General features: G+C 43.9%; 1 protein-coding gene across 1 annotated transcript; it reads left to right on the top strand.

Moving 5' to 3' along the window:
- Window positions 1-30,466: 30,466 nt before the first annotated feature.
- On the top strand, window positions 30,467-56,269 carry LOC110524932 (glutamate receptor, ionotropic, N-methyl-D-aspartate 3A). Its single transcript, XM_090236579.1, has 4 exons — window positions 30,467-31,243; window positions 50,401-51,041; window positions 52,631-52,826; window positions 55,358-56,269. Exons 1-4 carry the CDS (start codon window positions 30,497-30,499, stop codon window positions 56,267-56,269), a joined length of 2,496 nt encoding a protein of 831 aa, XP_090092705.1. The 5' UTR covers window positions 30,467-30,496.
- The last annotated feature ends 15,820 nt before the right edge of the window (window positions 56,270-72,089 follow it).

Here is a 72,089-nt window from a genome sequence, read left to right on the forward strand (position 1 = left end):
GGTCAGACATCCTGGGACAGGCCCTCTTCTGCCATTCTGAATAAAACTCAACTTTGAGAAATTATCGTCAGACCATGTTTCTCTCAATCACGGGAGTACAAAGGTTGCAGACCATTGCTGAATCTTTTAACCATACCACGTGGTTAAACTCTTAGACTATTGATACTGACAGAATGAGAACAAGTCTTTGATACTAATTACTGGTCTGCAGCTAGGAATTCGGTATCATTGAACGCGAAGAACGACAACCACCGAAACATCCATTCTATAACGAATGTCACTTTGAACTATCCCCTCTAACCGAGACAGAGAGAGAGAGGGAGAGAGACGGACAATTCTACAAAAGAAAGACTTTTCACCAGCGATCAAGACGACAAACTGAGCGTAAATATATATATTGATTGCAATTGTTCCCGAATGTGTGAGCGTTCATGTGTAAAGGATTAGCATTTCAATTGTTATATTTATCACTATGTCGTGACTTCTTGGTCGACAAACAAAGTTAAATGTAATGATAGGAGGATGTGCCCTAGTGGGCTGAACCGGCATGGTTCGTACAGATAACCAACAATTTATGACGTTTGGAATGAGACTAACGTGAAGTAAAATAAATCATTAATCAGAAGACTATTGATCAGATATGAAAATATCTGAAAGGTTATATTGGGAAATTATAACTTTGTAATCTGAATACTTGAATAATCTGAATCCTTGGTGCCCCTACTTCCTAGTTAATTACAGTTACATGATTTATCAGTTCAATCGAGTAACTAATTACAGAGAATCTTTGATAAAAGTCTTCAGTTTATTGATAGTAAACATGAAACATGATATGAAGAAAATGTAGTATATTTCAGAAGAACAGTATGTAGTGTATGTAGTATATTTCAGAAGAACAGAATAACATACTCTGACTTGTCCTTATGACTTGTCCTTATGTTAGGTCCTGATGTGGCTATGCCATATGGCTGTGGGCTACACTAGTTCATTTAGCAGACTAGATTTGCTTAGAATTCTGTGGCATTATTTTATATTATTTTATGGTAATGAAGAATACAATTGAACAAAGGCGAATAAAATTGAAAGGATATTTTCTCCAAATGATTTCTGAGGGAGTGCGGCTATTCTGTGTTGATCGGATAACAAATAAACAGGTACAACTATATGAAGAGCTTTTTATTCAACTTTAGTTGTGATACAAATGTTGGGCTGTATGTTAGATGTTTAATACATTCTAAGGCTGCATGATGCGACTCTAATGGTGATTTGAAAAAAGGGGCATGAAAGTCATGAGCTCTGCTTTGTTTTTTGGGCAGTCTGTACACACCTCATCAGTCTCTCATTCACTATTTGACAAAGGCTTTAATTATCGGCGGCATTCCCTTTGTGTGGCTGTAATTCCCCCTAAAAAAAATCCATGCCTTTAGTGGCCAGTGGATGTTGTGTCCTTGGGATGAATCTAAGAATTATACTTCCCTTCTCCGTGCTGCGTGCTCCGATGCACCTCTCACTCACATGGCTCTATCTCTCAGATATCTCAATTCTTATTAGACAAATAAAATTTGATTTGATTTGATTTTGCCCGTTACGTGATTGGGTCCTGGGTTCTCACAGGTTACATGTGAAGACGGACACATCGGGGACCCAACTGTGGGCGTTCCAAGGCACATATTGATAAACATATTGATAAACTTATTGATAAACGTATTGATAAACTTAATGATAAACGTATTGATAAACTTATTGATAAACTTATTGATAAACATATTGATAAACATATTGGTAAACCAGCAAGATGAGTAGTCCTACTCAATAGCAAAAGCACAAGCCAATCAATATGTCAATCTCCTTTCCCCCATAGTACAAAAGTTGACCTTATTCTACTAATATTCATAGACAGTTGTGAGATGCGATAGATCCCAAATTAATATAATCATTAACATAAAAAAAATTACTTTTAAAGGCAATGAGGCTGACAACAGAGCTGAACGTTTAGCTTAAAATGTTGATAAACTATTAGGCTATTTCCTTCACATTATGAGCAGAGCAACGCAGACACAGCAGTAGGCCATAAGCGCTAATTTTCCAAAATGCTATCAATTAGCGGAAAAACAACATTATCAAATGTGATTATGCAGGTAATGCTTTTATTATAAAGGTGCATTTATATGGTGAAAATTAACTTCCCCAAACTTCAAACTCACGCGCTGCTTATGTATACCAGTTTGGCTCTACACCCGTTGTAAAGCGGACTAATGTGCTTTAAGTTATTTGGCCACTTTAGTTGTTAAGCAAACCTTATTAAAACATATAGGCTAGGCTACAAACGGTGTGAGACTATGATTTGAAAAAAAGGAATGCAATGTTTCTTGCCTTATTGCACACAAGCTGGGATAATATATAATTCACCAGTGATATTATTGTCACCCATCAGACGATCCTTGATTTAATCTTCTCTTTACATACTGTATGCTAAATAACATATTTGTGAAGTTTGTTTTCATTTAGAATGGACCATTGTCATGCCCCTGTCTCAAAACAGGGGCATGGGAAAAATACATGTCCTCTATGCACTTAAAGCGAAAAGAGGACACTTTTCCCATGGTTTACTTTCATGCCAGTCAGGTAGGCTATACTCCTGTTGTAAAGATAAGCAATGTACTTAATATTAGGAAAGTTAAGAAATAAATACAGTAGGCCTATAGAAAGCTGATGGGATCTTTCTCTTTTAATAGATGTCATCAAAACTGGGTGGCTACACAAGAATCTCAAATCTAAAATATATTTGGATTTGTTTAACACTTTTTTGGTTTCTTCATGATTCCATATGTGTTATTTCATAGTTTTGATGTCTTCACTGTTATTCTACAATGTAGAAAATAGTAAGAATACAGAAAAACCCTTGATTTAGTGGGTGTGTCCAAACTTTTGACTGGTACTGTATATAATCCCAACCAGAAGGCATGGATTACAGGCAACATCCGCACCGAGCTAAAAGCTAGAGCGGCTGCTTTCAAGGAGCGGGACACTAATCTGGACGCTTATCAGAAATCCCGCTATGTCCTCAGACGAACCATCAAACAGGCAAAGCGTCAATACAGGACTAAGATTGAATCCTACTACACCGACTCTGACGCTCGTCGAATGTGGCAGGGCTTGAAAACTATTATGGACTACAAAGGGGAACCCGAGCTGCCCGGACCCTTATCGGACACTATCAGAGCCTCCCAGGATGGTGATAACCAATCAGATTAGCAATCTCAACCCCCACTGACTCTCTTTACAGATGATTGTGAATCCAAAATGGAACCCTATTCCCTATACAGTGCACTAGTTTTGACTAGAGTCCAGGTTCTGGTCAAAAGAAGTGCACTATGTAGGGAATAGGGTAAAAAAATTTGCCGCGCTTCAGACTCCCAGTGTTGTATTATTATGATGATGGTTTGTTTTATTGTGTCCCAGCGTAGCTAATCATGCTACAGCAATGAGGTACTGAAGCCCTGTACACAGTCTACTTATACAACATTTGACACTGGTTGTATTACAACAGAGAGTTTAGCTGAACAAAAATAATTACAATAGCGTTATGGAGGCACCACACCAATTCTGCATTGTACAAATATATTAGTTGTATCACAACCAGGGACTGGGGATAGCCTAGTGGTAACATGGGTATACAGTACTGCTAGAGGCAGGGATATTGGTGGTAGTTAGTCTAGTGGTGACAGGGGTACATAGTATTGACTGGGGCAGGGGTATTGGTTGTAGTTAGTCTAGTGGTGACAGGGGTATATAGTATTGACTGGGGCAGGGGTACTGGTGGTAGCTAGTCTAGAGGTTACAGGGGTATATAGTATTGACTGGGGCAGGGATATTGGTGGTAGTTAGTCTAGTGGTGACAGGGGTATATAGTATTGACTGGGGCAGGGATATTGGTGGTAGTTAGTCTAGTGGTGACAGGGGTACATAGTATTGACTGGGGCAGGGGTATTGGTTGTAGTTAGTCTAGTGGTGACAGGGGTATATAGTATTGACTGGGGCAGGGGTACTGGTGGTAGCTAGTCTAGAGGTTAAAGGGGTATATAGTATTGACTGGGGAAGAGGTATTGGTGGTAGTTAGTCTAGAGATTACAGGGGTATATAGTATTGACTGGGGCAGGGGTACTGGTGGTAGTTAGTCTAGAGGTTACAGGTTTACAAAGTATTGCTAGAGACAGTAAGAGGTACAGTATTTGTTGAGAGGTTACTTGAGATAATGGTGATACAGCAGGTCTGGTGTCAGTAGGGTGTTGATTGGTTAACAGCAGATCTGTTGTCAGTAGGGTGTTGATTGGTTAACAGCAGGTCTGGTGGCAGTAGGGTGTTGATTGGTTAACAGCAGGTCTGGTGGCAGTAGGGTGTTGATTGGTTAACAGCAGGTCTGGTGGCAGTAGGGTGTTGATTGGTTAACAGCAGGTCTGGTGTCAGTAGGGTGTTGATTGGTTAACAGCAGGTCTGGTGGCAGTAGGGTGTTGATTGGTTAACAGCAGGTCTGGTGGCAGTAGGGTGTTGATTGGGTAACAGCAGGTCTGGTGGCAGTAGGGTGTTGATTGGTTAACAGCAGGTCTGGTGGCAGTAGGGTGTTGATTGGTTAACAGCAGGTCTGGTGGTAGTAGGGTGTTGATTGGTTAACAGCAGGTCTGGTGGCAGTAGGGTGTTGATTGGTTAACAGCAGGTCTGGTGTCAGTAGGGTGTTGATTGGTTAACAGCAGGTCTGGTGGCAGTAGGGTGTTGATTGGTTAACAGCAGGTCTGGTGGCAGTAGGGTGTTGATTGGTTAACAGCAGGTCTGGTGTCAGTAGGGTGTTGATTGGTTAACAGCAGGTCTGGTGGCAGTAGGGTGTTGATTGGTTAACAGCAGGTCTGGTGGTAGTAGGGTGTTGATTGGGTAACAGCAGGTCTGGTGGTAGTAGGGTGTTGATTGGTTAACAGCAGGTCTGGTGGCAGTAGGGTGTTGATTGGTTAACAGCAGGTCTGGTGGCAGTAGGGTGTTGATTGGTTAACAGCAGGTCTGGTGGCAGTAGGGTGTTGATTGGTTAACAGCAGGTCTGGTGGTAGTAGGGTGTTGATTGGTTAACAGCAGGTCTGGTGGCAGTAGGGTGTTGATTGGTTAACAGCAGGTCTGGTGGCAGTAGGGTGTTGATTGGTTAACAGCAGGTCTGGTGGCAGTAGGGTGTTGATTGGGTAACAGCAGGTCTGGTGGCAGTAGGGTGTTGATTGGTTAACAGCAGGTCTGGTGGTAGTAGGGTGTTGATTGGTTAACAGCAGGTCTGGTGGCAGTAGGGTGTTGATTGGGTAACAGCAGGTCTGGTGGTAGTAGGGTGTTGATTGGTTAACAGCAGGTCTGGTGGCAGTAGGGTGTTGATTGGTTAACAGCAGGTCTGGTGGTAGTAGGGTGTTGATTGGTTAACAGCAGGTCTGGTGGCAGTAGGGTGTTGATTGGTTAACAGCAGGTCTGGTGGTAGTAGGGTGTTGATTGGTTAACAGCAGGTCTGGTGGTGTAACGGATGTGAAATGGCTAGCTTAGTTAGCGTGGGCGCTAAATAGCGTTTCAATCAGTGATGTCACTTGCTCTGAGACCTTGAAGTAGTAGTTCCCCTTGCTCTGCAAGGGCCGCGGCTTTTGTGGAGCGATGGGTAACGATGCTTCGAGGGTGACTGTTGATGTGTGCAGAAGGTCCCTAGTTCGCGCCCGGGTATGGGCGAGGGGACGGTCTAAATTTGTACTGTTACAGTGGCAGTAGGGTGTTGATTGGTAACAGCAGGTCTGATGGCAGTAGGGTGTTGATTGGTTAACAGCAGGTCTGGTGGTAGTAGGGTGTTGATTGGTTAACAGCAGGTCTGGTGGCAGTAGGGTGTTGATTGGTTAACAGCAGGTCTGGTGGCAGTAGGGTGTTGATTGGTTAACAGCAGGTCTGGTGGCAGTAGGGTGTTGATTGGTTAACAGCAGGTCTGGTGGCAGTAGGGTGTTGATTGGTTAACAGCAGGTCTGGTGGCAGTAGGGTGTTGATTGTTTAACAGCAGGTCTGGTGGCAGTAGGGTGTTGATTGTTTAACAGCAGGTCTGGTGGCAGTAGGGTGTTGATTGGTTAACAGCAGGTCTGGTGGTAGTAGGGTGTTGATTGGTTAACAGCAGGTCTGGTGGTAGTAGGGTGTTGATTGGTTAACAGCAGGTCTGGTGGCAGTAGGGTGTTGATTGGTTAACAGCAGGTCTGGTGGCAGTAGGGTGTTGATTGGTTAACAGCAGGTCTGGTGGCAGTAGGGTGTTGATTGGTTAACAGCAGGTCTGGTGGTAGTAGGGTGTTGATTGGTTAACAGCAGGTCTGGTGGTAGTAGGGTGTTGATTGGTTAACAGCAGGTCTGGTGGCAGTAGGGTGTTGATTGGTTAACAGCAGGTCTGGTGGTAGTAGGGTGTTGATTGGTTAACAGCAGGTCTGGTGGCAGTAGGGTGTTGATTGGTTAACAGCAGGTCTGGTGGCAGTAGGGTGTTGATTGGTTAACAGCAGGTCTGGTGGCAGTAGGGTGTTGATTGGTTAACAGCAGGTCTGGTGGCAGTAGGGTGTTGATTGGTTAACAGCAGGGGACTTTGTAATTATGCTACATAGATATAGGCTATTTCCTCCTTCCAGCACATTCTTAGTCGAGCAACAAAAGATGCTAGTTGCATTTATAGATGTTATGCTTACTCTAGCACCCCCTCACTCTCTACTCTCCTCCTTAAAAACAGAATGACAGTGTAGAGGGTTTCATTCATTGTGGAATGTGACGTAAGCAATACTATGATGTTTTAATCCTACAGTCAGCCACCACCTGGGGAGAGGAAAGGAGAGGAGAGGAGAGACACATCCTAATCCAGACTGATGTTAGGTCCACATAACCAGCTTCTCAAGATGGCGTACATGTCTTCTCCTGGATCCCTACTCTCTGTTCATCAGTCAGTAGAAACTGTGTGAGATTCAACTCAATGTAATGAGTAGCAGACCTGGGAGGGAAACTGGGAGGGTGGCAACGCAATTAGTTTAAGAGCTTTGGGTTAAGGATGTTACAGGGAATGTGGGATGGAGGAATGGATCACTGTGGAAGGAATTACAGCTCAGTCTTCTGGCTTCTGTATCAAATTTACAGTACATCCTAGATTTACCTTCAGATTTGTATGTGCGACTTACTTTAGAAATCACAGAGAGGTTTAGAAAATAACTGACAAATCAAAATATTATGTGTGAAAAGGAAATTAAATCGGTTGAGGAATTAGATGCAGGTAATGTGGAAAAGCCTGATGAAGGCAAATACAGTAGCTGCCAGATCATTACATCTGATATATCTATACACAGTATAATCTACAGTCTGTTCTGTTCTATCTGATATATCTATATACAGTATAATCGACAGCCTGTTCTGTTCGGTTCTATCTGATATATCTATATACAGTATAATCTACAGTCTGTTCTGTTCGGTTCTATCTGATATATCTATATACAGTATAATCTACAGTCTGTTCTGTTCTGTTCTATCTGATATATCTATATACAGTATAATCTACAGTCTGTTCTGTTCTGTTCTATCTGATATATCTATATACAGTATAATTGTCATGTACTGTCATGTTGTGTCTTGTCTCTGTCCTTTCCCTTCACCCTGTCTCCCTCTGCTGGTCGTTGTTAGGTTACCTTTTCTCCCCCGCTTTCCCCCAGCTGTTCCTCGTCTCCTCTGACTACCCATTCACCCCGTTTCCCACCTGTTCCCTTTTTCCCTCTGATTAGGTCCCTATATCTCTCTCTGTTTCTGTTCCTGTCCTTGTCGGATTCTTGTTTGTTGTGTTTCATGCCTGAGCCAGACTATCGTCATGTTTGCTGTAACCTTGTCCTGTCCTGTCGGAATCTGCCGGTCTATCTGAGCCTACCTATGTTTGGTTATTAAAGAAGCTCTGTTTAAGTTAGTTCGCTTTTGGGTCCTCATTCACTCACCATAACAGAAGAATCCGACCAAGAATGGACCCAGCGACTTCGGATCCTCTCCACTCAGCCGTCGGGATCCAGGGAGCGATGCTAGGCAGACACGAGCAGGAAGTGTCTGCTGCTCGACATGCCGTTGAGACCCTGGCCACCCAAGTCTCCAACCTCACAGAACAGGTTCACCATCTCCGCCTCGATCCACCGGCCACTTCCAGGGCTTTCGAATCTCCGGAGCCCAGAATCAATAACCCGCCGTGTTACTCTGGGGAGCCCACTGAATGCCGCTCGTTCCTCACCCAGTGTGATATTGTGTTTTCTCTCCAGCCCAACACTTACTCCAGGAGCACTGCTCGTGTCGCCTACGTCATATCTCTCCTTATTGGACGGGCTCGTGAGTGGGGCACGGCAATCTGGGAGGCAAGGGCTGAGTGTACTAACCAGTATCAGGACTTTAAGGAGGAGATGATACGGGTTTTTGATCGATCTGTTTTTGGGGAGGAGGCTTCCAGGGCCCTGTCTTCCCTATGTCAAGGCAATCGATCCATAACAGACTACTCTATTGAGTTTCGCACTCTTGCTGTCTCCAGTGGCTGGAACGAGCCGGCCTTGCTCGCTCGTCTTCTGGAGGGTTTCCGCGCAGAGGTAAAGGATGAGATTCTCTCCCGGGAGGTTCCTTCCAGCGTGGATTCCTTGATTGAACTCGCTATTCGCATTGAGCGACGGGTTGATCTTCGTCACCGAGCTCGTGGAAAGGAGCTCGCGCTCTCCGTCGCCTCCCTCTCCGCATCACTACCATCTTCCTCTGCCGGCTCGGGTGCTGAGCCCATGCAGCTGGGAGGTATCCGCATCTCGACTAAGGAGAGGGAACGGAGAATCACCAACCGCCTCTGTCTCTATTGCGGTTCCGCTGGTCATTTTGTCACTTCATGTCCAGTAAAAGGCCAGAGCTCGTCAGTAAGCGGAGGGCTACTGGTGAGCGCTACTACTCCTGTCTCTCCTTCAAGATCCTGCACTACCTTGTCGGTCCATCTACGCTGGACCGGTTCGTCAGCTTCCTGCAGTGCCTTAATAGACTCTGGGGCGGAGGGCTGTTTTATGGACGAGACCTGGGCTCGGGAACATGACATTCCTCTCAGACAGTTAAAGGAGCCCACGGCCTTGTTCGCCCTGGATGGTAGTCCTCTCCCCAGGATTCAGCGTGAGACGCTACCTTTAACCCTCACTGTTTCTGGTAATCATAGTGAAACCATTTCTTTTTTAATTTTTCGTTCACCTTTTACACCTGTTGTTTTGGGCCATCCTTGGCTAGTTTGTCACAATCCTTCCATTAATTGGTCTAGTAATTCTATCCTCTCCTGGAACGTCTCTTGTCATGTGAAATGTTTAATGTCTGCTATCCCTCCTGTTTCCTCTGTCTCTTCTTCACAGGAGGAGCCTGGTGATTTGACAGGGGTGCCGGAGGAATATCACGATCTGCGCACGGTGTTCAGTCGGTCCAGGGCCACCTCTCTTCCTCCACACCGGTCGTATGATTGTAGTATTGATCTCCTTCCGGGAACCACCCCCCCCCCGGGGTAGACTATACTCTCTGTCGGCTCCCGAACGTAAGGCTCTCGAAGATTATTTGTCTGTAGCTCTTGACGCCGGTACCATAGTCCCCTCCTCCTCTCCCGCCGGAGCGGGGGTTTTTTTTGTCAAGAAGAAGGACGGGTCTCTGCGCCCCTGCATAGATTATCGAGGGCTGAATGACATAACAGTGAAGAATCGTTATCCGCTTCCTCTTATGTCTTCAGCCTTCGAGATCCTGCAGGGAGCCAGGTTTTTCACTAAGTTGGACCTTCGTAACGCTTACCATCTCGTGCGCATCAGGGAGGGGGACGAGTGGAAGACGGCGTTTAACACTCCGTTAGGGCACTTTGAATACCGGGTTCTTCCTTTCGGCCTCGCTAACGCTCCAGCTGTCTTTCAGGCATTAGTCAATGATGTCCTGAGAGACATGCTGAACATCTTTGTTTTCGTTTACCTTGACGATATCCTGATTTTTTCACCGTCACTCCAGATTCATGTTCAGCACGTTCGACGTGTCCTCCAGCGCCTTTTAGAGAATTGTCTTTTTGTGAAGGCTGAGAAGTGCACTTTTCATGCCTCCTCCGTCACATTTCTCGGTTCTGTTATTTCCGCTGAAGGCATTAAGATGGATCCCGCTAAGGTCCAAGCTGTCATTGATTGGCCCGTCCCTAAGTCACGCGTCGAGCTGCAGCGCTTTCTCGGCTTCGCGAACTTCTATCGTCGTTTCATCCGTAATTTCGGTCAGGTGGCAGCTCCTCTCACAGCCCTTACTTCTGTCAAGACGTGCTTTAAGTGGTCCGTTTCCGCCCAGGGAGCTTTTGATCTCCTCAAGAATCGTTTTACATCCGCTCCTATCCTTGTTACACCTGACGTCTCTAGACAGTTCGTTGTCGAGGTTGACGCGTCAGAGGTGGGCGTGGGAGCCATCCTTTCTCAGCGCTCCCTCTCTGACGACAAGGTCCACCCATGCGCGTATTTTTCTCATCGCCTGTTGCCGTCGGAACGTAACTATGATGTGGGTAACCGCGAACTGCTCGCCATCCGGTTAGCCCTAGGCGAATGGCGACAGTGGTTGGAGGGGGCGACCGTTCCTTTTGTCGTTTGGACTGACCATAGGAACCTTGAGTACATCCGTTCTGCCAAACGACTTAATGCGCGTCAGGCGCGTTGGGCGCTGTTTTTCGCTCGTTTCGAGTTCGTGATTTCTTATCGTCCGGGCTCTAAGAACACCAAGCCTGATGCTTTGTCTCGTCTCTTCAGTTCTTCAGTAGCCTCCACTGACCCCGAGGGGATTCTCCCTGAGGGGCGTGTTGTCGGGTTGACTGTCTGGGGAATTGAGAGGCAGGTAAAACAAGCGCTCACTCACACTCCGTCGCCGCGCGCTTGTCCTAGGAACCTTCTTTTCGTTCCCGTTCCTACTCGTCTGGCCGTTCTTCAGTGGGCTCACTCTGCCAAGTTAGCCGGCCACCGTGGCGTTCGGGGTACGCTTGCTTCCATTCGCCAGCGTTTTTGGTGGCCCACCCGGGAGCATGACACGCGTCGTTTCGTGGCTGCTTGTTCGGTCTGCGCGCAGACTAAGTCCGGTAACTCTCCTCCTGCCGGCCGTCTCAGGCCGCTTCCTATTCCCTCTCGACCGTGGTCTCACATCGCCTTAGATTTTGTCACCGGACTGCCTTCGTCAGCGGGGAAGACTGTTATTCTTACGGTTGTCGATAGGTTCTCTAAGGCGGCTCATTTCATTCCCCTTGCTAAGCTTCCTTCTGCTAAAGAGACGGCACAAATCATCATCGAGAATGTTTTCAGAATTCATGGCCTTCCGTCAGACGTCGTTTCGGACAGAGGTCCGCAATTCACGTCTCAATTTTGGAGGGAGTTTTGCCGTTTGATTGGGGCTTCCGTCAGTCTCTCTTCCGGCTTTCACCCCCAGTCTAACGGTCAAGCAGAACGGGCCAATCAGACTATTGGTCGCATCTTACGCAGTCTTTCTTTTCGTAACCCTGCGTCTTGGTCAGAACAGCTCCCCTGGGCAGAATACGCCCACAACTCGCTTCCTTCGTCTGCGACCGGGCTATCTCCTTTTCAGAGTAGCCTCGGGTACCAGCCTCCGCTGTTCTCATCTCAGTTCGCCGAGTCCAGCGTCCCCTCCGCTCAGGCTTTTGTCCAACGTTGCGAGCGCACCTGGAAGAGGGTCAGGTCTGCACTTTGCCGTTATAGGACGCAGACTGTGAGGGCTGCTAATAAGCGTAGAACTAAGAGTCCTAGATATTGTCGCGGTCAGAGAGTTTGGCTCTCCACTCAGAACCTTCCCCTTAAGACGGCTTCTCGCAAGTTGACCCCGCGGTTCATTGGTCCGTTCCGTATTTCTCGGGTCATTAATCCTGTCGCAGTTCGACTTCTTCTTCCGCGATACCTTCGTCGCGTCCACCCGGTCTTCCATGTCTCCTGCATCAAGCCCGTCCTTCGCGCCCCCGCTCGTCTTCCCCCCCCCCCCCCCATCCTTGTCGAGGGCGCACCCATCTACAGGGTCCGTAGAATTTTGGACATGCGTCCTCGGGGCCGTGGTCACCAGTACCTCGTTGATTGGGAGGGGTACGGTCCTGAGGAGAGGAGTTGGGTTCCCTCTCGGGACGTGCTGGACCGTGCGCTGATCGAGGATTTCCTCCGTTGCCGCCAGGTTTCCTCCTCGAGTGCGCCAGGAGGCGCTCGGTGAGTGGGGGGGTACTGTCATGTACTGTCATGTTGTGTCTTGTCTCTGTCCTTTCCCTTCACCCTGTCTCCCTCTGCTGGTCGTTGTTAGGTTACCTTTTCTCCCCCGCTTTCCCCCAGCTGTTCCTTGTCTCCTCTGACTACCCATTCACCCCGTTTCCCACCTGTTCCCTTTTTCCCTCTGATTAGGTCCCTATATCTCTCTCTGTTTCTGTTCCTGTCCTTGTCGGATTCTTGTTTGTTGTGTTTCATGCCTGAGCCAGACTATCGTCATGTTTGCTGTAACCTTGTCCTGTCCTGTCGGAATCTGCCGGTCTATCTGAGCCTACCTATGTTTGGTTATTAAAGAAGCTCTGTTTAAGTTAGTTCGCTTTTGGGTCCTCATTCACTCACCATAACAATAATCTACAGTCTGTTCTGTTCGGTTCTATCTGATATATCTATATACAGTATAATCTACAGTCTGTTCTGTTCTATCTGATATATCTATATACAGTATAATTAATATACAGTCTGTTCTGTCTGATATATCTATATACAGTATAATCTACAGTCTGTTCTGTTCTGTTCTATCTGATATATCTATATACAGTATAATTAATATACAGTCTGTTCTGTCTGATATATCTATATACAGTATAATCTACATTCTGTTCTGTTCTATCTGATATATCTATACACAGTATAATCTACTGTCTATTCTGTTCTGTTCAATTCGGTTCAAATCTATTCTGTTTTATTCCGTTCTATTCTATATTCATCTTCAGTCTATTGCATCAAAGCTGGAGTGTGTACCATGATCACTGAACACGGGAAGATATAACATGATCACTGAACAGGGGAAGATAGAACATGATCACTGAACAGGGGAAGATAGAACATGATCACTGAACAGGGGAAGATAGAACATGATCACTGAACAGGGGAAGATAGAACATGATCACTGAACAGGGGAAGATAGAACATGATCACTGAACAGGGGAAGATAGAACATGATCACTGAACAGGGGAAGATAGAACATGATCACTGAACAGGGGAAGATAGAACATGATCACTGAACAGGGGAAGTGTTAATAACTAGTCCTAAATCCTCTTCTATACCTGGCGCTAGTCTAAATCCTCTTCTATACCTGGTGCTAGTCTAAAGCCTCTTCTATACCTGGCGCTACTCTAAATCCTCTTCTCTACCTGGCGCTAGTCTAAAGCCTCTTCTATACCTGGCGCTAGTCTAAATCCTCTTCTCTACCTGGCGCTAGTCTAAAGCCTCTTCTATACCTGGCGCTACTCTAAATCCTCTTCTCTACCTGGCGCTAGTCTAAATCCTCTTCTCTACCTGGCGCTAGTCTAAAGCCTCTTCTATACCTGGCTCTAACAGCCGTCGTGGTCTTGTCCATTCAGATCACTTTCAGGCATGTGTCTAAATTGTGTCTCGTTGTCCGTCCACTGTGTCCTCATTGTGACGAGATTTCCTGGTCCCTCCCTGTATTCAAATGATTTGACCTACTGTGTATTCTTTAACAAATAATGTTTATTTATCACATTTTTGATTTAAATGGTTTTACTGTTCATCTTTAAAAAATGCTTTATCCAATCCTACTGTGGAATATAGTGACTTTCAGAAAGATCTCATGTTGACTTTCAATCAGATCTCATGTTGACTTTCAGTCAGATCTCATGTTGACTTTCAATCAGATCTCATGTTGACTTTCAGTCAGATCTCATGTTGACTTTCAATCAGATCTCATGTTGACTTTCAGTCAGATCTCATGTTGACTTTCAATCAGATCTCATGTTTACTTTCAGTCAGATCTCAAGGTGACTTTCAGTCAGATCTCATGTTGACTTTCAGTCAGATCTCAAGGTGACTTTCAGTCAGATCTCAAGGTGACTTTCAGTCAGATCTCAAGGTGACTTTCAGTCAGATCTCATGTTGACTTTCAGTCAGATCTCATGTTGACTTTCAGTCAGATCTCATGGTGATTTTCAGGCTTCCGGTATAGCTAGAAGCGAGGGCCGAGCCAGTACTGGGGTGACTGAATGTATAAGTGAACAGCCAGTGGCTGTCTGGATCTGAATGTGAAGACTAAAAGGGTTTCTGTACATTTGCTGGTGTTTCTCCCTCCCTCCCTACTTTTGTCCCTCCCTCCATCCTATCTCCATCCCCAGCCCCCCTGTCGGTCTGCCTCTCCTCTCTCCAGACCAATCTCTTCATACCTGTTACTTATCTGATTGCAGAGACCCTCTTTAAACAGTGATTGCTGCTCTGCACAGCTCATACGATATATCATATTACAGTCTCTACCACTATCTACTCTCTCCTAGCCTTCACTCATACTGTAGCAGAACACAGCCTCATCCTCTACAGTACTGTAGCAGAACACAGACTCAACCCCTACAGTACTGTAGCTAGTAGAACACAGCCTCAACCCCTACAGTACTGTAGCAGAACACAGCCTCATCCCCTACAGTACTGTAGCAGAACACAGCCTCATCCCCTACAGTACTGTAGCAGAATACAGCCTCAACCCCTACAGTACTGTAGCTAGCAGAACACAGCCTCAACCCCTACAGTACTGTAGCTAACAGAACACAGCCTCAACCCCTACAGTACTGTAGCAGAACACAGCCTCAACCCCTACACTACTGTAGCAGAACACAGCCTCAACCCCTACAGTACTGTAGCTAGCAGAACACAGCCTCAACCCCTACAGTACTGTAGTAGAACACAGCCTCATCCCCTACAGTACTGTAGCAGAACACAGCCTCAACCCTTACAGTACTGTAGCAGAACACAGCCTCAACACCTACAGTACTGTAGCAGATCACAGCCTCAACCCCTACAGTACTGTAGCTAGCAGAACACAGCCTCAACCCCTACAGTACTGTAGCAGAACACAGCCTCAACCCCTACAGTACTGTAGCAGAACACAGCCTCAACCCCTACAGTACTGTAGCAGAACAAAGCCTCAAAACATACAGTACTGTAGCAGAACACAGCCTCAACCCCTACACTACTGTAGCAGAACACAGCCTAAACCCCTACAGTACTGTAGCAGAACACAGCCTCAACCCCTACAGTACTGTAGCTAAAAGAACACAGCCTCAACCCCTACAGTACTGTAGCTAGCAGAACACATTCTCAACCTCTACAGTACTGTAGCTAGCAGAACACATTCTCAACCTCTACAGTACTGTAGCTAGCAGAACACATTCTCAACCTCTACAGTACTGTAGCTAGCAGAACACATTTTCAACCTCTACAGTACTGTAGCAGAACACAGCCTCAACCCCTACAGTACTGTAGCTAGCAGAACACAGCCTCAACCTCTACAGTACTGTAGCAGAACACAGCCTCAACCCCTACAGTACCCTAGATAGCAGAACACAGCCTCAACCCCTACAGTACTGTAGCAGAACACAGCCTCAACCCCTACAGTACCCTAGATAGCAGAACACAGCAGCAGTGAAGGCTGGCAGATTTTGCTCGGTGAACAACCCGGCTTGAATGTCAGACACAAGTTGTTGACAGCTCCATTATTTAGCTGTTGTCTTGTCCAGGGTGGTAGGTATTGGAAGGGACAGGATACTGTAGCTGGGAACAGCAGCACACTGCTTTAACCCGTGCCTATTGAAAGACCCTTTCTATCAGGGAATGTCTGTCAGACTGCAGTTCCACACCAGCTGTTTGTATACAGTACAGTCTGGATCCAAAATGGCACCCTAATCCCTATAGTGCGCACAACTTTTGACAGGCCTTGTTTAAAAGTAGTGCACTACAGTGCCTTCAGAAAGTATTCACACCCTTTGATTTCTTCCACATGTTACAGCCTGAATTTAAAATGGATTACATTGAGTTATTGTGTCACTGATCTACACACACATGAAAATATATTCAACCCGTTTGTTATGGCAATCCTAAATAAGTTCAGGGGTAAAATGTGCTTAGCAAGTCACATAATAAGTTGCATGGACTCATTCCATGTTCAATAATAGTGGTTTAAATGTTTTCTGTACCCCACACATACAATTATCAGTAAGGTCCCTCTATCGAGTAGTAAATTAAAACATTTTCAACCACAAAGACCAGGGAGGGTTTTAATGCTTGGCAAAGAAGGGTGCCTATTGTTAGATGTGTAAGAAATTATAGAACATCCCTTTTGGCAAGTTATTAACTTTGGATGGTGTATCAGTACACAGTCACTACAAAGACACAGGCATCCTTCCTAACTCAGTTGCCGGAGAGGAAGGAAACTGCTCAGGAATTTCACTATAAGCCCATTGGTGATTTTAAAACTGTTACAGAGTTTAAGGGTTGTGATATGAGAAAACTGAGGATGGATCAACAACATTGTAGCTACTTCACTACACTAACCTAATTGACGGTGAAAAGAAGGAAGATAACCTAAAACACAAGGCCAGCTCTACACTGGAGTTGTTTACCAAGAGAACATTGAATGTTCCTGAGTGACTGAGTAACACTTTTGACTTAAAATTGTCTTGAAAATCTATGGCAAGACTTGAAAATGGCTGTCTAGCAATGACCAACAACCATATTGACAGAGCTTGAATAATTAAAAAAAAACTGATAATGGGTAAATATTGTACATATAAATATTGTAAATATTGTACAATCCAGGTGTCCAGAAGCTCTAAAGACTCAGTAGTTGCCACCAAAGGTGATTCTAACATGTATTGAATGAGGGATGTGAATACTTATGTAAATCAGATATTTCTGAATTTCATTTTCAATAAATGTGCAAACATTTCTAAAATCACATTTTTACTTTGTTATTATGAGGTATTGAGTGTAGTGATGGGTGAGAAAAAAAAAACACATTTAATACATTTTCAATTCAGGCTGTAACACAATGAAATGTGAAATATGTGGCGGCAGGGTAGCCTAGTGGTTTGAGCGTTGGGCCAGTAACCGAAAGGTTGTTGGATCAAATCCCCGATCTGACAAGGTAAAAATATGTTGTTCTTCCCCTGAACAAGGCAGTTAACCCACTAGGTTGTCATTGTAAATAAGAATTTGATCTTAACTGACTTGCCTAGTTAAATAAAGATTGCATTTATAAAATATAAAGGGGTGTGAATACTATCAAAGGGGTGTGAATACTATCTAAAGGGGTGTGAATACTATATAAAAGGGTGTGAATACTATATAAAAGGGTGTGAATACTATCAAAGGGGTGTGAATACTATCAAAGGGGTGTGAATACTATATAAAGGGGTGTGAATACTATCTAAAGGGGTGTGAATACTATCTAAAGGGGTGTGAATACTATCTAAAGTGGTGTGAATACTATCTAAAGGGGTGTGAATACTATCAAAGGGGTGTGAATACTATCTAAAGGGGTGTGAATACTATCTAAAGGGGTGTGAATACTATCTAAAGGGGTGTGAATACTATCTAAAGGGGTGTGAATACTATCTAAAGGGGTGTGAATACTATCAAAGGGGTGTGAATACTATACTATATAAAGGGGTGTGAATACTATCTAAAGGGGTGTGAATACTATCTAAAGGGGTGTGAATACTATCAAAGGGGTGTGAATACTATACTATATAAAGGGGTGTGAATACTATCTAAAGGGGTGTGAATACTATCAAAGGGGTGTGAATACTATACTATCTAAAGGGGTGTGGATGCTATCTAAAGGGGTGTGAATACTTTCTAAAGGGGTGTGAATACTTTCTAAAGGGGTGTGAATACTTTCTAAAGGGGTGTGAATACTTTCTAAAGGGGTGTGAATACTTTCTAAAGGGGTGTGCATACTTTCTAAAGGGGTGTGAATACTTTCTAAAGGGGTGTGAATACTTTCTAAAGGGGTGGAGATAGTGTGGTGGAGAAATCTGAATTAGCTAATTAAGATGTCTTATCTGCAGAATATGCTTATGTGATTCAACTGTTAAACTCTCGTTGTTTCCTTTCGGACCCTTGTGATGACGGCTGTACTTCCACCCTCTTATGGGCCTGTCACCTTGGGCCCAGAGAGTGGAGCTGTCAGGTTTCTCTACCACATGTCCCTGTTGCTATGCCGAATATCAGAAATAGAATAGGGCAAAGGAGGTCAGAATGTTTCCTTCTGTGAATACGTGTCTATACCTATTGCAAACCATGTGAAGGGATGGTGTGAGTAATGGGAACCGGGCACTTGTCTCCACAATGTCTGTACGTCAGTCACACCCTTCTTGGGCCTTGGGGGAGATTGTCCTCTACCCTGGTTCATTTTTAACAAGGTGGAAACTAAGTAACAACAAATTCACTTTTAAGATCTTAGTACTGAAAATATATATATATCTTTCTTCCTGGAGCCTAAGGTCTGGCACAGGATGTGTGGGTTTAGTGTCTGGAGCCATTGTACGTCATCTCTGAGGTTGCACCTATCCTGAGGTAGTAGATAACCCAGAGGCTCCACTCCACTCATTGGGCTTTGACTCTATCCACTCTGTGTGCATGTTGTGACGGCTCCCGTACTAATAAGTACAATAAAGATTTTTGATCAGGTATAATTGGTGATTGGTTCTGGCTCTCCTCATTTGGTAGTTAAGATACTATCTAAAGGTGTATGAAAACTTTGCAAATACTTTCTAAAGGGGTGTAAATACTACCCTAAATGGGTGTGAATACTGTCTGAAGGGGAGTAAATACTACCTAAATGGGTGTAAATACTGTCTAAAGGGGTGTGAATACTATCTAAAGGGGTGTAAATACTGTCTAAAGGGGTGTGAATACTGTCTAAAGGGGTGTGAATACTATCAAAGGGGTGTGAATACTATCTAAAGGGGTGTGAATACTATATAAAAGGGTGTGAATACTATCTAAAGGTGTGTGATTACTATCTAAAGGGGTGTGAATACTTTCTAAAGGGGTGTAAATACTGTCTAAAGGGGTGAGAATACTGTCTAAAGGGGTGTGAATACTATATAAAAGGGTGTGAATACTATCTAAAGGTGTGTGAATACTATCTAAAGGGGTGAGAATACTGTCTAAAGGGGTGTGAATACTATCAAAGGGGTGTGAATACTGTCTAAAGGGGTGTGAATACTATCTAAAGGTGTGTGAATACTATCTAAAGGGGTGAGAATACTCTCTAAAGGGGTGTAAATACTATCTAAAGTGGTGTGAATACTATCTAAATGAGTTTGAATACTATCTAAATGAGTTTGAATATGATCTAAAGTGGTGTGAATACTTTCTTAAGGGGTGTAAATACTATCTAAAGTGGTGTGAATACTTTCTTAAGGGGTGTGAATACTTTCTAATGGGTTCTAATGGGGTGTGAATACTTTCTAAAGTGGTGTGAATACTTTCTTAAGGGGTGTGAATACTTTCTAATGGGTTCTAATGGGGTGTGAATACTTTCTAAATGGGTGTGAATACTTTCTAAAGGGGTGTGAATACTATCTAAAGGGGTGTGAATACTTTCTAAAGGTGGGGGGGTACTAAGCTAACATATTGACACACACACACACACACACAAGCAAACAGACAGACAGAGAGGCAGGGGTATGGTGGGGTGCAGGACGGACTCAAGCCCACGAGTAGCCTGGTCAATAGAGGGATTGTGTCGCTGCAGCCATGAGAATCCCAATACCTCATGAAACTGCAGAGACTCAACTAGCAGGAATTGGATCATCTCGCTGTGGTTCCCTGACACTTGTAGGTTGATGGGGTGGTAATGGTGGGTGACCCGGCCTATAGAGCGCCCGTCCAGTGGTTCAACATCCATGGGAATGGAGAGGGGATGAGTGGGGATGCCCAGCTCGACGCCAGGGTAACGTCCATAAGACTCACATCGGCCCCCGATTCGATGAGCAGCTGGAGAGACTTGGACTGGTCACCCCACAGCAGGGTAGCATGGAGAGGGGGGCGAGTAAGGGGAGAAGAACAATTATCTTTATCTTTTGTCTTCTCTCCTCTTGACTTGGCTTGTCTTGTCTTATCTTTCTCTTGGATTATCTTCTCTTGTCTTCTTGTTTTCTCTTGTCTCTCTCCTCTTCTTTTTTCTCATCTCCTCTCTTGGCTTCTTTTCTCTTCTCTATCTTGACTTGTCTTGTCATCTCTTCGCTCCTCTCGACTTTTCTCTGCTCTTCACTAGGCTTCTCTCCTCTTCTCTTCTCTCCTCTCCTTTCCTCTAGGCTTGTCTTCTCTCTTTTTCTCTAGGCTTGTCTTCTCTCTTTTCTTCTAGGCTTGTCTTCTCTCTTTTCCTCTAGACTTGGTTTCTCTCCTTTCCTCTGGACTTGGCTTGTCTCCTCTCCTCTCCTCTTGTCCTCTTGTCCTCTCCTCTTGTCTCCAGTGTTATCACAAAATTTGAAATTGTGTTTTTTACATTGGGTAAAAATAGAGACTCAGCTAGAAAAGTATATATCATACACCACAGTTGAGGAACAATGGGAACGTAATTATGCTTTGAAAGTTGCTATACTTGTACCCTCACTTTTGAGAAAATGGCCCTTGAATGTTTTGGTACAGCAGCTCACTGTGACCATTTTACTCACCCTAGCAGAGCTGGTTAGGCTGTTTTAATGTTACCCAGAAGGCATTTCTGCACTTCTGTGAAGTAGTGACGAGCGATATATGCCTAGTTTCCTGAAACGAGTCACATACAGTTACAATGTGCCATATGATATACATATAACCTGATGTAAGACATTTTCTGAAGGGCCCTTAGAAGTTGTATTGGGATATGCATCTTAGATCACCTGGGTTTGTCTTTGTAATGCTGTAACTCGAGCCCCTCCCAGTAGGCTATGGGTTGTGTTAGCAGAGGATCAAACCCAGAGGTACTGTCTGAGGTACTGACTGTCAGACAGAGAGAAAGACAGCGGTGGTGGTGGTGGTCTACCTTTTGGGAGAAATCTAAGAGGAAGGAAACATAAACCAAACTGACAGTACATTCCTGTGGCGTGTGGATAGTACACAGGGATTCATCCCAAATGACACCTACTGTACAACCTTTATAGTGTACTGCTTCCCTTTATAGAGTACTGCTTCCCTTTATAGAGTCCTGCTCCCCTTTATAGAGTACTGCTCCCCTTTATAGAGTACTGCTCCCCTGTATAGAGTACTGCTCCCCTTTATAGAGTACTGCTTCCCTTTATAGAGTACTGCTCCCCTTTATAGAGTACTGCTCCCCTTTATAGAGTACTGCTCCCCTTTATAGAGTACTGCACCCCTTTATAGAGTACTGCTCCCCTTTATAGAGTACTGCTCCCCTTTATAGAGTACTGCTCCCCTTTATAGAGTACTGCTCCTCTGTATAGAGTACTGCTCCCCTTTATAGAGTACTGCACCCCTTTATAGAGTACTGCTCCTCTATATAGAGTACTGCACCCCTTTATAGAGTACTGCTCCCCTTTATAGAGTACTGCTCCTCTGTATAGAGTACTGCTCCCCTTTATAGAGTACTGCTCCCCTTTATAGAGTACTGCTCCCCTTTATAGAGTACTGCTCCTCTGTATAGAGTACTGCTCCCCTTTATAGAGTACTGCTCCCCTTTATAGAGTACTGCTCCCCTTTATAGAGTACTGCTCCCCTTTATAGAGTACTGCTCCCCTTTATAGAGTACTGCTCCCCTTTATAGAGTACTGCTCCTCTGTATAGAGTACTGCTCCCCTTTATAGAGTACTGCTCCCCTTTATAGAGTACTGCTCCCCTTTATAGAGTACTGCTCCCCTTTATAGAGTACTGCTCCCCTTTATAGAGTACTGCTCCCCTTTATAGAGTACTGCTCCCCTTTATAGAGTACTGCTCCCCTTTATAGAGTACTGCTCCCTTTATAGAGTACTGCTCCCCTTTATAGAGTACTGCTCCCCTTTATAGAGTACTGATCCCCTTTATAGAGTACTGCTCCCTTTTATAGAGTACTGCTCCCCTTTATAGTACTAGTGTAGGACACAACATGGGTTCTTATAGTGAATGTCTCTGACCTGTTTTCCAAGGCAGAGTAAGAGAGACAGGGCTTGGTCATCTTTACCTTAGAGACAGCCAGAGAGACAGAGATCCAAACAGACAGTCAGACAGACGTCACTGTGTTCGTGGTCCCCCGACATGATTATCAGTCCTCTGCCGGTACCTGTCTGTCCCTGCCTGTTACGCCCTGTCTGACCCTGTCTGTCCCAGAGGGCATCGGGCCAGCCTCACCATGGCTCAAAGACACCAGAGAAACATGAATGGTTGAGTTGATAACAAAGGAGACAGAATTACTCCGGCAATCAGATGTCACTTCTTCAAAGGAATCATTAAAATAAACTTAGAGTAGTATCTGGACAAAAAAAGAACCTTCCAAGACTCTGAGAATTATGGTAATATGATGGCTATGAATATGTCCTGGATGATCTACACACACACACACACACACACACACACACACACACACACACACACACACACACACACACACACACACACACAGTCTATAACATGTTAATCACTGAAGAGGAATTATCAACAGAGAAGTAGTCTGAAGTTGAGCTGTGCTGTTATAATTCAGTCATTTTATATCAGTATATATTTGACCCGCTTCTATTTTTCTCTTCACATCAACATCAAGAATCCTAATTGGGTCCAAGCTTTGAACAGTGAACTATAAAGCCCTAATTGACCTGCTACGGAGCTGTATCTACACAATAAAGAAAGGAAACCGCTGCACACTGCTACTCATGTTCCCAGGGGATTCTATTATAACAACGTTTCCACCCGTAGGTCTTCATCCATAACCCACCCGTAGGTCTTCATCCATAACCCACCCGTAGGTCTTCATCAGGCATCTACATCCCACCCTTAGGTCTTCATCCATAACCCACCCGTAGGTCTTCATCAGGCATCTACATCCCACCCTTAGGTCTTCATCCATAACCCACCCGTAGGTCTTCATCCATAACCCACCCGTAGGTCTTCATCCATAACCCACCCGTAGGTCTTCATCCATAACCCACCCGTAGGTCTTCATCCATAACCCACCCTTAGGTCTTCATCCATAACCCACCCTTAGGTCTTCATCCATAACCCACCCGTAGGTCTTCATCCATAACCCACCCGTAGGTCTTCATCCATAACCCACCCGTAGGTCTTCATCCATAACCCACCCGTAGGTCTTCATCCATAACCCACCCTTAGGTCGTCATCCATAACCCACCCTTAGGTCTTCATCCATAACCCACCCGTAGGTCTTCATCCATAACCCACCCGTAGGTCTTCATCCATAACCCACCCGTAGGTCTTCATCCATAACCCACCCGTAGGTCTTCATCCATAACCCACCCGTAGGTCTTCATCCATAACCCACCCGTAGGTCTTCATCCATAACCCACCCTTAGGTCTTCATCCATAACCCACCCTTAGGTCTTCATCCATAACCCACCCGTAGGTCTTCATCCATAACCCACCCGTAGGTCTTCATCCATAACCCACCCGTAGGTCTTCATCCATAACCCACCCGTAGGTCTTCATCCATAACCCACCCTTAGGTCGTCATCCATAACCCACCCGTAGGTCTTCATCCATAACCCACCCGTAGGTCTTCATCCATAACCCACCCGTAGGTCTTCATCCATAACCCACCCTTAGGTCTTCATCCATAACCCACCCGTAGGTCTTCATCCATAACCCACCCTTAGGTCTTCATCCATAACCCACCCGTAGGTCTTCATCCATAACCCACCCTTAGGTCGTCATCCATAACCCACCCTTAGGTCTTCATCCATAACCCACCCGTAGGTCTTCATCAGGCATCTACATCCCACCCTTAGGTCTTCATCCATAACCCACCCGTAGGTCTTCATCCATAACCCACCCTTAGGTCTTCATCAGGCATCTACATCCCACCCATAGGTCTTCATCAGGCATCTACATCCCACCCTTAGGTCTTCATCCATAACCCACCCGTAGGTCTTCATCAGGCATCTACATCCCACCCTTAGGTCTTCATCCATAACCCACCCGTAGGTCTTCATCCATAACCCACCCTTAGGTCTTCATCAGGCATCTGCATCCCACCCTTAGGTCTTCATCCATAACCCACCCTTAGGTCTTCATACATAACCCACCCGTAGGTCTTCATCCATAACCCACCCTTAGGTCTTCATCCATAACCCACCCTTAGGTCTTCATCCACAACCCACCCTTAGGTCTTCATCCATAACCCACCCTTAGGTCTTCATCCACATCCCATCCGTAGGTCTTCATCTACATCCCACCCTTAGGTCTTCATCCACATCCCACCCGTAGGTCTTCATCCATAACCCACCCTTAGGTCTTCGTCCACATCCCATTCGTAGGTCTTCATCTACATCCCACCCGTAGGTCTTCATCCACATCCCACCCGTAGGTCTTCATCTACATCCCACCCTTAGGTCTTCATCCATATCCCACCCGTAGGTCTTCATCCATATCCCACCCATAGGTCTTCATCCATATCCCACCCGTAGGTCTTCATCCATATTCCACCCATAGGTCTTCATCCATATCCCACCCGTAGGTCTTCATCCACATCCCACCCTTAGGTCTTCATCCACATCCCACCAGTAGGTCTTCATCAGGCATCCACATCCCACCCTTAGGTTTTCATCCATAATCCACCCTTCGGTCTTGGATAGGGAGCGTTGCTGCACAGCAATTTTCAGGTCTCTCCAGAGATGTTCGATCGGGTTCAAGTCCGGGCTGGGCCACTCAGGGACATTCAGAGACTTGTCCCAAAGCCACTCTTGTGTTTTCTTAGCTGTGAGCTTATGGTCGTTATAGCGTTGGAATGTGAAGCTTCTCTCTAGAGCAGGTTATCATCAAGGATCTCTCTGTACTTTGCTCCGTTCATCTTTCCCTCGATCCTGACTAGTCTCCCAGTCCCTGCCGCTGATAAACATCCCCACAGCATGATGTTGCCACCACCATGCTTCACCATAGGGGTGGTGCCAGGTTTCCACCAGACATAACACTTGACATTCAGGCCAAAGAGTTCAATCTTGGTTTCATCAGACCAGAGAATCTTGTTTCTCATGGTTTGAGAGTCTTTAGGTGGCTTCTGTCTGGCCACTCTACCATAAAGGCCTAATTGGTGGAGTGCTGCAGAGATGGTTGTCCTTCTGGAAGGTTCTCCCATCTCCACAGAGGAACTCTAGATCTCTGTCAGAGTGACCATCGGGTTCTTGGTCACCTCCCTGACCAAGACACTTCTCCCCCAATTGTTCAGTTTGGCCGGGCGGCCTTGGCAGTTCCACATTTCCATTTAAGAATGATGGAGGCCACTTTGTTCTTGGGGACCTTCAATGCTGCAGAAATGTTTTGGTGCCCTTCCCCAGATCTGTGCCTCAACACAATCCTGTCTCGTAGCTCTAGGGACAATTCCTTCAACCTCATTGCTTGGTTTTTGCTTTGACATGCACTGTCAACTGTGGGACCTTATATAGACAGGTGTATGCCTTTCCAAATCATGCCCAATCAATTGAATTTACCACAGGTAGAAACATCTCAAGGATGATCAATGGATACAGGATACACCTGAGCTCAAATTCGAATCTCATAAGCAAAGGGTCTGAATACTTATGTAAATAAGGTAGTTGTTTTTTATTTTTAATACATTTGTAAAAATGTCTAAAAACCTGTTTTCGCTTTGTGACTATGGGGTATTGTGTGTAGATTGCTGAGGAAATGTGTTAATTTAATATATTTTAGAATAAGGTTATGGATGAAGACCTACGGGTGGAAACGTTGTTATAATAGAATCCCCTGGGAACATGAGTAGCAGTGTGCAGCAGTTTCCTTTCTTTATTGTGTAGATACAGCTCCGTAGCAGGTCAATTAGGGCTTTATAGTTCACTGTTCAAAGCTTGGACCCAATTAGGATTCTTGATGTTGATGAAACCTTGGAATGAGTAGGTGTGTCCAAACCCTACACCAAACCCTTGACTGGTACAGTACATCTATTTTTTTATAGTACAACTGATCAGTAGCACTTGAAGTCCCCACAAGAATAGTAAACAAACTGGGGACATTTTGTTTGTCCCGACAAGGTCAAATGCTATTTCTAGGAGGTTTAGGGTTAAAGTTAGAATTAGTGTCAAGGTTAGAATTAGGTTTAGGGTCAGGGTTAGGAGTAATGGTTATGGTCAGGGTTAGGAGTAATGGTTAGGGTTAGGGGTTAGGAGTAATGGTTATGGTCAGGGTTAGGAGTAATGGTTAGGGTTAGGGGTTAGGAGTAATGGTTAGGGTCAGGGTTAGGAGTAATGTTTAGGGTTAGGGGTTAGGAGTAATGGTTAGGGTCAGGGTTAGGAGTAATGTTTAGGGTTAGGGGTTAGGAGTAATGGTTAGGGTCAGGGTTAGGAGTAATGGTTAGGGTTAGGGGTTAGGAGTAATGGTTAGGGTCAGGGTTAGGAGTAATGTTTAGGGTTAGGGGTTAGGAGTAATGTTTAGGGTTAGGGGTTAGGAGTAATGGTTAGGGTCAGGGTTAGGAGTAATGGTTAGGGTTAGGGGTTAGGAGTAATGGTTAGGGTTAGGGGTTAGGGAAAATAGTATTTTGAATAGGACTGAATTGTGTCCCCACAAGGTTAGTTGTACAAGACTGTGTGTGTGTTTGTGTGCAAGGAAATCGAAAAAATGTTGACTCATCCTACTTGCAGACACCAATACTATCCTCCTCTCTTTCATGTTTCAAAACGGTCTATGTCTCTGACATGCAGTCCACTTTTAGTTTTTGTTGCCATAGGCTACCTAGCTAAAATTCTTGCTAGCCTAACTTCCTGAAGTGGGCAACAATGAACCAGCTAAGTTAGTTAGCTAGCTAGTTAATGTGAGCCTACTGGGCTACATCTTGGCTACATATTGAACTTCAATTGTCTCAGGCCAGTGGCACAATATATTAATTAATGGCTAGATCAGAATCGCCATCATAATCATTGGCCTGGACAGATAATGAAGTCAAAACCACAAGTCCAAATCCCCATATCCATCTATGGTTTAGGAAAGGGACGATTTAGCAAGCTAGCTACAGCAGGACATCAACACATGCAGACCAGAAACAAACACGTTTTTCTGACAATGATGTTTTGCTTAGGATGTGATTTGATTGGTCTGGTCTCCCTTGGGGGGGTGTTTTGCTGCGCTAGGACAACCCATAGCTGAGCTCAACTGATTGGCTAATAATTGTATTTATTTTTTATCAAGGGAGACCAAATGCTTGCTGGCACCAATCAATCAAATGCTTCAGCGGTCCAGACAACATCATATACATGGGCTACACATACTGAGACAGAGGGGCGCTGTTTCCCTCGCTCAGATGATTTCTCTGGTGATGTTCCTGCCAGTTGCGAATTAATGGAAAATTATGAAAACACAAAGATAGAGATGAAAGCATCGAGCTAAAGGCTGCTGATTTTAAGGAGCGGGAGACTAATCTGGGCGCTTATAAGAAATCCCACCATGGCCTCAGACAAACCATCAAACAAGCAAAGCATCAATACAGGATTAAGATTAAATCGTACTAGACCGACTCTGAAGCTCGTCAGATGTGGCAGGGCTTGAAAACTATTACAGACTACAAAGGGAAACCCAGCCGCGAGCTGCCCAGTGACGTGAGCCTACCAGACGAGCTAAATGCCTTTTATGCTCGCCTCGAGGCAAGCAACACCCGAAGCCTGCCCGAGAGCACCAGCTGTTCTGGATGACTGTGTGATAATGATGTGAACAAAACCTTTAAACAGATCAAGATTCACAAAGCCTCTGGGCCAGATGGATTACAAGGACGTGTACTCAAAGCATGCAAGGCCAACTGGCAAGTGTCTTCACTGACATTTTCAACCCCTCCCTGACCGAGTTTGTAATACCTACATGTTTCAAGCAGGCAAGCATAGTCCCTATGCCCAAGGAAGCGAAGGTAGCCTGCCTAAATGATTACCACCCCGTGGGAATTACGTTGGTAGCCATGAAGTGCATTGAAAGGTGGTCATGGCTCACATCAGCAGCATCCTCCTGGACACCCTAGACCCACTCCAATTTGCATACCGTCACAACAGATCCACAGATGATGCAATCTCAATCACACTCCACACTGCCCTTTCTCACCTGGACAAAAGGAACACCTATGTGAGAATGCTATTCATTGACTACAGCTCAGCTTTCAACACCATATTGCCCACGATGCTCATTACTAAGCTAAGGACTCTGGGACTAAACACCTCCCTCTGCAACTGGATGCTGGACTTCCTAACAGGTTGCCCCCAGGTGGTAAGAGTAGGGAACAACACATCTGCCACGCTGATCCTTAACACTGGGGCCCCTCAGGGGTGTATACTTAGTCCACTCCTGTATTCCCTGTTCACCCATGACTGCGTGGCCAAACATGACTCCAACACCATCATTAAGTTTGCTGACGACACAACAGTGGTAGGCCTGATCACCAACAACGATGAGACGGCCTATAGGGAGGAGGTCAGAATACTGGCAGTGTGGTGCCAGGACAACAACCTCTCCCTCAATGTGAGCAAGACTAATGAACTGATCGTGGACTACAGGAAAAGGCAGGTTGAACAGGCCCCCATTAATTAACATCGACGGGGCTTTAGTGGATCGGGTCGAGAGTTTCAAGTTCCTTGGTGTCCACATCACCAACAAACAATCATGGTCCAAACATACCAAGACAGTCGTGAAGAGGGCACGACAAAACCTCTTCCCCCTCAGGAGACTGAAAATAATTGGCATGGGTCCCCAGATCCTTGAAAGGTTCTACAGCTGCACCATTGAGAGCATCCTGACCGGTTGCATCACCACCTGGTATGACAACTGCTCGGCATCTGACCATAAGGCGCTAGAGAGGATAGTGCAAACGGCCCAGTACATCACTGGGGACAATATTTTCTGAAATATTCCAAGCTGTTTAACGGCACAGTCAGCTTAGTGTATGTAAACTTCTGACCCACTGGAATTGTGATACAGTGAATTATAAATTAATTATAAATTAAAAATTAAAATTATAAATTAAATATTCTGTCTGTAAACAATTGTTGGAAAAATGACTTGTGTCATGCACAAAGTAGATGTCCTAACCGACTTGCCAAAGCTATAGTTTGTTAACAAGACATTTGTGGAGTGGTTGAAAAATGAGTTATAATGACTCCAACCTAAGTGTATGTTAACGTCCGACTTCAACTATAAACCTCATAAAGTATGTAATCTCATTAATGTTTTTCTTATTGAATAACTTTTTTATTATTACTTTCTTTTTACTAAATATTTTCTAAACTCTTCTTGAACTGCATTGTTGGTTAATTAAGGGCTTGTAAGTAAGCATTTCACGGGTAAAGTCCACACTTGTTCTATTCGGCACATGAGACAATAAAGTTTGATTTGATTTGAAAGATACATTATTTAATCATTTTAATTAATTTATTGATAAAATATTTGGGGAAGCCTGATTCCATTTGGCATCCATGAATACACACCACTGCTAATGATATTGATACCTTATTTTGATACCCGAAAAGCTCTCGGGGGAAAATAAACATACACACAATTCACTATTGTAATTCACTATGTGGTTGGTTCCTTGAAGCTCACTGCTTTCTGACGAGGGAGAGTCACTGGTCAACGAGACCAAATTGGAGGTTTGTCTTTTTTCAGCTGCAATTTTACCAAAACGTGAACTGTCCGGTGACAACTGTCCGGTGACAACTGTCCGGTGACAAATGGGTTTTTTCAGTACAAGTGGCAGGAAGGGTAAACCCGCGGGCGCCTGCGTTAGTGGATTTTTTTTAGCAGACATTTGGAGAGTGTCTAGTGGATGAAAGAAGAAAGAGAATAGCGGATGTTTTTTCCAGATCAAATGGATGTTAATATAATTTATTTTTGGAAGTTAACATATTTTACTAACATAAAATGAGATGGAACCTAACAATAAGTTATGAATAATACCCAAACTGTAACGACGTGTTGATCATTCCCAAATCTGCATTGTTTTTCTTAATATGTTATTTTTCATTGACCTGCAAACCAAACGGAAACTCGATAATTTTCTTATATAAATGCATTTATTTATAATATTTTTAGATGAAAAGCTGCAGGTTTGGTCAATATTTGTGTGTGCGTGAGTTATGGCCGCGCTCCCTCCTGTTGGTGTCTGACCGAGATCATTACATGGGAGACGGAGAGATCTAACCGGTGCTGCGCTGGGACATCAAGAGGTGCAGGGGAACGAGTGGAGATCCGTTTTTCGGTGTGGTCGGAGGTCCCTGTTGCGTGATGACGGGGCTCAGGATTTGGGTTGCGTTTGTCCGGTTTGTGCTGCTCCCTATGCTCGCACCATGCACCTTGCTGTTGTGCGTTCTGATTCCAGTGTGTCTCTCCCACCCGCAGCCTTGTCAAATCCTCAATCGGATTGGGCACACGGTGCGCGTGGGGGCCCTGCAACTGCAGCCGCGGCTCTTCAGCCACGTTTCCACCTTCAGAGGCGGTAAAGAAACCCCTGTCCCGGTTGATGAATGGGATATACACGGCGGCACGAGGGAAGCAGTGGAGAGACAGTTGGAAAATATTACCAAAAGTGTCAATGAACACGATTTACGCAGCCTAGGGACTAGGGCGTCGATAAACAGCCAACACAAGGACAGGGGGTGTAAAAGTAAGAACATGTACAAACAGAACGAGAGTGAGAGAAGTGTGTTCATGCCGAGGGACTCGATCCTATTAGCCACGGAGACGTTGAATCGCATGGCCGGTCTGTTACCATATAACCTCTCATTGGAGGTAGTGATGGCTGTGGACGCGGGGCTCGGGGAATTACCCACGTTCTCCTCCTCTACCCCGGTCTGTGAAGACCCCATGTCGTTTCTGCAGAGTGTTTGTCATACTGTTATAGTCCAAGGAGTTTCTGCTATGATGGCTTTCCCTCAGACCAGGGACGACCTGGTGAAGTTGGAATTCATCGCGTCAACGCTTCAGATTCCTGTCATCAGTGTTGTCCAGAACGTATTCAAACGGCAGAGTAAGGTAAGGCAGTTAATGTCTGTTGGCTTAAAACACTAATGTAATATTAGCATAATATTGTCTTTGCCGTGTGTGGTGTATGAACAGAGCCCTCAAGTTTAGAAAGTACAACCATGGACAGTTGAAGAAGGAACGGTTTGTTAATTCAGCATCACCGACAGGACTCCTCGTGCTGCTTTTGAGATTTCAACTCGACAAGTAAATGTTTGTATTTTTTATAAACTTGTCCTGTGTAACATGGGCAGCTAAATTCACACTCCATAAACAATCTATCCCACAAATATCACAGCACACACACACACACACACACACACACACACACACACACACACACACACACACACACACACACACACACACACACACACACACACACACACACACAAACACACACACAAACACACGCACCCCCACAACTTTTATTTTTTGCCCTAGCACTACACAGCTGTTTAAAATAATCAAAGCTTGAAGATTAATTAGTTATTTGAATTAGCTGTGTAGTGCTAGGGCAAAAACCCTGGGATCTTTCTCTAGCATCATGGCAGCATAGTTAGATCTACACCCCCTGGGATCTCTCTGTTTGTCTCTACCCCAGCATCATGGCAGCATAGTGGTTAGATCTACACCCCCTGGGATCTCTCTGTTTGTCTCTACCCCAGAATCATGGCAGCATAGTGGTTAGATCTACACCCCCTGGGATCTCTCTGTTAGTCTCTACCCCAGCATCATGGCAGCATAATGGTTAGATCTACACCCCCTGGGATCTCTCTGTTAGTCTCTACCCCAGCATCATGGCAGCATAATGGTTAGATCTACACCCCCTGGGATATCTCTGTTAGTCTCTACTCCAGCATCATGGCAGCATAGTGGTTAGATCTACACCCCCTGGGATCTCTCTATTAGTCTCTACCCCAGCATCATGGCAGCATAGTGGTTAGATCTACACCCCCTGGGATCTCTCTGTTAGTCTCTACCCCAGCATCATGGCAGCATAGTGGTTAGATCTACACCCCCTGGGATCTCTCTGTTTGTCTCTACCCCAGCATCATGGCAGCATAGTGGTTAGATCTACACCCCCTGGGATCTCTCTGTTTGTCTCTACCCCAGAATCATGGCAGCATAGTGGTTAGATCTACACCCCCTGGGATCTCTCTGTTAGTCTCTACCCCAGCATCATGGCAGCATAATGGTTAGATCTACACCCCCTGGGATCTCTCTGTTAGTCTCTACCCCAGCATCATGGCAGCATAATGGTTAGATCTACACCCCCTGGGATATCTCTGTTAGTCTCTACTCCAGCATCATGGCAGCATAGTGGTTAGATCTACACCCCCTGGGATCTCTCTATTAGTCTCTACCCCAGCATCATGGCAGCATAGTGGTTAGATCTACACCCCCTGGGATCTCTCTGTTAGTCTCTACCCCAGCATCATGGCAGCATAGTGGTTAGATCTACACCCCCTGGGATCTCTCTATTAGTCTCTACCTCAGCATCATGGCAGCATAGTGGTTAGATCTACACCCCCTGGGATCTCTCTGTTAGTCTCTACCCTCAGCATCATGGTAGCATAGTGGTTAGATCTATACCCCCTGGGATCTCTCTGTTAGTCTCTACCCCAGCATCATGGCAGCATAGTGGTTAGATCTACACCCCCTGGGATCTCTTTGTTAGTCTCTACCCCAGCATCATGGCAGCATAGTGGTTAGATCTACACCCCCTGGGATCTCTCTATTAGTCTCTACCTCAGCATTATGGCAGCATAGTGGTTAGATCTACACCCCCTGGGATCTTTCTGTTAGTCTCTACCCCCAGCATCATGTCAGCATAGTGGTTAGATCTACACCCCGTGGGATCTCTATTAGTCTCTACCCCAGCATCATGGCAGCATAGTGGTTAGATCTACACCCCCTGGGATCTCTCTGTTAGTCTCTACCCCAGCATCATGGCAGCATAGGGGTTAGATCTACACACTCATTAGTCATTTTAATAGCTTTTTACTGCATGTCAATGAATATTGAACAACAACTAGAACAGTGGTCTGTTGTTTGATGTGTCCCACATGGCACCCTATTCCCTACATAGTGAACTACTGACCAGGGCCCATTGCTACATAGTGAACTACTGACCAGGGCCCATATCTACATAGTGAACTACTGACCAGGGCCCATATCTACATAGTGAACTACTGACCAGGGCCCATATCTACATAGTGAACTACTGACCAGGGCCCGTTGCTACATACTGAACTACTGACCAGGGCCCATATCTACATAATGAACTACTGACCAGGGCCCATAGCTACATAATGAACTACTGACCAGGGCCCATATCTACATAGTGAACTACTGACCAGGGCCCATAGCTACATAATTAACTACTGACCAGGGCCCATAGCTACATAGTGAACTACTGACCAGGGCCCATAGCTACATAGTGAACTACTGACCAGGGCCCATATCTACATAGTGAACTACTGACCAGGGCCCGTATCTACATAGTGAACTACTGACCAGGGCCCATATCTACATAGTGAACTACTGACCAGGGCCCATATCTACATAGTGAACTACTGACCAGGGCCCGTTGCTACATACTGAACTACTGACCAGGGCCCATATCTACATAATGAACTACTGACCAGGGCCCATAGCTACATAATGAACTACTGACCAGGGCCCATATCTACATAGTGAACTACTGACCAGGGCCCATAGCTACATAATGAACTACTGACCAGGGCCCATAGCTACATAGTGAACTACTGACCAGGGCCCATAGCTACATAGTGAACTACTGACCAGGGCCCATATCTACATAGTGAACTACTGACCAGGGCCCGTATCTACATAGTGAACTACTGACCAGGGCCCGTTGCTACATAGTGAACTACTGACCAGGGCCCGTATCTACATAGTGAACTACTGACCAGGGCCCGTTGCTACATAGTGAACTACTGACCAGGGCCCGTATCTACATAGTGAACTACTGACCAGGGCCCGTATCTACATAGTGAACTACTGACCAGGGCCCATAGCTACATAATGAACTACTGACCAGGGCCCATATCTACATAGTGAACTACTGACCAGGGCCCATAGCTACATAATGAACTACTGACCAGGGCCCGTATCTACATAGTGAACTACTGACCAGGGCCCATAGCTACATAGTGAACTACTGACCAGGGCCCGTATCTACATAGTGAACTACTGACCAGGGCCCATAGCTACATAGTGAACTACTGACCAGGGCCCGTATCTACATAATGAACTACTGACCAGGGCCCGTTGCTACATAGTGAACTACTGACCAGGGCCCGTATCTACATAGTGAACTACTGACCAGGGCCCGTATCTACATAGTGAACTACTGACCAGGGCCCATAGCTACATAATGAACTACTGACCAGGGCCCATAGCTACATAGTGAACTACTGACCAGGGCCCATATCTCATAGTGAACTACTCTTTCATTGGTTTTTCTCTATTTGTATTATTTTCTACATTGTAGAATAATAGTGAAAACATCAAAACTATAAGATAACACATATGGAATCAGGTAGTAACCCCAAAAGTGTTCAAAATATATGTTATATTTGAGACTCTTCAAAGTAGCCACCCTTTGCCTTATTGACAGCTTTGCACACCCTTGGCATTCTCTCAACCAGCTTCATGAGGAATGTTCTTCCAACAGTCTTGAAAGAGTTCCCACATATGCTGAGCACTTGTTGGCTGCTTTTCCTTCACTCTGCGGTTCAACTCATCCCAAACCATCTCAAATGGTTTGAGGTCGGGTGATTGTGGAGGCCAGGTCATCTGATGCAGAGCTTCATCAGAGCTTGGTCAAATAGACCTTACACAGCCTGGAGGTGTGTTTTGGGTCATTGTACTGTTGAAAAACAAATGATAGTCCCACTAAGCGCAAACCAGATGGGATGGTATATCGCTGCAGAATACTGTGGTATGCATATTGGTTAAGTGTGCCTTGAATCCTAAATAAATCAACGACAGTATCACCAGCAAAGCACCCACATAATATCACAACACCCTCTCCATGCTTCACGGTGGGAACCACACATGGAGATCATCCGTTCACCTACTCAGTGTCTCATAAAGACACAGAGGTTGGAACCAAAAATCCAAATTTGGACACATCAGACTAAAGGACAGATTTCCACCGGTCTGATATTCCATTGCTCGTGTTTCTTGGCCCAAGCAAGTCTCTTCTTATTATTGTTGACCTTTTAGTCGTGTTTTTTTTTTACAGCAATTCAACCTTGAAGGCCTGATTCACACAGTCTCCTCTGAACAGTTGATGTTGAGATGTGTCTGTTACTTGAACTCTGTGAAGCAGTTATTTGAGCTGCAATTTCTGAGGCTTGTAACTCTAATGAACGTATCCTCTGCAGCAGAGGTAACTCTGGGTCTTCCTTTCCTGTGGGGGTCCTCATTAGAGCCAGTTTCATCATAGTGCTTCATGGTTTTTGCGACTGCACTTTTCTCTTTGACTATATGAGCTGTTCTTGCTATAATATGGACTTGGTCTTTTACCAAATATGCCTATCTTCTGTATACCACCCCTACCTTGTCACAACACAACTCAAATGCATTAAGATGGATAGAAATTCCACAAATTAACTTTTAACAAGGCACACGTGTTAATTAAAATGCATTCCAGGTGACTACCTCATGAAGCTGGTTAAGAGAATGCCAAGAGTGTGCAAAGCTGTTATCAAGGCAAATAGTGGCTACTTTGAAGAGTCATAGTTTTGATGTGTTCACTATTATTCTGGGTTGTAGAAAATAGTAAAAATAAATAAAAAACCCTGTAATGAGTAGGTGTGTCCAAACTATTGACTGGTATGGTAAGTAAAGCAATTCATGTCCTGTCATGGTTCACACCGTAGGGTGTGAGACCGCTTCATGTACGTATAAGTACACCTTCTGGATAGGACACTCGTCTGTCTCAGGGTCTTACCCCTAATCCAGCTAATTCATTCTGAGTGCCAAATGGAGCTTTTAGAGTCCTTGTTACAACTTGACCTGGATCAAAGACTGGTCATACCCACACTTTCAGGGCGGACACTAACCACATGGATACTATGTTGGTCTTAATGCACTTCCAACTGACAAGACTGTAATACTCACTGCAGGGCTAATATTCTGGTTACAGACTGTCAGACTGTAATACTCACTACAGGGCTAATATTCTGGTTACAGACTGTCAGACTGTAATACTCACGACAGGGATAATATTCTGGTTACAGACTGTAATACTGTAATACTCACGACAGGGCTAATATTCTGGTTACAGACTGTCAGACTGTAATACTCACTGCAGGGCTAATATTCTGGTTACTGACTGTCAGACTGTAATACTCACGACATGGCTAATATTCTGGTTACAGACTGTCAGACTGTAATACTCACGACAGGGCTAATATTCTGGTTACAGACTGTCAGACTGTAATACTCACGACAGGGCTAATATTCTGGTTACAGACTGTCAGACTGTAATACTCACGACAGGGCTAATATTCTGGTTACAGACTGTCAGACTGTAATACTCATGACAGGGCTAATATTCTGGTTACAGACTGTCAGACTGTAATACTCACTCCAGGGCTAATATTCTGGTTACAGACTGTCAGACTGTAATACTCACTGCAGGGCTAATATTCTGGTTGCAGACTGTCAGACTGTAATACTCACGACAGGGCTAATATTCTGGTTACAGACTGTCAGACTGTAATACTCACTACAGGGCTAATATTCTGGTTACAGACTGTCAGACTGTAATACTCACGACAGGGCTAATATTCTGGTTACAGACTGTCAGACTGTAATACTCACGACAGGGCTAATATTCTGGTTACAGACTGTAATACTCACTGCAGGGCTAATATTCTGGTTACAGACTGTCAGACCATAATACTCACAACAGGGCTAATATTCTGGTTACAGACTGTAAGACTGTAATACTCACTGCAGGGCTAATATTAGATCATTGTCAATCTGTCAGACAATTGTCAAATCATTCAACGGGACAGGAAGGAGCAAACACTTGCTTTGGGGGGACATTTACCCTGGTCCCAGATCTGTTGTCTCCTTCTATACCCAGGTCCCAGATCTGTTGTCTCCTTCTATACCCAGGTCCCAGATCTGTTGTCTCCTTCTATACCCTGATCTGAGATCTGTCTGTGCTCCTATCAACTCCATTGCTGTCATTGTCATGCCAAACAATCCATAAGGGGTTGGCAAGAAAGCACAAACAGATATGGGACCCAGGCTAGAAAAAACTCCTCTTGAAGTTTACTTTCCATAGTGGTTCCATTACGTTGATGCTGGCTGAACAGCGCAATGAGTTAATGCAGATTAATGGTAATTCTGGATTCTGTGTTGGCCATACAGCGTTTGCTGTGATGCGGGCTCTGCAGAAGACAGGGCGTTCACACTTCTTGTGCTTCACAGATTGGAGTTGTTGTGAAGGAAGTTGTCAAGGAAATTATTTTTTGTCTATACAGGACATACCGAGCCAACCCTAACAATTATGTCAATGTGGAGCTATATATGAAGCCCTCCACAATGTTACAACATTTCGGGGTCGCACGGTGATGCGGTATGGAGCTTGATTTGACCTCCGCAAGCCTCCCCGTGCTACACAGTTGTATCACACACTCCGTACGGAGCCTCTGACCGCATTTCTGGATCAAGCATAAATCGGCTTTTATCTGGGTCATATTCATCAGGGCAAAACATTTTGCAACGGAAAACCAAAATGAGCACTTCTTTGACAATTTGCAGACACTCCCTCCCTGTTTCAGTCCGTTTTCTTCCAACTACTGTAATGAACGGCAGGACCTATCAGGTCATTTAGAACTCTACTGTAATGAACGGCATGACCTATCAGGTCATTTAGAACTCTACTGTAATGAACGGCAGGACCTATCAGGTCATTTAGAACTCTACTGTAATGAACGGCAGGACCTATCAGGTCATTTAGAACTCTACTGTAATGAACGGCAGGACCTATCAGGTCATTTAGAACTCTACTGTAATGAACGGCAGGACCTATCAGGTCATTTAGAACTCTACTGTAATGAACGGCAGGACCTATCAGGTCATTTAGAACTCTACTGTAATGAACGGCAGGACCTATCAGGTCATTTAGAACTCTACTGTAATGAACGGCAGGACCTATCAGGTCATTTAGAACTCTACTGTAATGAACGGCAGGACCTATCAGGTCATTTAGAACTCTACTGTAATGAACGGCAGGACCTATCAGGTCATTTAGAACTCTACTGTAATGAACGGCAGGACCTATCAGGTCATTTAGAACTCTACTGTAATGAACGGCAGGACCTATCAGGTCATTTAGAACTCTACTGTAATGAACGGCAGGACCTATCAGGTCATTTAGAACTCTACTGTAATGAACGGCAGGACCTATCAGGTCATTTAGAACTCTACTGTAATGAACGGCAGGACCTATCAGGTCATTTAGAACTCTACTGTAATGAACGGCAGGACCTATCAGGTCATTTAGAACTCTATTGTAATGAACGGCAGGACCTATCAGGTCATTTAGAACTCTACTGTAATGAACGGCAGGACCTATCAGGTCATTTAGAACTCTACTGTAATGAACGGCAGGACCTATCAGGTCATTTAGAACTCTACTGTAATGAACGACAGGACCTATCAGGTCATTTAGAACTCTAATGTAATGAACGGCAGGACTTATCAGGTCATTTAGAACTCTACTGTAATGAACGGCAGGACCTATCAGGTCATTTAGTACTCTACTGTAATGAACGGCATGACCTATCAGGTCATTTAGAACTCTACTGTAATGAACGGCAGGACCTATCAGGTCATTTAGAACTCTACTGTAATGAACGGCAGGACCTATCAGGTCATTTAGAACTCTACTGTAATGAACGGCAGGACCTATCAGGTCATTTAGAACTCTACTGTAATGAACGGCAGGACCTATCAGGTCATTTAGAACTCTACTGTAATGAACGGCAGGACCTATCAGGTCATTTAGAACTCTACTGTAATGAACGGCAGGACCTATCAGGTCATTTAGAACTCTACACTGGCAAGACGTCCTGCATTTGTTTTGCCGTTTGGAGATGAAACCATGAAGAGATGAAGAGCTTCTTCTTTAGTGTGAGTAGATTAGTCTGTTTTCTGTCTGTCATTTACAAGAAGTAGACTTCACTATATACCCGGCACCATGGGGAGATTATTCAGCCTCACTAAGCATCTCATCCTGCCCCTCTGGAGAGATCTGGGGCCTAGTTTATAAATGTTGCTTAGGCACATTTCTAAGTAAACTTTGGGATTTATAAAAAACTAACTTTACGGGAGAATGGGCGGTCCTCCACGGACACTTTGACCCATGCTGTACGTACTGTACATAAACTGGAGAAACGAGAAACTGCAACTCCGATGGCAGAAGGATGAACCTCGACAAACGCTTTGAAATTGATACCATTGTGTAAAATAAAATCAAAATATTACCTCTTACGTATAATACATGAAGAGTTCCCTGGAGTGCACACAAAAGAAAAACAGCAGGACCCAGGTATATATATATATATAGTTTCCTGACCTTTCTTAAATACTTCAGACATAGGACATAGTTACATTTTGGGGGCGATTAACAGTCATTCAATGTGTTTCTATGGGCTAATAGCAGTAAGGCCAAATTCAATGTGTTTCTATGGGCTAATAGCAGTAAGGCCAAATTCAATGTGTTTCTATGGGCTAATAGCAGTAAGGCCAAATTCAATGTGTTTCTATGGGCTAATAGCAGTAAGGCCAAATTCAATGTGTTTCTATGGGCTAATAGCAGTAAGGCCAAATTCAATGTGTTTCTATGGGCTAATAGCAATAAGGCCAAATTCAATGTGTTTCTATGGGCTAATAGCAGTAAGGCCAAATTCAATGTGTTTCTATGGGCTAATAGCAGTAAGGCCAAATTCAATGTGTTTCTATGGGCTATTAGCAGTAAGGCCAAATTCAATGTGTTTCTATGGGCTAATAGCAGTAAGGCCAAATTCAATGTGTTTCTATGGGCTAATAGCAGTAAGGCCAAATTCAATGTGTTTCTATGGGCTAATAGCAGTAAGGCCAAATTCAATGTGTTTCTATGGGCTAATAGCAGTAAGGCCAAATTCAATGTGTTTCTATGGGCTAATAGCAGTAAGGCCAAATTCAATGTGTTTCTATGGGCTAATAGCAGTAAGGACAAATTCAATGTGTTTCTATGGGCTATTAGCAGTAAGGCCAAATTCAATGTGTTTCTATGGACTAATAGCAGTAAGGCCAAATTCAATGTGTTTCTATGGACTAATAGCAGTAAGGCCAAAGATAATTCTTAAAAATCCAAATTACTTCACAGATCTTCATTGTAAAGAGTTTAAACAATGTTTCCATTGCTTGTTCAATGAACCATGAACAATTAATGAACATGCACTAGTGGAACGGTCGTTAAGACACTAACAGCTTACAGACGGTAGGCAATTAAGGTCAAAGTTATGAAAACTTGGGACACTAAAGAGGCCTTTCTACTGACTCCAAAAGAAAGATGCCCAGGGTCCCTGCTCATCTGCGTGAACGTGCCTTTGGCATGCTGCAAGGAGGCATGAGGATTGCAGATGTGGCCAGGGCAATAAATTGCAATGTCCGTACTGTGAGACGCCTAAGACAGCGCTACCGGGAGACAGGATGGACAGCTGATCGTCCTCGCAGTGGCAGACCACGTGTAACAACACCTGCACAGGATCGGTACATCCGAACATCATGCGTGCGGGACAGATGCAAGATGGCAACAACAACTGCCTGAGTTACACCAGGAACGCACAATCCCTCCATCAGTGCTCAGAGGACTACAAGTACATAGGCTGAGAGAGGCTAGACTGAGGGCTTGTAGGCCTGTTGTAAGGCAGGTCCTCACCAGACATCCAGACATCACCGGAAACACCGTCGCCTATGGGCACAAACCCACCATCACTGGACCAGACAGGACTGGCAAAAAGTGCTCTTCACTGGCAAGTCATGGTTTTGTCTCACCAGGGGTGATGGTCAGATTTCTGTTTATCGTTGAAGGAATGAGCATTACATTGAGGCCTGTACTCTGGAGCGGGATCGATTTGGAGGTGGAGGGTCCGTCATAGTCTGGGGCGGTGTTGTCACAGCACCATCGGACTGAGCTTGTTGTCATTGCAGGCAATCTCAATGCTGTGCGTTACAGGGAAGACATCCTCCTCCCTCATGTGGTACCCTTCCTGCAGGCTCATCCTGACATGACCCTCCAGCATGACAATGCCACCAGTCACACTGCTTGTTCTGTGTGTTGTTTCCTGCAAGACAGGAATGTCAGTGTTCAGCCAAGGCCAGCGAAGAGCCTGGATCTCAATCCCTTTGAGGACGTCTGGGACCTGTTGGATCGGAGGGTGAGGACTAGGGCCATTCCCCCCAGAAATATCCGGGAACTTGCAGGTGCCTTGGTGGAAGAGTGGGGTAACATCTCACAGCAAGAACTGGCAAATATGATGCAGTCCATGAGGAGGAGATGCACTGCAGTACTTAATGCAGCTGGTGGCCACACCAGATACTGACTGTTACTTTGATTTTGACCCCCCCTTTGTTCAGGGACAAATTATTAAATTTCTGTTAGTCACATCATGTCTGTGGAACTTGTTCAGTTTATGTCTCAGTTGTTGAATCTTGTTATGTTCATAAAAATATTTACACATGTTAAGTTTGCTGAAAATGAACTAAGTTGACAGTGTGAGGACATATTTTTTTTGCTGAGTTTTACAAAATAAATAATTATATCTTAAACTCCTAAACCTCAAATCAAATAGCTAAATGATCCTTGGTATGACCATTGTAAAACAATTCCATATGTTAGCTTAGCATAACCCTCCCCCAAAGTCCTCTACATTGTTAAATGCAAGAATATCTAGCCTGAGTGCCAGTCTGGTCGTGCTATCATGCTAACTCCTTGTCACTAATTGCCATGCCAATAACATCAACAGATTTGGCAAGAGCACTAACAGACATGGACCCACGTTAAGGAATCTCCCCTTTCTGGAGACACTGGAGGAAGTGTTACTTGGACATAGGGGTTTTGGGGAAAGTTAGTTTTATAGTGGGGTTTAGCACCAGGGCTGGTGATGGAGGCTAAGGATATACAGTTTAGTTGGAGACGGAATCTGCAGCTGCCAGTATACAGAGGCAATCCATCCATTTGCTTTTAGAATGTTAATTGCTGACAGGTTCTGGAACCATCTCCTTTGTTAGATCATTTATTGAATTTGTTTATTGCTGACAGGTTCTGGAACCATCTCCTTTGTTAGATCATTTATTGAGTTTGTTAATTGCTGACAGGTTCTGGAACCATCTCCTTTGTTAGATCATTTATTGAGTTTGTTAATTGCTGACAGGTTCTGGAACCATCTCCTTTGTTAGATCATTTATTGAGTTTGTTTATTGCTGACAGGTTCTGGAACCATCTCCTTTGTCAGATCATTTATTGAGTTTGTTTATTGCTGACAGGTTCTGGAACCATCTCCTTTGTCAGATCATTTATTGAGTTTGTTTATTGCTGACAGGTTCTGGAACCATTTCCTTTGTCAGATTATTTATTGAGTTTGTTTATTGCTGACAGGTTCTGGAACCATCTCCTTTGTCAGATCATTTATTGAGTTTGTTTATTGCTGACAGGTTCTGGAACCATCTCCTTTGTTAGATTATTTATTGAGTTTGTTTATTGCTGACAGGTTCTGGAACCATTTCCTTTGTCAGATTATTTATTGAGTTTGTTTATTGCTGACAGGTTCTGGAACCATCTCCTTTGTTAGATCATTTATTGAGTTTGTTTATTGCTGACAGGTTCTGGAACCATCTCCTTTGTTAGATCATTTATTGAGTTTGTTTATTGCTGACAGGTTCTGGAACCATCTCCTTTGTCAGATCATTTATTGAGTTTGTTTATTGCTGACAGGTTCTGGAACCATCTCCTTTGTCAGATCATTTATTGAGTTTGTTTATTGCTGACAGGTTCTGGAACCATCTCCTTTGTTAGATCATTTATTGAGTTTGTTTATTGCTGACAGGTTCTGGAACCATCTCCTTTGTTAGATTATTTATTGAATTTGTTTATTGCTGACAGGTTCTGGAACCATTTCCTTTGTCAGATTATTTATTGAGTTTGTTTATTGCTGACAGGTTCTGGAACCATCTCCTTTGTTAGATCATTTATTGAGTTTGTTTATTGCTGACAGGTTCTGGAACCATCTCCTTTGTTAGATCATTTATTGAGTTTGTTTATTGCTGACAGGTTCTGGAACCATTTCCTTTGTCAGATTATTTATTGAGTTTGTTTATTGCTGACAGGTTCTGGAACCATCTCCTTTGTCAGATCATTTATTGAGTTTGTTTATTGCTGACAGGTTCTGGAACCATCTCCTTTGTCAGATCATTTATTGAGTTTGTTTATTGCTGACAGGTTCTGGAACCATCTCCTTTGTCAGATCATTTAATGCTTCTGCTAGTATTTCTGTCACACTCTACAGGACCCATTTAGGCTCGGTAGTAAATTATGCAGATGAATAAGGATTGTTGAATTTCCATGTTAATGGAGAAGGATTAAACCAATTGAGGCAATTAGACAAATCTTGATCATGTAGTGATTTTGCATTGGGCAGAATTTAGGATCAATTAGCCTAATATAAAACTTGCTGACCTCTGGAAGGAAACTAACCATAGCATTGATCTTTCGGCTCCTTTGCAAACTACTGCCAAAGTCAGTGCTAGAAGTACAGACATCAGAGGACAACAAGTACAGACATCCGAGGACTACAAGTACAGACATCCGAGGACTACAAGTACAGACATCCGAGGACTACAAGTACAGACATCCGAGGACTACATGTACAGACATCAGAGGACTACAAGTACAGACATCAGAAGACTACAAGTACAGACACCAGAAGACTACACGTACAGACACCAGAAGACTACAAGTACAGACACCAGAGGACTACAAGTACAGACCCCAGATGACTACAAGTACAGACAGCAGAGGACTACAAGCACAGACACCAGAGGACTACAAGTACAGACATATGAGAACTACACGCACAGACATCAGAGGACTACAAGCACAGATATCAGAGGACTACAAGTACAGCCATATGAGAACTACACGTACAGACATCAGAGGACTACAAGTACAGACATCAGAGGACTACAAGTACAGACATATGAGAACTACACGTACAGACATCAGAGGACTACAAGTACAGACATCAGAGGACTACAAGTGCAGACATCAGAGGACTACAAGTACAGACATATGAGAACTACACGTACAGACATCAGAGGACTACAAGTACAGACATATGAGAACTACACGTACAGACATCAGAGGACTACAAGTACAGACATCAGAGGACTACAAGTACAGACATATGAGAACTACACGTACAGACATCAGAGGACTACCAGTACAGACATATGAGAACTACACGTACAGACATCAGAGGACTACACGTACAGACATCAGAGGACTACAAGTACAGACATATGAGAACTACACGTACAGACATCAGAGGACTACAAGTACAGACATATGAGAACTACACGTACAGACATCAGAGGACTACAAGCACAGACATCAGAGGACTACACGTACAGACATCAGAGGACTACAAGTATAGACATATGAGAACTACACGTACAGACATCAGAGGACTACAAGCACAGACATCAGAACTACAAACATCAGTCTCTGTATTATTATTATTTATTTGGACAATGTACAACAGGAACATACAGTACCAGTCAACAGTTTGGACACACCTACTGGACACACCTACTCATTCAAGTGTGATTCCTTATTTGTTCTATTTTCTACATTGTAGAATAATAGTGAAGACATCACAACTATGAATTAACACATGGAATCATTTAGTAACCAAAAAAGTATTAAACAAATCTAAATACATTTGATATTTGATATTATTTAAAGTAGCCACCTTTTGCTTTGATGACAGCTTTGCACACTCACATTCTCTCAACCAGCTTCATGAGGTCGTCACCTGGAATGCATTTCAATTAACAGGTGTGCCTTGTTAACATTTATTTTGTAGAATTCTGTCGTCCTTAATGCGTTTGAGCCAATCAGTTGTGTTGTGATAAGGTAGGGGTGGTATACAGAAGATAGCCATATTTGGTAAAAGATCAAGTCCATATTATGGCAAGAACAGCTCTAATAAGCAAAGAGAAACGACAGTCCATCATTACTTTAAGACATGAAGGTCAGTAAATCCAGAACATTTCAAGAACTTTGAAAGTTTCCTCAAAAACAGTTGCAAAAACCATCAAGCGCTATGATGAAACTGGCTCTAATGAGGACCGCCACAGGAAAGGAAGACCCAGAGTTACCTCTGCTGTTGAGGATAAGTTCATTAGATTTACCAGCCTCAGAAATGCAGCCCAAATAAATGTTCAAGTGTTCAAGTAACAGAGTTGAACATCAACATCCAACTGTTCAGAGGAGATTGCATGAATCAGGCCTTCACGGTCGAATTGCTGAAAATAAACCACTACTAAAGGACACCAATAAGAAGAAGAGACTTGCTTGGGCCAAGAAACACAAGCAATGGACATTAGACCGGTGGAAATCTGTCCTTTTGTCCGATGAGTCCAAATGTGAGATTTTTGGTTCCAACCGCCCTGTCTTTGTGAGATGCAGAGTAGGTGAACAGATGATCTCAGAATGTATGGTTCCCATCATGAAGCATGGAGGAGGAGGTGTGATGTTGTGTGGGTGCTTTGCTGGGGACACTGTCAGTGATTTATTTAGGATTCAAGGCACACTTAACCAACATGGCTACCACAGCATTCTGCAGCAATACGCCATCACATCTGGTTTGCGCTTAGTGGGGCTATCATTTGTTTTTCAACAGGACAATGACCCAAAACACACCTCCAGGCTGTGTAAGGGCTGTTTGACCAAGAAGGAGAGTGATGGAGCTCTGCATCAGATGACCTGGCCTCCACAATCACCTGACCGCAACCCAATTGTGGTGGTTTGGGATGAGTTGGACCACAGAGTGGAGGAAAAGCAGCCAACAAGTGCTATATGTGGGAACTCCTTAAATACTGTTGGAAAAGCATTCCAGGTGAAGCTGGTTGAGAGAATGCGAAGTGTTCAAAACTGTCATCAAGGCAAAGGGTGGCTACTTTGAAGAATCTAAAATATATTTTGATTTGTTTAACTCTTTTTTGGTTACTACATAACTTCATGTGTTATTTCATAGTTTTGATGTTCTCACTATTATTCTGCAATGTAGAAAATAGTAAAAATAAAGAAAAGCCTTAAATGAGTAGGTGTGTCCAAACTTTTGACTGGTACTGTAAGTCTCAGTAAACAGAGAAATTATGCATTGCACCAGATTTAGCAAAGTGAGAGAGAGAGAGAGACAGAAAGAGGGAGAGAGGGAGAGGTAATATGACTGGCAATATGACTGGTAAATAGAATGAATAGAACCTCTAACCCTGGTAATATGACTGGTAAAGAGAATGAATAGAACCTCTAACCCTGGTAATATGACTGGTAAATAGAATGAATAGAACCTCTAACCCTGGTAATATGACTGGTAAATAGAATGAATAGAACCTGTAACCCTGGTAATATGACTGGTAAATAGAATGAATAGAACCTCTAACCCTGGTAATATGACTGGTAAAGAGAATGAATAGAACCTCTAACCCTGGTAATATGACTGGTAAATAGAATGAATAGAACCTGTAACCCTGGTAAATAGAATGAATAGAACCTCTAACCCTGGTAATATGACTGGTAAATAGAATGAATAGAACCTGTAACCCAGGTAATATGACTGGTAAATAGAATGAATAGAACCTGTAACCCTGGTAAATAGAATGAATAGAACCTCTAACCCTGGTAATATGTCTGGTAAATAGAATGAATAGAACCTGTAACCCTGGTAATATGACTGATGAATAGAATGAATAGAACCTCTAACCCTGGTAATATGACTGGTAAATAGAATGAATAGAACCTCTAACCCTGGTAATATGACTGGTAAATAGAATGAATAGAACCTGTAACCCTGGTAATATGACTGGTAAATAGAATGAATAGAACCTGTAACCCTGGTAAATAGAATTAATAGAACCTGTAACCCTGGTAATATGACTGGTAAATAGAATGAATAGAACCTGTAACCCTGATAATATGACTGGTAAATAGAATGAATAGAACCTCTAACCCTGGTAATATGACTGGTAAATAGAATGAATAGAACCTCTAACCCTGGTAATATGACTGGTAAATAGAATGAATAGAACCTCTAACCCTGGTAATATGACTGGTAAATAGAATGAATAGAACCTGTAACCCTGGTAAATAGAATGAAAAGAACCTGTAACCCTGGTAATATGACTGGTAAATAGAATGAATAGAACCTCTAACCCTGGTAATATGACTGGTAAATAGAATGAATAGAACCTGTAACCCTGGTAATATGACTGGTAAATAGAATTAATAGAACCTCTAACCCTGGTAATATGACTGGTAAATAGAATGAATAGAACCTCTAACCCTGGTAAATAGAATGAATAGAACCTGTAACCCTGGTAATATGACTGGTAAATAGAATGAATAGAACCTCTAACCCTGGTAATATGACTGGTAAATAGAATGAATAGAACCTCTAACCCTGGTAATATGACTGGTAAATATAATGAATAGAACCTCTAACCCTGGTAATATGACTGGTAAATAGAATGAATAGAACCTCTAACCCTGGTAAATAGAATGAATAGAACCTGTAACCCTGGTAATATGACTGGTAAATATAATGAATAGAACCTCTAACCCTGGTAAATAGAATGAATAGAACCTGTAACCCTGGTAATATGACTGGGAAATAGAATGAATAGAACCTCTAACCCTGGTAATATGACTGGTAAATAGAATGATTAGAACCTGTAACCCTGGTAACATGACTGGTAAATAGAATGAAAAGAACCTGTAACCCTGGTAATATGACTGGTGAATAGAACCTGTAACCCTGGTAATATGACTGATAAATAGAATGAATAGAACCTCTAACCCTGGTAATATGACTGGTAAATAGAATGAATAGAACCTCTAACCCTGGTAATATGACTGGTAAATAGAATGAATAGAACCTGTAACCCTGGTAATATGACTGGTAAATAGAATGAATAGAACCTCCAACCCTGGTAATATGACTGGTAAATAGAATGAATAGAACCTCTAACCCTGGTAATATGACTGGTAAATAGAATGAATAGAACCTCTAACCCTGGTAATATGACTGGTAAATAGAATGAATAGAACCTCTAACCCTGGTAATATGACTGGTAAATAGAATGAATAGAACCTGTAACCCTGGTAACATGACTGGTAAATAGAATGAAAAGAACCTGTAACCCTGGTAATATGACTGGTAAATAGAATGAATATAACCTCTAACCCTGGTAAATAGAATGAATAGAACCTCTAACCTTGGTAATATGACTGGTAAATAGAATGAATAGAACCTGTAACCCTGGTAATATGACTGGTAAATATAATGAATAGAACCTCTAACCCTGGAAATATGACTGGTAAATAGAATGAAAAGAACCTCTAACCCTGTTAATATGACTGGTAAATAGAATGAAAAGAACCTCTAACCCTGGTAATATGACTGGTAAATAGAATGAATAGAACCTGTAACCCTGGTAAATAGAATGAAAATAACCTGTAACCCTGGTAATATGACTGGTAAATAGAATGAATATAACCTCTAACCCTGGTAAATAGAATGAATAGAACCTCTAACCCTGGTAATATGACTGGTAAATAGAATGAATAGAACCTCTAACCCTGGTAATATGGCTGGTAAATAGAATGAATAGAACCTCTAACCCTGGTAAATAGAATGAATATAACCTGTAACCCTGGTAATAAGACTGGTAAATAGAATGAATAGAACCTGTAACCCTGGTAATATGACTGGTAAATATAATGAATAGAACCTCTAACCCTGGTAATATGACTGGTAAATAGAATGAAAAGAACCTCTAACCCTGGTAATATGACTGGTAAATAGAATGAATAGAACCTGTAACCCTGGTAAATAGAATGAAAATAACCTCTAACCCTGGTAATATGACTTGTAAATAGAATGAAAAGAACCTCTAACCCTGGTAATATGACTGGTAAATAGAATGAATAGAATCTGTAACCCTGGTAAATAGAATGAAAAGAACCTCTAACCCTGGTAATATGACTGGTAAATAGAATGAATAGAACCTGTAACCCTGGTAAATAGAATGAAAATAACCTCTAACCCTGGTAATATGACTGGTAAATAGAATGAATAGAACCTGTAACCCTGGTAATATGACTGGTAAATATAATGAATAGAACCTCTAACCCTGGTAATATGACTGGTAAATAGAATGAATAGAACCTCTAACCCTGGTAATATGACTGGTAAATAGAATGAATAGAACCTGTAACCCTGGTAATATGACTCGTAAATAGAATGAATAGAACCTGTAACCCTGGTAATATGACTGGTAAACTCTCAGGTACACTGGCAAAGGCTGCCTGGTATTGTGATGTAATAATTTCCATGGTAATTTTATAATGTTCAATCAAATGATGTTAACTGATGTTCCTCATGTAATGGCCACCAGTCCACTTCCTGCTTTTACTTCCTACTTTGCTCTTTGTAGTGGCCACCAGTCCACCCATTATGCCATCATTGACTTGAATGGGGACGCCTGTTCTATTGATTCCGTTTCTATGGCAGCACATGTAGTGAGGAGTGGAGGAGAGTTGAGAGAAGGCCAAGATTGTGCAAAGCTGTCATCAAGGCAAAGGGTGGCTACTTTGAAGAATCTCCCATTCTAAAATAATTGTTTTATTAAAAAAAAATACTTTTTTGGTTAATAAATGATTCCATATGTGTTATTTCATTGTTTTGATGTCTTCACTATTATTCTACAATGAAGAAAATAGTAAAACACTTTGACTGGTACTGTATCTCTCGCTCTGCCTCCTCTCCTCCCTCTCTCCCTCCTTTCAGAACCCTCTCCATTTCCAGATGCCGATGCAGAACCCGGCCCTGCCCCAGGTGGAGCTGCTCTACTCCCTGCTGGTGATCAACAGCTGGTATGACGTCAGCCTCCTGCTCTGTCAGGAGTGGAACATTTCTAGCTTCCTTGTTCGTCTCCGTAACAACACCAAGTTCCACCTGGGTTCTGTGGTCAACATCACCACCTACACTACCTCCTCTGGATCTCACCGCAACAGCTCTGTCTCCAAGGCTGACTTCCAGACCTCTCTACGGGGATACCTGGAGTCCATCAAGGAGTCAACGTCTACAGTCGTAACATTCGGCTGCGACATCCGGGACATGAAGAGGATCTTTAACGTGGTGACCAAGCTGGGCCTGATGCTGCCAGAGTACCACTGGGTGTTGGGGGACACGCAGGACGTGGAGGAGCTGAGGACCGAGGGGTTGCCGGCGGGACTGCTGGCCCATGGCAGGATGGGGACTCCCTCCCTGGATCACTACGTACAGGATGGGCTGGAGCTGGTGGCCCGGGTGGTGGGGTCAGCTGCGTACCGCTCCCCTGAGCTCGCCCTCATCCCCTCCATCACCAACTGCATGGATACACAGAGTAGCCAGAACAGGAACATGACCTCAGGGAAATATCTGTCCAGGTGCAGTACTGATGCTGATTCACTTCTGATATAAGCATTAATAAAGAAGATTGTGGTGATTTAATCCTAGTGGTTTAGGACAAAAGCTCTGTATTGGTCAACACCTGTAAATACATAACCTAGAGGACATACTGTATGTCTCTTATAAAAATTCCACAACAACAAACTTGCCAAAACAGAGAGAGCTGAGATCCCCCTTACTGTCTCAAGTCAGGTGTGGAGCATGTCCTTAACTGACTTGCCTAAAGGTAAACATTTTTTTTTTTAAATGACCACCTGATAGAGTCTGACCCCCTAATAGTGAAATATATTTATTTTACCTTAATTTAACTAGGCAAGTCAGTTAAGAACAAATTCTTATTTTCAATGACAGCCTAGGAACAGTAGGTTGACTGCCTGTTAAGGGGCAGAACGACAGATTTGTACCTTGTCAGCTCGGGGATTTGAACTTGCAACCTTTCAGTTACTAGTCCAACACTCTAGGCTACCCTGCCGCCCCATCTATCAGACATACACAGTCTGACCCCCTGATAGGGATATTTATAGTCTGACCCCATGATAGAGATATCTATAGTCTGACCCCATTATAGAGATATCTATAGTCTGACACTCTGATAGAGATATCTATAGTCTGATTTCATGATAGAGATACCTATAGTCTGACCCCCTGATAGTGATATCTATAGTCTGACCCCATGATAGTGATATCTATAGTCTGACCCCATGATAGAGATATTTATAGTCTGACCCCATGATAGAGATATCTATTGTCTGACCCCATGATAGAGATATCTATAGTCTGACCCCCCGATAGTGATATCTATAGTCTGACCCCCTGATAGAGATATCTATAGTCTAACCCCCTGTTAGTTATCTATAGTCTGACCCCATGATAGAGATATCTATAGTCTGACCCCATGATACTGATATCTATAGTCTGACCCCATGATTGAGTTATCTATAGTCTGACCCCATTATAGAGATATTTATAGTCTGACACCCTGATAGAGATATCTATAGTCTGATATCATGATAGAGATATCTATAGTCTGACCCCCTGATAGTGATATATATAGTCTGACCCCATGATTGAGTTATCTATAGTCTAACCCCATTATAGAGATATTTATAGTCTGACACCCTGATAGAGATATCTATAGTCTGACCACCTGATAGAGATATCTATAGTCTGACCCCATTATACTGATATATATAGTCTGACCCCATGATGGTTCTGTTTGACCAGCAGGTCACAGATACAACCCCCTCTTTGCCTTTCCTGGCATCAGGGCTCAGGCCCTGCCAAAAGGGCACATAATGAACCAGGCTTGTGCAGCTTAGAGCTCATCTCAGTAGCTAGGTGAGGTAAGACGGTGCTGTCTGCTGCAGTAGTTTAGTCACAGTGTCCTCAAGCTGCAAGTGCAGGTGTAAAGAATTATATGATTTAATTGAGATTCATGAACAGAAGACAGTCCCACATCAGATTCACCTGAGTGGTTTTCTGTTCTGGCCTTCAACCCCTGAATTCTAAGCCTCAAATGTACCCTTATCCTATAACCTCATCTGTTCCTCTGCCCCTCCCCCTGCAGGTTTCTGTCCAACACGTCGTTTGAAGGTCTGAGTGGTTTCATCTCGTCCCAGGAGGAGACAGTGATCTCCTCTGAGAGCCATCACTTTATTTGGTCCCTGCAACAAGACCCCATAGGGAAGCCCATGTGGACCAGACTGGGCCGATGGAAGCATGACAGGGTGCTACTGGACTACACTGCCTGGACCAACAAACAGGTGAGAGGGAGGAGGAGAGAGAGATGAGGGAGGGGGAGGGGCTCAGAGAAACATATGTTCCTACCTTCCCCCTGGTCTCCCCTTACTAATAGATATGTTACAACTTCCCCCTGGTCTCCCCTTACTAATAGATATGTTACAACTTCCCCCTGGTCTCCCCTCACTAATATATATGTTACAACTTCCCCTGGTCTCCCCTCACTAATATATATGTTACAACTTCCCCTGGTCTCCCCTCACTAATATATATGTTACAACTTCCCCCTGGTCTCCCCTCACTAATATATATGTTACAACTTCCCCTGGTCTCCCCTCACTATTAGATATGTTACAACTTCCCCCTGGTCTCCCCTCACTAATATATATGTTACAACTTCCCCTGGTCTCCCCTCACTAATATATATGTTACAACTTCCCCCTGGTCTCCCCTTACTATTAGATATGATACAACTTCCCCTGGTCTCCCCTATGTTACAACTTCCCCCTGGTCTCCCCTTACTAATAGATATGTTACAACTTCCCCCTGGTCTCCCCTATGTTACAACTTCCCCCTGGTCTCCCCTTACTAATAGATATGTTACAACTTCCCCCTGGTCTCCCCTATGTTACAACTTCCCCTGGTCTCCCCTTACTAATAGATATGTTACAACTTCCCCCTGGTCTCCCCTTACTAATAGATATGTTACAACTTCCCCCTGGTCTCCCCTTACTAATAGATATGTTACAACTTTCCCTGGTTTCCCCTTACTAATAGATATGTTACAACTTCCCCCTGGTCTCCCCTTACTAATAGATATGTTACAACTTCCCCTGGTCTCCCCTTACTAATAGATATGTTACAACTTCCCCTGGTCTCCCCTTACTAATAGATATGTTACAACTTCCCCTGGTCTCCCCTTACTATTAGATATGTTACAACTTCCCCTGGTCTCCCCTTACTAATAGATATGTTACAACTTCCCCTGGTCTCCCCTTACTATTAGATATGTTACAACTTCCCCTGGTCTCCCCTTACTAATAGATATCTTACAACTTCCCCCTGGTCTCCCCTTACTAATAGATATGTTACACCTTCCCCTGGTCTCCCCTTACTAATATGTATGTTACAACTTCCCCCTGGTCTCCCCTTACTAATAGATATGTTACAACTTCCCCCTGGTCTCCCCTTACTAATAGATATGTTACAACTTCCCCCTGGTCTCCCCTTACTAATAGATATGTTACAACTTCCCCTGGTCTCCCCTATGTTACAACTTCCCCTGGTCTCCCCTTACTAATAGATATGTTACAACTTCCCCCTGGTCTCTCCATACTAATAGATATGTTACAACTTCCCCCTGGTCTCCCCTTACTAATAGATATGTTACAATTTCCCCTGGTCTCCCCTTACTAATATATATGTTACAACTTCCCCTGGTCTCCCCTATGTTACAACTTCCCCCTGGTCTCCCCTTACTAATAGATATGTTACAACTTCCCCTGGCCTCCCCTTACTAATAGATATGTTACAACTTCCCCCTGGTCTCCCCTTACTAATAGATATGTTACAACTTCCCCCTGGTCCCCCCTTACTAATAATAGGCACTCAACTTATAAACAATTCCCCCACACTTCCCTACCAGTGAATCAAAGACATTCTCCCTCTTCCCTACCAGCGAATCAAGGACATTCTCCTTCTTCCCTACCAGCGAATCAAGGACATTCCCTCCCTCTTCCCTACCAGCGAATTAAGGACATTCTCCTTCTTCCCTACCATCAAATCAAGGACATTCCCTCCCTCTTCCCTACCATCAAATCAAGTACATTCTCCCTGTGCCCTACCAGCTCATCAAGGACATTCTCCCTGTTTCCTACCAGCTCATCAAGTACCTTCTCCCTGTGCCCTACCAACTCATCAAGGACATTCTCCCTGTTTCCTACCAGCTCATCAAGGACATTCTCCCTGTGCCCTACCAGCTCATCAAGGACATTCTCCCTCTTCCCTACCAGCGAATCAGGGATATTCTGATAAGCGTGACAACGTTTGATGATGTAATGTTACAAGTAAAGTAGGAAGACCAGGTTTTAAAAGGCAACAGGATAGTCATGTGACATGAAGGAGGTGTTTCCATGTGGTCTGGAGAAGCGGTTTAATGCTCTGACTGAATGGAAGCTGATAATTATTAGTTTTTTACTCTGCTGGTCTCAGCAGGTCCCAGGAAGAAATGACGAGTCCTCGCCTTCCGAGACCGAGTACCAATGTATCCGACACAAGACCAAGACACTCAATATGTTGACTCCAGTACTACAACCCTAGCTCATGGACTATGCTGCCTGGACTAGAACATTATAGCCTGGGTACCATACCTGTTTGTGCTATTATTCCTCTCCTTGCCACCTCTTGTCAGATGCCAAACATGTAAATGCTGCTGCTGCCACGGTTAACCTCTCTTTTCCACCTTTCTCATGTTTTCTTTCTCTCTCTATCCTTCCTTCTCCCTCTCTCCTTCTACCCCTCCCTGATGGACTATGTTGCCTGGTCTAACAAACAGGCATCCTATCAGGGCGGGGACTGGAGGTACCTGTCGCGGCTCCATCTGCGGGTGGTCACCCTGGTGGAGCACCCCTTCGTCTTCACCCGGGAGGTGGATGAGGACGGTCTCTGTCCCGCTGGTCAGCTCTGCCTGAACCCCCTCACCAACAACACAGCCCTTCTCCAGTCTCTCTTCCTCCAGATGCGGGGGCCTAACGACAGCATTCCCATGGAGTATAAGAAGTGTTGCTACGGCTACTGCGTCGATCTACTGGAGAAACTGGCGGAGGACATGGGGTTTGACTTCGACCTGTATATTGTAGGCGACGGCAAGTACGGTGGGTTTAAGAGCGGACGCTGGACAGGGCTGGTGGGGGATCTCCTCAGCGGAGCGGCCCACCTGGCCGTCACATCTTTCAGTATCAACTCGGCCCGGAGCAGGGTTATAGACTTCACCTCCCCGTTCTTCTCCACCTCTCTGGGCATCCTGGTACGGACCCGGGATACGGCCGCGCCCATCGGGGCATTCATGTGGCCCCTGCACTGGTCCATGTGGCTGGGGATATTCGTCTCGCTACACGTTACTGCCGTGTTCCTGACCATCTACGAGTGGAACAGCCCGTTTGGGATGACGCCGCGAGGCAGGAACAGAGATAAGGTGTTCTCCTTCTCCTCGGCTCTGAATGTCTGCTATGCCATCCTGTTTGGCCGTACAGCTGCCATTAAACCTCCTAAGTGCTGGACGGGGCGGTTCCTCATGAATCTCTGGGCTATCTTCTGCCTGTTCTGTCTGTCCACCTACACAGCCAATCTGGCCGCCGTCATGGTGGGGGAGAAAACATTCCAGCAACTCTCAGGAATACACGATCCAAAGGTAGGAAAACTCAGCTGTATTAACTCCTGTCCAGTACTACAACACGTGCATAAATAGTGCACCGTAGGGTGTTGTGGGGCTGAGGCCTGAAGCTGGGAAGAGTGGCCTGGAAAGGGTCTGGGGTAAGGGGGCTAGGGGGAGGAGCCTGGGGAGAGGGGGCTGGGGAGAGGGAGAGAGGCAGAGGGGCTAGAGAGTTGGGTTGGGGAGAGGGGCTGGGGTAAGGGGGGCTATGGAGAGGGAGAGGGGCTAGGGAGTGTGGCTAGGATATGGGGAGAGGGGCCTGTTTTAGAAGGGTTAAGGAGAGGGAGAGGGACTGAGGAGAGGGGCTGGGAAGAGGGGCCTGGGAGAGGGCCTGAGGATAGGGTATGGGGAGAGGGACATGGGCCTGGGAGAGGGCCCTGGGAGAGGGGCCTGGGAGAGGGGCCTGGGGAGAGGGCCCTGGGATAGGGGCTGGGGTATGGGGAGAGGGGGCTGGGGAGAGGGAAGGGGACGGGGAGAGAATCCTGGGGAGAGGGCCCTGGGAGAGGGTCTGGGGAGAGGGGAGAGGGCCCTGGGAGAGTGGCTGGTGTATGGGGCTGGATGAGGCATAAGGTTCAGGAGGTTATGGATTTTACAATGGAGAGGAGTTGAAGTGAAAAGGGTATTTTTGAAAAGAGTCCAGTAGATATATGAGGGTTGCAGTGTTGTGGAGAGTTCCAGTTTAAAGTGCAGTATCATCACAATTAATCAGTGGTCTGTCTGGGACAGTCCGACTGGTCTAAGCAACTGCCTCCGGAATAGGTCAAATAATGTATCAGTGTGAATGTGGGATCAAATCCATCCCACTGCTATTCTAGATCACCCTCTCATCCTATCTTTCCTGTCAGTCTTTCACTGTCCTGTCTAAACAATACATGCGAAATGGTTGGACAGCCCAACTCCTTTAAAAAAAATAAAAAATAACAATCACAGTTTAAAGGTAACAGGAGCTAAGAGAGCTCTGTAACAGGTAAGCTGTGATGAGGAGGTTACAGACCACAGTTACAGGAGGTTACAGACCACAGTTACAGGAGGTTACAGACCACAATTACAGGAGGTTACAGACCACAGTTACAGGAGGTTACAGACCACAGTTACAGGAGGTTACAGACCACAGTTACAGGAGGTTACAGACCACAATTACAGGAGGTTACAGACCACAATTACAGGAGGTTACAGACCACAGTTACAGGAGGTTACAGACCACAGTTACAGGAGGTTACAGACCACAATTACAGGAGGTTACAGACCACAATTACAGGAGGTTACAGACCACAGTTAAAGGTTACAGACCACAGTTAAAGGTTACAGACCACAGTTAAAGGAGGTTACAGACCACAGTTAAAGGAGTTACAGACCACAGTTAAAGGAGGTTACAGACCACAGTTAAAGGAGGTTACAGACCACAGTTACAGGAGGTTACAGACCACAGTTACAGGAGGTTACAGACTACAGTTACAGGAGGTAATAGACTACTCTAACAGTTACAGGAGGTACAAGACCACTCTAACAGTTACAGGAGGTACTAGACCACTCTAACAGTTACAGGAGGTACTAGACCACTTTAACAGTTACAGGAGGCACTAGACCACACTAACAGTTACAGGAAGTAATAGACCACACTAACAGTTACAGGAGGTACTAGACCACAGTAACAGTTACAGGCGTTACTAGACCACAGTAACAGTTACAGGAGGTACTAGACCACACTAACAGTTACAGGAGGTATTAGACCACACTAACAGTTACAGGAACTACTAGACCACTAACAGTTACAGGAGTTACTAGACCCACTAACAGTTACAGGAGGTAATAGACCACTAACAGTTACAGGAGGTTCTAGACCACACTAACAGTTACAGGAGGTACTAGACCACAGTAACAGTTACAGGAGGTTCTAGACCACACTAATAGTTACAGGAGGTTCTAGACCACACTAACAGTTACAGGAGGTACTAGACCACACTAACAGTTACAGGAGGTACTAGACCACTAACAGTTACAGGAGGTACTAGACCACTAACAGTTACAGGGGGTGATAGACCACACTAACAGTTACAGGAGGTACTAGACCACACTAACAATTACAGGAGGTACTAGACCACTAACAGTTACAGGAGTTACTAGACCACACTAACAGTTACAGGGGGTGATAGACCACACTAACAGTTACAGGAGGTACTAGACCACACTAACAGTTACAGGGGGTGATAGACCACACTAACAGTTACAGGAGGTACTAGACCACACTAACAGGTACAGGGGGTGATAGACCACGCTAACAGTTACAGGAGGTACTAGACCACTAACAGTTACAGGGGGTGATAGACCACTAACAGTTACAGGGGGTGATAGACCACTAACAGTTACAGGAGGTACTAGACCACTAACAGTTACAGGGGGTGATAGACCACTAACAGTTACAGGGGGTGATAGACCACTAACAGTTACAGGAGGTACTAGACCACTAACAGTTACAGGGGGTGATAGACCACTAACAGTTACAGGGGGTGATAGACCACACTAACAGTTACAGGAGGTACTAGACCACTAACAGTTACAGGGGGTGATAGACCACTAACAGTTACAGGAGGTACTAGACCACTAACAGTTACGGGGAGTGATAGACCACTAACAGTTACAGGAGGTACTAGACCACACTAACAGCTACAGGAGGTACTAGACCACTAACAGTTACAGGAGGTACTAGACCACTAACAGTTACAGGAGGTACTAGACCACTAACAGTTACAGGAGGTACTAGACCACTAACAGTTACAGGAGGTACTAGACCACTAACAGTTACAGGAGGTACTAGACCACACTAACAGTTACAGGGGGTGATAGACCACTAACAGTTACAGGAGGTACTAGACCACTAACAGTTACAGGGGGTGATAGACCACTAACAGTTACAAGGGGTGATAGACCACACTAACAGTTACAGGAGGTACTAGTCCACTAACAGTTACAGGGGGTGATAGACCACTAACAGTTACAGGGGGTGATAGACCACTAACAGTTACAGGAGGTACTAGACCACTAACAGTTACATGGGGTGATAGACCACTAACAGTTACAAGGGGTGATAGACCACACTAACAGTTACAGGAGGTACTAGACCACTAACAGTTACAGGGGGTGATAGACCACACTAACAGTTACAGGAGGTACTAGACCACACTAACAGTTACAGGGGGTGATAGACCACTAACAGTTACAGGAGGTACTAGACCACTAACAGTTACAGGGGGTGATAGACCACTAACAGTTACAAGGGGTGATAGACCACACTAACAGTTACAGGAGGTACTAGACCACTAACAGTTACAGGGGGTGATAGACCACTAACAGTTACAGGGGGTGATAGACCACTAACAGTTACAGGGGGTGATAGACCACTAACAGTTACAGGAGGTACTAGACCACTAACAGTTACAGGGGGTGATAGACCACTAACAGTTACAAGGGGTGATAGACCACACTAACAGTTACAGGAGGTACTAGACCACTAACAGTTACAGGGGGTGATAGACCACTAACAGTTACAGGGGGTGATAGACCACTAACAGTTACAGGGGGTGATAGACCACTAACAGTTACAGGGGGTGATAGACCACTAACAGTTACAGGGGGTGATAGACCACTAACAGTTACAGGGGGTGATAGACCACTAACAGTTACAGGGGGTGATAGACCACTAACAGTTACAGGGGGTGATAGACCACTAACAGTTACAGGAGGTACTAGACCACTAACAGTTACAGGGGGTGATAGACCACTAACAGTTACAGGGGGTGATAGACCACTAACAGTTACAGGGGGTGATAGACCACTAACAGTTACAGGGGGTGATAGACCACTAACAGTTACAGGGGGTGATAGACCACTAACAGTTACAGGAGGTACTAGACCACTAACAGTTACAGGGGGTGATAGACCACTAACAGTTACAGGGGGTGATAGACCACACTAACAGTTACAGGGGGTGATAGACCACTAACAGTTACAGGAGGTACTAGACCACTAACAGTTACAGGAGGTACTAGACCACTAACAGTTACAGGGGGTGATAGACCACACTAACAGTTACAGGGGGTGATAGACCACTAACAGTTACAGGAGGTACTAGACCACTAACAGTTACAGGGGGTGATAGACCACTAACAGTTACAGGGGGTGATAGACCACTAACAGTTACAGGAGGTACTAGACCACTAACAGTTACAGGGGGTGATAGACCACTAACAGTTACAGGGGGTGATAGACCACTAACAGTTACAGGAGGTACTAGACCACTAACAGTTACAGGGGGTGATAGACCACTAACAGTTACAGGGGGTGATAGACCACTAACAGTTACAGGAGGTACTAGACCACTAACAGTTACAGGGGGTGATAGACCACTAACAGTTACAGGGGGTGATAGACCACTAACAGTTACAGGGGGTGATAGACCACTAACAGTTACAGGGGGTGATAGACCACTAACAGTTACAGGGGGTGATAGACCACTAACAGTTACAGGGGGTGATAGACCACTAACAGTTACAGGAGGTACTAGACCACTAACAGTTACAGGGGGTGATAGACCACACTAACAGTTACAGGGGGTGATAGACCACTAACAGTTACAGGAGGTACTAGACCACTAACAGTTAAAGGGGGTGATAGACCACTAACAGTTACAGGGGGTGATAGACCACTAACAGTTACAGGGGGTGATAGACCACTAACAGTTACAGGGGGTGATAGACCACTAACAGTTACAGGAGGTACTAGACCACTAACAGTTACAGGGGGTGATAGACCACTAACAGTTACAAGGGGTGATAGACCACACTAACAGTTACAGGAGGTACTAGACCACTAACAGTTACAGGGGGTGATAGACCACTAACAGTTACAGGAGGTACTAGACCACTAACAGTTACAGGGGGTGATAGACCACTAACAGTTACAGGAGGTACTAGACCACTAACAGTTACAGGGGGTGATAGACCACTAACAGTTACAGGGGGTGATAGACCACTAACAGTTACAGGGGGTGATAGACCACACTAACAGTTACAGGAGGTACTAGACCACACTAACAGTTACAGGGGGTGATAGACCACTAACAGTTACAGGGGGTGATAGACCACTAACAGTTACAGGGGGTGATAGACCACTAACAGTTACAGGGGGTGATAGACCACACTAACAGTTACAGGGGGTGATAGACCACTAACAGTTACAGGAGGTACTAGACCACTAACAGTTACAGGGGGTGATAGACCACTAACAGTTACAGGGGGTGATAGACCACTAACAGTTACAGGAGGTACTAGACCACTAACAGTTACAGGGGGTGATAGACCACTAACAGTTACAGGGGGTGATAGACCACTAACAGTTACAGGAGGTACTAGACCACTAACAGTTACAGGGGGTGATAGACCACTAACAGTTACAGGGGGTGATAGACCACTAACAGTTACAGGAGGTACTAGACCACTAACAGTTACAGGGGGTGATAGACCACTAACAGTTACAGGGGGTGATAGACCACTAACAGTTACAGGAGGTACTAGACCACTAACAGTTACAGGGGGTGATAGACCACTAACAGTTACAGGGGGTGATAGACCACTAACAGTTACAGGGGGTGATAGACCACTAACAGTTACAGGGGGTGATAGACCACTAACAGTTACAGGGGGTGATAGACCACTAACAGTTACAGGAGGTACTAGACCACTAACAGTTACAGGGGGTGATAGACCACACTAACAGTTACAGGGGGTGATAGACCACTAACAGTTACAGGAGGTACTAGACCACTAACAGTTACAGGGGGTGATAGACCACTAACAGTTACAGGAGGTACTAGACCACTAACAGTTACAGGGGGTGATAGACCACTAACAGTTACAGGGGGTGATAGACCACTAACAGTTACAGGGGGTGATAGACCACACTAACAGTTACAGGAGGTACTAGACCACACTAACAGTTACAGGGGGTGATAGACCACTAACAGTTACAGGGGGTGATAGACCACTAACAGTTACAGGGGGTGATAGACCACTAACAGTTACAGGGGGTGATAGACCACACTAACAGTTACAGGGGGTGATAGACCACTAACAGTTACAGGAGGTACTAGACCACTAACAGTTACAGGGGGTGATAGACCACTAACAGTTACAGGGGGTGATAGACCACTAACAGTTACAGGAGGTACTAGACCACTAACAGTTACAGGGGGTGATAGACCACTAACAGTTACAGGGGGTGATAGACCACTAACAGTTACAGGAGGTACTAGACCACTAACAGTTACAGGGGGTGATAGACCACTAACAGTTACAGGGGGTGATAGACCACTAACAGTTACAGGAGGTACTAGACCACTAACAGTTACAGGGGGTGATAGACCACTAACAGTTACAGGGGGTGATAGACCACTAACAGTTACAGGGGGTGATAGACCACTAACAGTTACAGGGGGTGATAGACCACTAACAGTTACAGGGGGTGATAGACCACTAACAGTTACAGGGGGTGATAGACCACTAACAGTTACAGGAGGTACTAGACCACTAACAGTTACAGGGGGTGATAGACCACACTAACAGTTACAGGGGGTGATAGACCACTAACAGTTACAGGAGGTACTAGACCACTAACAGTTAAAGGGGGTGATAGACCACTAACAGTTACAGGGGGTGATAGACCACTAACAGTTACAGGGGGTGATAGACCACTAACAGTTACAGGGGGTGATAGACCACTAACAGTTACAGGAGGTACTAGACCACTAACAGTTACAGGGGGTGATAGACCACTAACAGTTACAAGGGGTGATAGACCACACTAACAGTTACAGGAGGTACTAGACCACTAACAGTTACAGGGGGTGATAGACCACTAACAGTTACAGGAGGTACTAGACCACTAACAGTTACAGGGGGTGATAGACCACTAACAGTTACAGGAGGTACTAGACCACTAACAGTTACAGGGGGTGATAGACCACTAACAGTTACAGGGGGTGATAGACCACTAACAGTTACAGGGGGTGATAGACCACACTAACAGTTACAGGAGGTACTAGACCACACTAACAGTTACAGGGGGTGATAGACCACTAACAGTTACAGGGGGTGATAGACCACTAACAGTTACAGGGGGTGATAGACCACTAACAGTTACAGGGGGTGATAGACCACACTAACAGTTACAGGGGGTGATAGACCACTAACAGTTACAGGAGGTACTAGACCACTAACAGTTACAGGGGGTGATAGACCACTAACAGTTACAGGGGGTGATAGACCACTAACAGTTACAGGAGGTACTAGACCACTAACAGTTACAGGGGGTGATAGACCACACTAACAGTTACAGGAGGTACTAGACCACTAACAGTTACAGGGGTTGATAGACCACACTAACAGTTACAGGAGGTACTAGACCACTAACAGTTACAAGGGGTGATAGACCACACTAACAGTTACAGGAGGTACTAGACCACTAACAGTTACAGGGGGTGATAGACCACTAACAGTTACAGGGGGTGATAGACCACTAACAGTTACAGGAGGTACTAGACCACTAACAGTTACAGGGGGTGATAGACCACTAACAGTTACAGGAGGTACTAGACCACTAACAGTTACAGGGGGTGATAGACCACTAACAGTTACAGGAGGTACTAGACCACTAACAGTTACAGGAGGTACTAGACCACTAACAGTTACAGGAGGTACTAGACCACTAACAGTTACAGGGGGTGATAGACCACTAACAGTTACAGGAGGTACTAGACCACACTAACAGTTACAGGGGGTGATAGACCACTAACAGTTACAGGGGGTGATAGACCACTAACAGTTACAGGGGGTGATAGACCACTAACAGTTACAGGAGGTACTAGACCACTAACAGTTACAGGGGGTGATAGACCACTAACAGTTACAGGGGGTGATAGACCACTAACAGTTACAGGAGGTACTAGACCACTAACAGTTACAGGGGGTGATAGACCACTAACAGTTACAGGGGGTGATAGACCACTAACAGTTACAGGAGGTACTAGACCACTAACAGTTACAGGGGGTGATAGACCACTAACAGTTACAGGAGGTACTAGACCACTAACAGTTACAGGGGGTGATAGACCACTAACAGTTACAGGAGGTACTAGACCACTAACAGTTACAGGGGGTGATAGACCACTGTAACAGTTCCTTGTTTTCTGTTCTTCCAGCTTCATCACCCATCACAGGGGTTCCGCTTCGCCACGGTTCGGGAGAGCAGTGCCGAGGATTACCTGAAGAAAAGCTTTCCAGAGATGCACGAATACATGAGACGGTACAACGTACCAGCAACCCCAGATGGAATAGAACATCTGAAGTGAGTCATGACTATACAGTACTGACTCATCACAGCTTTAACATGGGTACCAATACAGGCTTTATACAGGGAGACTTCATAACAGTTCTGAATATGTCCCACTCATAATACTCCTCCACATAGGGCTAGATTTAACAGGTTTAGTTCTGCAGTAAAACACCATAATACTCTAGATGTAACACGTTTAGTTCTGCAGTAAAACACCATAATACTCTAGATGTAACACGTTTAGTTCTGCAGTAAAACACCATAATACTCTAGATTTAACACGTTTAGTTCTGCAGTAAAACACCATAATACTCTAGATTTAACAGGTTTAGTTCTGCAGTAAAACACCATAATACTCTAGATTTAACACGTTTAGTTCTGCAGTAAAACACCATAATACTCTAGATGTAACACGTTTAGTACTGCAGTAAAACACCATAATACTCTAGATTTAACAGGTTTAGTACTGCAGTAAAACACCATAATACTCTAGATGTAACACGTTTAGTACTGCAAAAAAACGATAACTTAATACATATGGAATCATGTAGTAACCAAAAAAGTGTTAAACAAATCAAAATACACAGCAGGTTGTTGAGAATGCCAAGATTGTGCAAAGCTGTAATCAATGCGAACACTTGGCTACTTTGAAGAATCTAAAATCTATTTTGATTTGTTTAACACTATTCTTTGGTTACTACATGATTCCATATGTGTTATTTCATAGTTTTGATGTCTTCACTATTATTCTACAATGTAGAAAATAGTACAAATAAAGAAAAACCCTTGAATGAGTAGGTGTCCAAACTTTTGACTGGTAATGTAACATACCTTTCTCTCTGTGTGAGGGAGGTGAGGAGATGACTGAAGACTTGCACCTGCTCGCCACTGATCAGATCCTTCTGGAACGTATTCTGATAAGGACGTGCATACCGTATCGGCTTGCCTGAGTTTCTTTCAGAGGCAGAGATAGCCCTCCCACATCTTTACTATAGCCAACAATATATATTAGTATGCACTGTATGAAAAAGGGCTTAACATGTGGACGCCTGGAAGTTATTAAAAAATAGAATTGAAAAATAGCTAACGGCAGGCAGCCTAACGATTAAGAGCGTTGGGCCAGTTACCAAAAGGTAAAAGTCTGTCTGTGCCCTTGAGCAAGGCACTTCACCCTAATTGCTCCAATAAGTCACTTTGGATACGTGTCTGCTAAATGGCAACGATGTAAAATGTTGCATGTCTAACATCAGTAAGACTCAATCATGGGCACTCTTACTGACAGCTGTGGCTGCTTTGTGTGATGTATTGTTGTCTCTACCTTCTTGCCCTTCTTGCCCTTCTTGCCCTAATCTTTGTACCCTGTTTTGTGCTGCTATCATGTTGTGTTGTCATGTTGTGTTGCTACCATGCTGTGATGTCATGTTGTGCTGCTACCATGCTGTGTTGTCATGTTGTATTGCTACCATGCTGTGTTGTCATGTTGTGCTGCTACCATGCTGTGTTGTCGTGTTGTTTTTCTACCATGCTGTGTTGTCGTGTTGTTTTTCTACCATGCTGTGTTGTTTTTCTACCATGCTGTGTTGTCCTGTTGTGTTGCTACCATGCTGTGTTGTCGTGTTGTTTTTCTACCATGCTGTGTTGTTTTTCTACCATGCTGTGTTGTCATGTGTTGCTACCATGCTGTGTTGTCATGTTGCTACCATGCTGTGTTGTTGTGTTGCTACCATGCTGTGTTGTTGTGTTGCTACCATGCTGTGTTGTTGTGTTGCTACCATGCTGTGTTGTTGTGTTGTTTTGCTACCATGCTGTGTTGTCATGTGTTGTTGCCATGCTGTGTTGTCATTAATATGTTGTTGCTATGCTGTGTTGTTGTGTTGCTGCCATGCTGTGTTGTCATGTGTTGCTGCCATGATGTGTTGTCATGTTTTGTTGCTGCCATGCTGTGTTGTTGTGTTGCTGCCATGCTGTGTTGTCATGTGTTGCTGCCATGCTGTGTTGTCATGTTTTGTTGCTGCCATGCTGTGTTGTTGTGTTGCTGCCATGCTGTGTTGTCATGTGTTGCTGCCATGCTGTGTTGTTGTGTTGCTGCCATGCTGTGTTGTTGCGTTGCTTCCATGCTGTGTTGTCATGTGTTGTTGCCATGCTGTGTTGTTGTGTTGCTGCCATGCTGTGTTGTTGTGTTGCTGCCATGCTGTGTTGTTGTGTTGCTGCCATGCTGTGTTGTCATGTGTTGCTGCCATGATGTGTTGTCATGTTTTGTTGCTGCCATGCTGTGTTGTTGTGTTGCTGCCATGCTGTGTTGTCATGTGTTGCTGCCATGCTGTGTTGTCATGTTTTGTTGCTGCCATGCTGTGTTGTTGTGTTGCTGCCATGCTGTGTTGTCATGTGTTGCTGCCATGCTGTGTTGTTGTGTTGCTGCCATGCTGTGTTGTTGCGTTGCTTCCATGCTGTGTTGTCATGTGTTGTTGCCATGCTGTGTTGTTGTGTTGCTGCCATGCTGTGTTGTTGTGTTGCTGCCATGCTGTGTTGTTGTGTTGCTGCCATGCTGTGTTGTGTTGTTGCGTTGCTGCCATAATGTGTTGTCATGTGTTGTTGCCATGCTGTGTTGTTGTGTTGCTCCCATGCTGTGTTGTTGTGTTGCTGTCATGCTGTGTTGTTGTGTTGCTGCCATGCTGTGTTGTTGTGTTGCTGCCATGCTGTGTTGTTGTGTTGCTGCCATGCTGTGTTGTTGTGTTGCTGCCATGCTGTGTTGTTGTGTTGCTGCCATGCTGTGTTGTTGTGTTGCTGCCATGCTGTGTTGTTGTGTTGCTGCCATGTTGTGTTGTTGTGTTGCTGTCATGCTGTGTTGTTGTGTTGCTGCCATGCTGTGTTGTTGTGTTGCTGTCATGCTGTGTTGTCATGTTTTGTTGCTGCCATGCTGTGTTGTTGTCTTAGATCTGTTTTCATGTAGTGGTTTCTCTCTTGTGTTTATTCAGTAGCAAATTGTGTGTCTTTTCAGGCATGATCCACAGCAACTGGATGCTTTCATCATGGACAAGGCCCTACTAGACCACGAGGTGTCTATAGATGCAGAATGCAAGACACTCACCGTGGGGAAACCATTTGCAATTGAAGGCAAGTAGATTGACATGAAATAAGGTGTTAATTCTGTATCCATAATGAAGAGGAACAATACAGGTATGCCCTCTGTCCCCTCTCATTTTTGTGCTAACTACAGAACCACTGGTAGAAAGGATAAGACAAGACATTACAATATAGAACCACTGGTAGAAAGGATAAGACAAGACATTATAATATAGAACCACTGGTAGAAAGGATAAGACAAGACATTATAATACAGAACCACTGGTAGAAAGGATAAGACAAGATATTATAATATAGAACCACTGGAGAAAGGATAAGACAAGACATTATAATATAGAACCACTGGTAGAAAGGATAAGACAAGACATTATAATATAGAACCACTGGTAGAAAGGATAAGACAAGACATTATAATATAGAACCACTGGTAGAAAGGATAAGACAAGACATTATAATATAGAACCACTGGTAGAAAGGATAAGACAAGACATTATAATATAGAACCACTGGTAGAAAGGATAAGACACAACATTATAATATAGAACCAATGGTAGAAAGGATAAGACAAGACATTATAATATAGAACCAATGGTAGAAAGGATAAGACAAGACATTATAATATAGAACCACTGATAGAAAGGATAAGACAAGACATTATAATATAGAACCACTGGTAGAAAGGATAAGACAAGACATTATAATATAGAACCACTGGTAGAAAGGATAAGACAAGACATTATAATATAGAACCACTGGTAGAAAGGATAAGACAAGACATTATAATATAGAACCACTGGAGAAAGGATAAGACAAGACACTATAATATATAACCACTGGTAGAAAGGATAAGACACAACATTATAATATAATATATAACCACTGGTAGAAAGGATAAGACAATACATTATAAAATAGAACCACGGGTAGAAAGGATTAGACAAGACATTATAATATAGAACCACTGGTAGAAAGGATAAGACAATACATTATAATATAGAACCACTGGTAGAAAGGATAAGACAAGACATTATAATATAGAACCACTGGAGAAAGGATAAGACAAGACACTATAATATAGAACCACTGGTAGAAAGGATAAGACAAGACATTATAATATAGAACCACTGGTAGAAAGGATAAGACAAGACATTATAATATAGAACCACTGGTAGAAAGGATAAGACAAGACATTATAATATAGAACCAATGGTAGAAAGGATAAGACAAGACAGTATAATATAGAACCACTGGTAGAAAGGATAAGACAAGACATTATAATATAGAACACTGGAGAAAGGATAAGACAAGACATTATAATATAGAACCACTGGTAGAAAGGATAAGACAAGACATTATAATATAGAACCACTGGAGAAAGGATAAGACAAGACATTATAATATAGAACCACTGGTAGAAAGGATAAGACAATACATTATAATATAGAACCACTGGAGAAAGGATAAGACAAGACATTATAATATAGAACCACTGGTAGAAAGGATAAGACACGACATTATAATATAATATATAACCACTGGTAGAAAGGATAAGACAAGACATTATAATATAGAACCACTGGTAGAAAGGATAAGACACGACATTATAATATAGAACCAATGGTAGAAATGATAAGACAAGACATTATAATATAGAACCACTGGAGAAAGGATAAGACAAGACATTATAATATAGAACCACTGGTAGAAAGGATAAGACAAGACATTATAATATAGAACCACTGGTAGAAAGGATAAGACAAGACATTATAAAATAGAACCACTGGTAGAAAGGATAAGACAAGACATTATAATATAGAACCACTGGTAGAAAGGATAAGACAATATATTATAATATAGAAGTCATTCTGTCTGTTCCCAGGTTACGGCATCGGCCTGCTATGTTTTCTGTCTATTCCCAGGTTACGGCATCGGCCTGCTGTGTTTTCTGTCTATTCCCAGGTTACGGCATCGGCCTGCTGTGTTTTCTGTCTGTTCCCAGGTTACGGCATCGGCCTGCTGTGTTTTCTAAGTCATTCTGTCTGTTCCCAGGTTACGGCATCGGCCTGCGCCAGAACTCCCACCTGACCTCTAATATCTCAGAGCTGGTGAGCCAGTACAAGTCTGACGGCTTCATAGACATGCTACATGATAAGTGGTACAAGGTGGTACCCTGTGGGAAGCGGAGCTTCGCAGTCACAGAGGTAATGTAGAACATAGTACTTCAATCAGTCACAGAGGTAATGTACATCACTCTACTTCAATCAGTCACAGAGGTAATGTACATCACTCTACTTCAATCAGTCACAGAGGTAATGTACATCACTCTACTTCAATCAGTCACAGAGGTAATGTACATCACTCTACTTCAATCAGTCACAGAGGTAATGTAGAACATAGTACTTCAATCAGTCACAGAGGTAATGTACATCACTCTACTTCAATCAGTCACAGAGGTAATGTACATCACTCTACTTCAATCAGACACAGAGGTAATGTACATCACTCTACTTCAATCAGTCACAGAGGTAATGTACATCACTCTACTTCAATCAGTCACGGAGGTAATGTACATCACTCTACTTCAATCAGTCACGGAGGTAATGTACATCACTCTACTTCAATCAGTCACAGAGGTAATGTACATTATACTACTTCAACCAGTCACAGAGGTAATGTACATTATACTACTTCAACCAGTCACAGAGGTAATGTAGTACATACTACTTCAATCAGTCACAGAGGTAATGTAGACCATACTACTTCAATCAGTCACAGAGGTAATGTAGAACATACTACTTCAATCAGTCACAGAGGTAATGTACTGTACATTATACTACTTCAACCAGTCACAGAGGTAATGTACTGTACATTATACTACTTCAACCAGTCACAGAGGTAATGTACATTATACTACTTCAACCAGTCACAGAGGTAATGTACATTATACTACTTCAACCAGTCACAGAGGTAATGTACTGTACATCATACCTCTTCAACCTGTCACAGAGGTAATGTACTGTACATTATACTACTTTAATCAGTCACAGAGGTAATGTACTGTACATCATACCTCTTCAACCTGTCACAGAGGTAATGTACTGTACATTATACTACTTCAATCAGTCACAGAGGTAATGTACTGTACATTATACTACTTCAACCAGTCACAGAGGTAATGTATATCATACTACTTCAATACAAATACTGATGTACTACATCACAATGCTAAATTATCTCTATTTTGTGATTTCAAAAAGTCTTAATGATGTTCATTATAAATTACAGAAGCTTGTCGCTGCAACAGAAAATAAAACTGCCCATTTGTTTTCGTCAATAATCTTCCATAAATAAGACGCTATTTGAAAAATGTGTGAAATATTTCAGTTTGATTCTTATGCAAGGGAAATGTACAAATGATGAATGTATTGATATGCTGAACTCACAGCATACAGTACAAACTGTGTTTTATATCCTGTGTGTTTGTCTCTGCTCTCTCCAGACCCTACAGATGGGCATTAAGCATTTCTCAGGCCTGTTTTTGATGCTGTGTGTCGGGTTGGGTCTGTCTCTCCTCACCACCCTGGCTGAACACATAATCTACCGCTTTGTCATACCCAGAGTCAAGGAGCCCAAGTTCAAGTACTGGCTGCATACTAGTCAGGTAACTAATTTAACTATCACTATGTTAACCGGCTGCCTACTTGTCAGGTAACTAATTTAACTATCACTATGTTAACTGGCTGCATACTAGTCAGGTAACTAATTTAACTATCACTATGTTAACCGGCTGCCTACTTGTCAGGTAACTAATTTAACTATCACTATGTTAACCGGCTGCCTACTAGTCAGGTAACTAATTTAACTATCAGTATGTTAACCGGCTGCCTACTAGTCAGGTAACTAATTTAACTATCACTATGTTAACCGGCTGCCTACTAGTCAGGTAACTAACTAAACATAGTGATAGTTAACTGGCTGCATACTAGTCAGGTAACTAATTTAACTATCGCTATGTTAACTGGCTGCATACTAGTCAGGTAACTAATTTAACTATCACTATGTTAACTGGCTGCATACTAGTCAGGTAACTAATTTAACTATCACTATGTTAACTGGCTGCATACTAGTCAGGTAACTAATTTAACTATCACTATGTTAACCGGCTGCCTACTAGTCAGGTAACTAACTAAACATAGTGATAGTTAACTGGCTGCATACTAGTCAGGTAACTAATTTAACTATCGCTATGTTAACCGGCTGCCTACTAGTCAGGTAACTAACTAAACATAGTGATAGTTAACTGGCTGCATACTAGTCAGGTAACTAATTTAACTATCAGTATGTTAACTGGCTGCATACTAGTCAGGTAACTAATTTAACTATCACT

This window comes from Oncorhynchus mykiss, chromosome 5 (genome assembly GCF_057628025.1).
Source record: "Oncorhynchus mykiss isolate SJ-2025 chromosome 5, ASM5762802v1, whole genome shotgun sequence".
Classification (NCBI taxonomy): Eukaryota; Metazoa; Chordata; class Actinopteri; order Salmoniformes; family Salmonidae; genus Oncorhynchus; species Oncorhynchus mykiss.

Excerpts from the sequence above, each read along its gene's own strand:
- LOC110524932 (XM_090236579.1), top strand. The coding sequence starts at position 30,497 with ATGACGGGGCTCAGGATTTGGGTTGCGTTTGTCCGGTTTGTGCTGCTC. Across the intron at positions 51,042-52,630 it reads TCAGGGAAATATCTGTCCAG|GTTTCTGTCCAACACGTCGT; the intron begins GTGCAGTACTGA and ends CTCCCCCTGCAG. Across the intron at positions 52,827-55,357 it reads CTGCCTGGACCAACAAACAG|GCATCCTATCAGGGCGGGGA; the intron begins GTGAGAGGGAGG and ends TCTAACAAACAG.